The 72,089-nt window shown below is 39.8% G+C and overlaps 1 protein-coding gene across 5 annotated transcripts; it reads right to left on the minus strand.

Annotated features, from left to right (window-relative positions):
- Positions 1-39,117: 39,117 nt before the first annotated feature.
- LOC148038639 (protein KINESIN LIGHT CHAIN-RELATED 1-like) lies at positions 39,118-43,821 on the minus strand. 5 transcript variants are annotated; one of them, XM_087673935.1, is made up of 5 exons: positions 43,475-43,817; positions 43,223-43,337; positions 41,252-42,726; positions 40,051-40,934; positions 39,118-39,782 (listed from the first exon to the last, which is right to left on the minus strand). In XM_087673935.1, the coding sequence occupies exons 3-5, from the start codon at positions 42,665-42,667 to the stop codon at positions 39,548-39,550; spliced, it is 2,535 nt and encodes an 844-aa protein (XP_087530061.1). In that variant the 5' UTR covers positions 42,668-42,726; positions 43,223-43,337; positions 43,475-43,817; the 3' UTR covers positions 39,118-39,547. The 5 variants fall into 5 exon arrangements, with proteins under 5 accessions (XP_087530061.1, XP_087530069.1, XP_087530057.1 ...); XM_087673943.1 differs by having other exon boundaries at positions 43,470-43,817; XM_087673931.1 differs by lacking the exon at positions 43,223-43,337.
- Positions 43,822-72,089: the final 28,268 nt, after the last annotated feature.

Here is a 72,089-nt window from a genome sequence, read left to right on the forward strand (position 1 = left end):
CAAGCATGGTCTGGTTATCAGTGTATTGTGGTTTGATTTAGTCCAGTTTTCATTGCCATTTTTCATTGGTCATGTTGATTTGAGTTAGGAGATATTAAGTGTATTATTATTGTTTTTCCCTGATTACGGGGATATTGGGTTCCTATATGTCTCCATAGCATGAAGCTTTTTGTTGCATAAGTGGAGAGGTCATGTCTGAATTTTTTAGGATATGGATTGCCTAGGGTGGTCAGTCGGTCGTGTCCATGTGAGTCATATCTTTTGTTGATATCTTATCCATTGCTATTATGCTATTTTGCAAGCATTTCTTGTGATCGTTTGTGTGTGTGTGTAGTGTGTATGATCCATTCGAATGGTGCCTCATGCTCCTCTCCCAATCTAGTATGTTTCAATACTTTCTCATGATTATTCGTAAAATATTTGTTAATGAGTATCTTTTGAAGGTGAGGAGCATTGTGGATACTTTGGAAGCGATTGATGCAATGCCTACGGTTTCATCTACTTTGGGTGGCCTTAATAATGAGAAGGCTCGAAAATCATTTATCAGTTTTGTATATGTACAGAAACCATTTTCAAAATTTGATGAGTTGGTCTCTTTCATGATTATCAACGAAGAGATCAATATGAAAGGTGATTCATCTAAAAGAAATGGCAAAAAAGTCCAAGCTTTTTACTCAAGTTCAAGAAGAGGACGTGGTAGATCCTCTTCGAGAGGTTGTGGTATGGGACCTACTAGTGACTAGACCTTGCCAAGGTTAAAGATGTACAAGAATGGGCACCCCCAACAATAGTTAAGGAAGTTCACTGACATTTTTTGGGCTTGACAAGATGTTACAAGATTTTTATCAAGGATTATGCCTTGATCACTGCACCTTAACTAATGTACTCAAGAAGCAAACTACTATTGTATGGACTCCCATTGAACAGTCTAGCCTTGAGAAGCTTAAACTAGAGTTTGATCATGGCTCCTATTCTAAAACTACTTGACCTGAATTAGGAATTCAAAGTTGTCACTGATGTAAGCTCTCTTGCATTAGGTTGTGTACTCATGTAAGAAGGCCATCCAATGGCCTATTCTTCTGGGAAGTTGAAGATTCATGATAAAAACTGTGCTACCCATGATCTAGAGCTACTTATTATTATGATTTATGCTCTCAAATTATGGAGACATTATTTTCTTGGTAGTAAGTGCACCTTCGTTACCGACCATAAAAGTTTCAAATGGATCTTTACTCAACCAGACCTAAACATGAGGCAATGACGATGGATTGAAGTCTTGTAGGAGTATGACTTGAAGAACTCTCTAAGGTAAGATCTCTATCCTTAGAATTGGATATTTGTTCTTACCTTAGAGAGTTCTTCTAAGATAAAGGTAAGATAAAGGTCTTGTAGAAGTACGACTTGTAGGAGTACATGCCAAGTAAGGAGAATGCTATTGCACATGTCCTAAGCTACAAAGCATTTCTCAACACCTTTATCTTAGAAGAACTCTTTAAGGTAAGATCTCTAACAGCAATGGTCTCAATGCCTAGTAATCTAATCATAGAAATGGCTAAGGAGGAAGCAAGTAAGGACCCAAGGTATCAATAAATGATAGAATAAATCATATCCAAAAAGATAGAATGTAAGTTCAAGTTCAAGTATTTGAACTTATCTACCAAAGGAGGACTTGTCTACTTCAAGAGAAGCATGTGCATCCTAAGAATCCAAGACCTCAAGAATAAAATACTTTGGGAAGTCCATGATTCTCCTTTCTCATGACATCTAGTCTTGTTAACGGTCAGACAAACAAGGTGGAAAATCTAGAAAAGCTAAAGCAGAAGACAAAGGCCAAGGCAAAGAGAAACGGAAGATGAAGGCACACCAAGAAAAATCTAGAAACACAAGAAGCGCAGAAAAGTCCTAAATAAGGGGAAAAAGGTGCACAAGAAAAAGCGCAAGTCAATACTTTTGTAAAAGAGCGCAAGCGCATCATGATTTAATTTAAGGAGTGCCGCACTCTTACGTGTGCAATTTGTAAAGGTAGATGGTCTGTAAGAAGGAAGCTAGGAAGATAGAAGGGCAATTGAAAAAAGGGCCTAGGCCACGGCCGGCCATGTAAAAAAGGGGATAAGGGGATGACCGCCCAAAAGGGATTTAGGGTTTTGTATATAAAGTTGAAAAGTGAATGAGAAGCTCATTCTTGTGTGTGGCCAAAAGTGGCTCTCCTCTTCTTCTTCTTCTTCTTCTTCTTGTTCTTACTTGCTTGAGCTTGTGCTTGAGAGAGGGAGTGCAAGAGTGTGAGTGCGTGAGTGCATGAGGGTGAGGGACCGGGGAGGAGAAGCTCTCCATCTTCTCCTCTCTTCCTCTCTTCTCTTCTCTTCTCTTGTCTTGCTCGCGGCTATGGAGCTTGGAGCGTTGAGCTTGAGGATGGAGCTTGTGTGAAGCTTGCACTTGGATCGTGGAGCTACCGGAGTGCGCGAGAGAGGAGGCAACTCATTTCAGCATCAAGGTAAGCTCACTACATCCGTAGATATGGATGGTGCGTCGGCTATGTGAGAGGTAGCCACTAGTGCTTGCCTTGGAACGATAGAAACAATAAGTAGTCCGTGGGTCTTGGTGGTTGAGCGAAAGCTCCCACATTTTGGTTCCATTGCGGGGACACACGGATTCAAGCCTTGAGTGCTTGCCTGCTTCGAATCGAGCATTGAAGTAGGGTTTTCCCTGAACTGGTGATTGAGGTAGATAGGTAGGAAGCGAGGGAGTTTGAAGAGGTATTCGATCTCCTTAACAAATAGGTTTTTGTTGTTTTGGACTTGGGAAAGTATGATGGAGTAGTGTAGGTATTCTTCTTATGATTTTTTCTTGCATTTAGAAAGGATAGGAGCAAAACATTGGAGCAAACAGTAGGGTTTTTTGTTGTTGTATAACAGGCTGAAACAGGAAAAAGAAGGGCAAAAAATGAAATTTTGGGTTAAATATTAGTAAGGGAAGCAAGATTAAGGTGAGTGCAGACCTGGGCAGGGTGATAAGGGGACAAGAGTGGCAAGAAAGGCCACATTGTGCATTGTAGGGTTTCAGGAGAGCAAGAGAGAGGGAGAAAGCTTCGTTGAGTGGATTTGCTTTGATCTGGCCATCCAGGAGTTATTTGCCCAACCCAGATAATTCCACACCTTTCACTGCGTGAGTAGGTTGGATCTAGAGTTGCTCGAGCAGTAGAAAGGCCTCCATCTCTCGGCACGACGAATTTTTTGAAGTCCGATGAAAAAACGCGTCGCACTCGGCCCGTCTTAGTGACGGCGATTTTGGGCCGAGTCCTAGTATCAGCCCTCGAACCGCTCAGCCATTCAGCCCTCGGACCATTCGGCCATTTGGCCCACTACACTACTCGGATGCCTTTCACTTTGCCCATCCAAGTGAAGCATTCGGACCAACTTTGTAATTTGGCCCTCGGCCCTGCTGAATCGGCTCACTTGACTCGGCCCCCTCGGCCCACTCGGCCACTCGGCCCTCGGACAACAAGACTCGAATTGGTCCAATTTGACATTCAGACCAGCTACATTCGGCCCTTTCTACTCGGCCCTCGGACGGGCCGAATCGGGGATTCAGCCCTTGCAACTCGAACTTGTTGGGCCGATTTAGATTTGTCCAAATTTTAACCTGTAGACCTTGAAACTGACCGAGAGACCATATAGAGCCGAAACCATATCATAGATTGATCATTGGGTTGAAAATTAGAGCAAGTAGTTCAAAGTTTGGCTACAAACGGTCCTTCAAATCGTGCATGGTATTTATTGTAATGGCCCTGCACACTAGGGGGAGTGCCCCCCGGACCCCCACAGAGGGGGCTCTACCCCCTCCACACCTCCCCCAAGTAGGTTGGAGAGAAAACGTGTGCCGTGATGACAAGTCCTCAAAATTGGACCCTAGTGTAGTAATGGCTCTACACGAGCATGGATTCTCACTTGCAAAAGAGCAACCAAAAGCCCATACCCGAACATAGATAAACAGAGACCCTAGAACCTCAATGGGCCAATCTAGCCAACAAGGGCAAAAAGGCCACACTATAAAAACACATACATGTTGTATTCGGACTGAATCTAGTTAAAGCGAAAAGCAACAACATCAAGCTACAATAGCAAGAATAACTAGGTATGACAGACTTGACGATAGATACTCCTTGAATAGCACTGCACTGACGATCCAAGACATTAGTGGAGAATCCACATCTGGTCGTGCAGTTGGGGACTCAAGGGCATTTGTCAAAAGGATTAAATTTACAAGCCAAGACTCGGAAGACGAAGACATAGTACTGCCTGCTTATCTTAGGGTCAAACTCACCGCGTAAAGAGAGCACACTATCGATGCCTTGATTGATGAAGGAGCAAATTTTAATATATTGACCTATGAAGCATGGACCCTACTAGGCCAAGTAGAGCTCACATCGACTAATGCAACTCTTAGCCCTTACAGGGGACACCCACAAGCACTCATAGGGAAGTGCAAAATCCATGTGACAATTGAAACTGAAAGCTTGCCTATCCTATTTCATGTTCCTCCAAATAGTGCTAATTACGGGAAGGAAACCCTCCTAGGAAGATCCTTCAAAAGGGCGACCAAGTGTGAGGCCGACTATGTAGCACTAAGGATACACCTGACACTACCGGGTGTGAGGATAGTCACAACCTTTAGCAAGGGTGACCTCATCAAACCTCAAGGAAAAGGCAAGGAAGGTGCTGACATAACAGTCAAGCCTACTAACAAGAGCAAGGACTTGTTGGAAGAGTTGATACAAGCAACAATGAGAACCAGTGAGTGAGGCCTAACAGTCAAGCCTACTAACAAGAGCAAGGACTTGTTGGAAGAGTTGATACAAGCAAAGGTCGAACAATGGAAGGTGCTGACATAATAGTCAAGCCTACTAACAAGAGCAAGAACTTGTTGAAAGAGTTGATACAAGAAAAGGTCGAACAATGAGAACCAGTGAGTGAGGCCATGCCTGAAATAAGAAGGTTAGGAGACAATGCCAAGGACGATGTCAAAGAGTTTTCTGTTCATGATATAAATCATAGAGTTCTTATGTTTGTAGAAGAACTTCATTAGGATTCACATAAGAAACTTTCATACATAATTGAGTCATTGTTACCCAACATCCAACTTAGATATCACTTAATTTCATAAGTTCTTTTATAGCTGTCATGCAATTTTCAGTTGTACCATGTATATTGACAAAAATTAAGTCTACGGGAACCCACAACTTGATCAAGTGGAGGTAATTGACAGTCTACAGGCTAAGTCACATTGGTTCAAGAGGAATATTTGCCTGGAAAGCAAGAGAAGTGCCAAAAGTCCACTAGGTTTGTATGGGACCTAGAATAATGGACTTATATGACTTATAAGTGACCTAAATGATCAAACTGTAGTGTGGGAGCTGAAGGGAGTGCGGTCCACATTTTTCGGTGCAAATTTCAGGCCTACATACCTGTGGTAGATGGAGGGTGAGCTGAAGGCTATGGTGCATGCTCCAAAGCATGCAAACTGAAGGCAAACTGAAGCTAAAGAAGGAGATACAAACAAAGAAGGTGAGAGCTCTTCTGGCCCATCCATTTGGTATGACAAAAATGAGTGGTATGACAGTCCATAAAAGGGAAAAACTGAGAAAAAGTATTCAGCCTGCTCTTATGTACATCTTCTTCCATTCTCTTACCATATTCATGGTCCAATGAAGCCCGTCTTGTACCCAAGTACTTGAGTGACTTTGGGGCAAGCAAAGGGGAGGATTTTGGAGGTGCATGGGCTATTTTGGACTGAAAAAACCAGTCATAAAGAGGGCAGCCCACTGTTCTTGTCCATTTTGAAGAGAAATCAAGTGATCTATGTGGTTGTAAGAGAAGGAATTGACCTCTTAACATTAGGACTTCATTTGAGAATGATTAGAGAGGCTTATTGTTGAGATAATGTGCATTTTTGGAGCTTGTTTATGGGCTGGAAATTACTGTTTTAAAACAAGACTGAAGTAAATTTTATGCTTTGACAATGCATTTCATGAGATTTTGATCTATGTCTTGAATGTAGTAGAGTCTACCACCAAAATACTTGTATCTTGGAGTTGTTGTCCATTAATATTCATGAAATAGAAACCGTTTGAGCTTGCATTTGAAGTATGCATTTGGATTAAATTTGAGATAATCCTTAAATGTATTGGCTTATTATCCGCATATGCATTTGATATAATCAAGACAAAGTCTTTCATTCCATTCATGTATGCTAAGTAAAAGAAAAATCTTGAGGTCTTCTTCTTCAATTGAGTCATCTCTAAAACCCAAGTCTTATCAAACTCCAATATTTTCTCCCTCTCCTAACCTTGAATCCCACACTCCTCTTCTGCTCTAAACCCCTGTGGAATTCCTTCAACCCCCAACATGACGACAATGGTAAACCTGATGTGAAGGTCAATCTCGCAGAAGAGAAAGTACAATGGGAGAATCATCAAGTTCGGGAGGAGATGCCTTGCAACAGTTGGTTCATCTGATGTAAGAGAGCCAACAACAACAATTGCAATTTCAGCAACAGTTGCAACTGCAACAACAGCGGAGACAAGATGAAGAGCGGAATGATGCCACTGCCATTAAAGCTTTGAAAGTAGTTGGGTAGGAGCTCAAGCAATTTAATGGGAAAAATGTGTCCTCTTTTATCCGCCTCTATACTGAGAATATGGTCTTCTTTGAAGTTCCTCATCACACTTGGAGCCGATACTTTGCCCGTTTGGCCGTGCATGGCCTCCAGGACTGGATTCATGGTCTTTTTCAAAAAGATGCAGGATGGTCTGCATTCAAGAAGGCTCTTCGAGAAGAATTTTTTCTTGAAGATTCTGACCTCATGACGAAGAAAGTCTTCACTGAATGGGTTGAAAGGCCCAATAAGGGACTAACTGCCACTACTCTTCATTGAGAATTTGAAAGAAAATTTGCTCAACTAGATCCTGATGATCAGTAGGGTATGGAAAGCCAGAAGATTGAATTGTTTTTGAAGGCTGCGGATCATTTTCTTCAAGAGAAGCTAACTGATCGGCTTGAAGATCCTGACTCTGAGACGTGATTGAAGACTACTTCGGGTGATGTCACTGAAGTAGTTAATATGATTGCTCGAAGAGAGCGGATCCATCGAAGGTGGGGGTCTATCTCTGCACCAACTGAATCCATTAAGGAGCCTATTCCTGTATCTCGACCTCCTGTCTCTATGGCTGAGCAACCAAGAAATCCTGCTGTTTCACCTCCAAAGAAGGATGTTATGGATGAGCTAATTAAGAGCATGTGGGATCTCTATCTTAATCTAATGGAGATTAATTCCAAGGTGGAAAGGCTTGATGTGAAAGTGGAAGAAAGAGGACGGAAAACTGCCCAAAGATCCGTACGAGAAGGCTTCAAAAGACATTGTATCTGGTGTGATAGCCTACATCATGATAAGAGGGAGTGCAGTGCATTCCGTGAAGTTGAGGCACAAAAATTAGTCTTCTGGAAGGATGGTAACATGCAACCAAAACTGGGCTTCCTCTTGAGCCAAATTTTGGTAATAGTGGCATGAAGAAAAGACTGGAGGATTTGGCAACAATAACAGCCTATGTAGCTATTGATGGAGCTACCTATGGGCTGCAAATTGAGCCAACTAATGAAATTGTTAAAGCATGTAAAGTTGATGCAAAATCTAAATTGTGGATGCAGGCCTTAGATCGCATGGAGCAAAGCAAGGCAACCAAAGATGATTTAACTACTGCCAGTCAATGCATCCGAGGAAGAACCGGATGGACCAAGCCAGTTGATTCATTTTCAGCTTTCGATCAGTTGGCTGAAATTAATAATCATGAAGCTATGATAGAAGAAAAGAGAAGAAGAGATGAAGATGTTGCTGGTCCCTCCTCTTCGGGGCCAACCAAACATGTGACAAGAAGTAAACCAAATTAGCAGAAGGCTGCTGAAAATCCACCATCGCCAAAGCATGATATGGGAAATGCCCCGCAAGCAAAGAAGCCGGAAGGAAAGAGAAAAGCTAAACATCCCGGCTACAAGCTGTAGTTTGACATAGAGGCTACAACAGATCTCAAGCGGATCCTAGAAGAAAGGATTCTAGGAAGCAGAAGTGAATTTACATTGGGTGAAATTCTTGGAATTGCAAAACGAGGATTTCATGCTGTAATAATTGATGTAATTAAATGGAAAATACAATATGTTGGTGAGGAAACTGAAGAATCTATGCATGCTTTTTTGCAAGCACTTCATGTGTATTTGTAGGATGAAGAGAAGCTGAATAATACTGAAGGGATTCGATTGGAGGCAGTCAAAGAATTGATTGCAGCCATAGAAGCCAAAGATGAAGATATCTATGAAGCAGAAATTGAAGAAGCTATTGCAGAGAATGTTATGGTGGGGTCTTCTCAATCCAAAGAGCAACCCATGCATAAGAAAGAAGCTCGTCTTCACAACATGCAAGAAGAGATTGATGCTCATTTTATTCCTAATAGTCACTACTCCCATATCCATTGGGCAAGGGCGACCACCGAAACCGTTGTCAAGATTGGAGAAAGAGAGACTCCATGCATTGCCCTTATAGACCATGGCTCGTAGATCAACATCATGTCAAGAAGTCTCTATGAGAATGGCGGATTGCCCATAGATGTGGACTCGGGATGGCACATGAAAGCAGCCAATAATTCCTCTGGCAATCTCTATGCGACATGTTCTTATGTACGGGTTAATATTGGTAATGTAAAAGATGACTTTCATTTCTTTGTTCAAGATTCCTGCAGCTATCCTATCATTCTTGATCAACCTTTTATTTCTGAATCTCATTTGGAGACAAAGCCCTTGATTATGGTTCATCATATGCTGGGATAAGAAGTAAGGATAATGACAAACCTATCCAGTTTCTAACTGTATGTGTAAATCATCACCGAAATAGAGATCGATTGAGAGATCATCCTGTACCTTCTAATGCCCGATAATTTAAGGGTTTTCAGGTAGCACTGCTATAAGTGGAGGCTATGGCGGTGCTTCATGTCATAAAAATTTTCCTCCTCATGTAAAGGGGGCTATGCCAAAAGCTGACTTGCAGGTATTTACGACCAACAATGTGGGCTGTTATAAACAATTTTCAGCCATGAATAGGGCTGAAAGAAAGCATTTATGTCATGTGGAATGAGAGATGAAGCAAGTTGATGTTTTGGCTGAAAATGAAGAAATTTTAGGGCTATTTCATGGGCTGATTTATAATGATACATTGGTTGAAATACATGCAGTTGTTCATGCAGGAAATCAGGCGAGAAATCAGTCTATACAGGTATGTACATTGGATATTTATGACATAATTCAAGAATTTGAAGATCATGAAGCTTTTGGACAGCCAAACAAGGTTGAGGTAAGAGTAGAGACGAAGTATAAGACAGTTGACAAGAAGGTCAAGCAGGTGGCAACTCCACTACCTCCCGAAAGTGAAGGACTGGCAGAAAGGGCATCCAAACAGCCAAGCCTTCATGACCCCAAATATATTGGTCACCAATTTACAACTGAAAGTTTACAAGAGCTAAAAATTGGTGAAGACTCTTTTCTCTTGCCAGTTGAAAAGCAAGCCTTCATGCAGATATTAAAGAAACATGGAAAAGTTTTTCCCATGAAATTGGCTGTGTTGATCCAAGTGTTGTGGCACCAATGGTGATTTTCACGATCCCACACGTTCCTTGGAATCTTAAACCAATTCTGGTACCAAGGGCTCATTTGCCTAAGTTACTGGAGCTTTTAAATGAAAAGATAAAGATGCGAATATTGGAGCCATCTTCAGCTCCGTATTCCAACCGATGGTTTACCGTGCCTAAGAAGAATGGATCTTTGCGATTCATTCAAGATTTACAGCCTGTCAATAAAGTCACTATTAGAAATGTTGGTTCGGGGCCAATTGTTGATGAATTTGCTGAGGCTTTTGCAAGTAGAGCAATTTATTCCATGGGTGATTTATATTCGGGTTATGACCAATTTCAGCTTGCTTTGGAGAGCCGAGACATTACCACAATGAAGACGCCTCTTGGTTTAGTCCGCATGTGTACTCTATCTCAAGGAGCTACAAATTTAGTAGCTCACATGATGAATTCCATGGATAAAGTATTGAGAGATTATATTACCCAACTAACTCTTCCTTTCCTTGATGATGTACCGATCAAAGGATGTGAAATTCATGAGAAGAATGAAGAACTCAATGAGCTTGGATGCCACAAGTTTGTCTCCGATCATATTAATGATTGTGCTCAAATCTTGTCTAAATTGGAAGAAGTTCATCTTACTCTTTTAGGTGCTAAATCTATTTTTGGAGTCGAAGAAGTTCTTGTGGTAGGGCATATGTGTGGTCCATATGGACGAAAGCCTTCTCCAATCAAGATTGATGCTATCAGCAAAATGTGGGAAATATGCACAAATGTTTCGGAGGTGAGAAGATTTCTTGGAGCATGTGTTTTCTATCTTATTTGGATCCCACATTTCGCTCATGTTGCTGAAAATCTTTATCAATTGTTAAGAAAAGGCCAAAGGTTTATATGGGAAAAAAAGCATACTTATTTCTGCCCCCACCTTAAAGAGGGCTAATTACTCTAATGGACAGCCTATCATACTCACAGTAGACACAAGTCCTATTGGGATAGGATGGGTAGTTGGTCAAGATGATCTTGAGGGCAACAGATATGCAATTTTCTTTGGAGCGAAGGTTCTCAATGAACGTCAAAGAAGGTACTCTCAAATTAAAAGAGAACTTTGGGGAGTTGTAAATGCATTGAAGTGTGACCGGGAGTACTTCATGGGCGCACATGTAATAGTTGAAACAGATTGTCTTCCACTCTTGGGCATGATTGCCAACTGCTCCACTCCTGACATAGCTATGCTAAGATGGATAGTCTATATTAAATCCTTAAATCCTAATTTTAAACATATTGCAAGAAGAGATAATCCAATTGTGCTGACATGCTTTTGCGTGCCAGATATAAGGATGAAGAAGAGATGATGGATGAGGAAGAAATAGAGTCTATATTTGCTAAAAATGATGCTATAATTGCAGGTTCAGATCTGAAAACAGCAAGTACAGCTGTTCCTAATGATGGTATAGCTATAAAAAATGTAGGTACATCATTAATTACAATAAGTACAAGAGGTTCAGTTGTTGTAACAAAATTTACAGCAGCAAAGAAAGAAAAAACAACCATGGAAGGACGGTGGGCAGCTGAAAGACAGCATGCTCAATGTTTTGTTTTGGTTTGTTCACACTTTAAATAAGAATATTATACAGGTGATTGGCTAAAAATTGGCCAATTTCTGAGCCCTATGACAAAGAAGGAAGATTGGACTAATGAAGAGTTCAAGAGAATCAGGAGAAAAGCTTATGGCTTCTTTCTCAAAGATGGCTACCTTTAGAGGCGTGCGAAAAAGAAAGGAAGAGCACCTATTCATGTCTTAGGAGATAAGAAGACTCAAAAATACGTCATGCAAGAATTTCATGAAAGCTTATTGGGGCTAGCCATATAGGCATATGGGGCACTTTTGCCAAAATAAAAGAGAAATTTTGGTTGCAAAACATGTATAAAGACATTGAGCATTTTGTCGAGACTTGTCATGTTTGTCAAATGTACTCTATGGTTAAGCATAGAGATGGGCCTCAGCCTACCTTTCCTTTATCTATTCATTACAAATGGGTTATTGATTTAGTAACCATGCCTACAGGAATTTGGAATATGAGATATCTAGTGCTTGCTAGAGAAGATCTCACAAATGAGGTGGAAGGAAAAGCCTTGACAACAAAGTCCACTCAAACTGTTTGTAGATTTTTACTTGAAGAAGTATTTTGTAGGTATGGCTGTGTTGCCAAAGTAACTGCTGAAAGAGGAGAAATGGATGCCGATGAGGCTTGCCATTTTTTTACTCAATTGGGAATCAATCTATCTCTTACATCAGCCTACAATCTTTAAGGCAATGGTAAGAGTGAAAGAGGTCATCAACCAATTCTCAAAGCATTGGTAAAATCTTGCATAGGAAAGATGAGAGAATGGCCTAGAATGCTTCCATTCGCGTTATGGGCTGATAGAACTACCCATAGTGCAGTAACAAGTTATATGCCGGCTGAATTAATATATGGGAAGCCACATATTATGCCTATTGAGGAGTCTATTATCACATGGAGTATCTTGCCTTGGGATGAAGGCATAAATAGAGAAGAGCTGCTGATTTTGTGCATAAGGCAGCTTGAAAGAAGGCCAGAAGATGTCAAGACAGCCATTGAAAGGCTGAAGGCAGCAAGATTGAAGAATAAGAAGAGGTTCGACAAGCATCATTGACTCCGTCCAAGAGCTATTCAAGAAAATGATTGGATACTTGTCTATGACAGTAGCTTGGACAATCAATATAGTGCTCATAGGAAGCTAGCCAAGCGATGGTTTGGACCATATGTGGTGAAGGTGGTACATAATAATGCTACTTATACTTTGGTTGAAATGGATGGAACCATGGTCAAGGTACCAATAGCCGGTAAACGTATCAAGCTCTTCAAACGAAGAGACTCTTCTACTTATGAGCTTGATGACTTGGATGTGAGCCATCTACTTGAAGACAAGGAAGATGAAGAAGACTTAGAGGATGAAGATGAAGATATGTTAGAAGAAGAGCCTCCTTAACCTTCAATTTTGTGAAATGGCACATGCCGGAGGATGTGCAAGTTAGGAGGGGGTGAATGTCAAAGAGTTTTCTGTTCATGATATAAATCATAGAGTTCTTATGTTTGTAGAAGAACTTCATTAGGATTCACATGAGAAACTTTCATACATAATTGAGTCATTGTTACCCAACATCCGACTTAGATATCACTTAATTTCATAAGTTCTTTTGTAACTGTCATGCAATTTTCAGTTGTACCATGTATATTGACAAAAATTAAGTCTATGGAAACCCACAACTTGATCAACTGGAGTTAATTGACAGTCTGCAGGCTAAGTCACATTGGATCAAGAGGAATATTTGCCTGGAAATGAAGAGAGGTACCAAAAGTCCACTAGGTTTGTATGGGACCTGGAATAATGGACTTATATGACTTATAAGTGACCTAAATGATCAAACTGTAGTGTGGGAGTTGAGGGGAGTGCAGCCCTTATTTTTCGGCGCAAATTTCGGGCCTGCATACCTGTGGCAGATGGAGGGTGAGCTGAAGGCTATGGTGCATGCTCCAAAGTATGCAAACTCAAGGCAAACAGAGATACAAACAAAGAAGGTGAGAGCTCTTCTGGCCCGTCCATTTGGTATGACGAAAATGAGGCTTATTCTTGAGATTATGTGCATTTTTGGAGCTTGTTTATGGGATAGAAATTACTGTTTTAAAACAAGGCTAAAGTAAATTTTATGCTTTGACAATGCATTTCATGAGATTTTGATCTATGTCTTGGATGTAGTAGAGTCTACCACCAAAATACTTGTATCTTGGAGTTGTTGTCCATTAATATTCATGAAATAGAAACCGTTTAAGCTTGCATTTGAAGTATGCATTTGGATTAAATCTGAGATAATCCTTAAATGTATTGGCTTATTATCTGCATATGCATTTGATGTAATCAAGACAAAGTCTTTCATTCCATTCATGTATGCTAAGTAAAAGAAAAAGCTTGAGGTCTTCTTCTTCAATTGAGTCATCTCTAAAACCCAAGTCTTATCAAACCCCAATATTTTCTCCCTCTCCTAACCTTGAATCCCACACTCCTCTTCTTCTCTAAACCTCGGTGGAAGACCTTCAACCCCAACACGATGACAACGGGCTTTGGACTTGCAAATATTGTAGAAGACTCCAAAAGAAGCCCAAGCCTTATGGATGAAGGCATCGATGGAGGGTCAACACAATGCTATGATGGATATCCAAAGCGTTGCTACGTGCTCAAGGGTATTACGCAGGTAACCAATGGATTTGGGTGCCAAAACCCCTTGCTAACTCTCCTTTGTCGACTGAAGGCCAGATCATATCAAGAGCAAAGAAGCGTAGGAGGAGATCTAAACGAAGAACCAAGTCTCGAGTCAAAAACATTAGAGTGACCAAGCCCCTCACGGTCGAAATCAAGAAACAAAACAGGACTAATTGCAGGGTAGATCCCCAGCCTAGCATGCTTGAAAAGCGGATATCATATGTAATCGTTGAGGATATGCAAAAGCCACTAGTGCCCAAGGAGCCTTTGATTCCCCAAGAGGATAACAGGCATCATAGGCACAACATTGCTCATGGCAAGGTTAAATGCTCAACAAAGCAAATGGTAAAATCATCTAATAGCCATGAGCAAATCTTCCAGCCAGTCTCGGAGCCACTTAGGAGTCCCAAGTCTCTTACACCCTCTTTCCCTAAACGGACACAAGAAGCACAATAGTAGTCATCAAGTGCAGCTGCTCAATCCCAATCTCTATCTCCATCTAAGCTTCCAAATGTCCAAGAGGTGGGACATGACACCATCAATAGCTCTCAGCCCAAGGATATGCCCGTGCAACCTAATGTAACTAGATCAACTCATGCTCGATCAGCACAAGTGAACGCTCAAAGGGTAACAAAAGACACAACCACTTCCAATCGCCCTAGGGACACTACAATCTACTAACAGTAGCCAATCCATTGAAATAGCTACTACTACTTCCAATCAGGGATCACAGCAGTCACAACCCCTGGCCGTGACAATGTCCCTTGCGGAACGTGTCCTTAGCAGTTCACCTGTGGAGGAGGTGTCAAAACCAACTTCCTTGACAACTCCAGCATTTCCAAAGCACCTAAAGCCTAGGTTGGAGGAGTTAAACAGAAGGGAATTGGCTGAAGAACTAGACTCTCTAAAAAGAGAGGCAACTGTATGCTCACAACCTAGCGAGGCTATTCGACAGGCCGCGGCTATGTCCCATGAGGACACACTAGAGAAAGGGAATATTGAGGCCCAGCCAAGCACATCGACGATTGACATATTTCAAGGTCTTGAGTCTTCAAGGGATACACCTCGATTGCCTAAGAAAAAGAAGAGAAAAGATCGAAAACAACAACGGCAGTTGCAAGTGGCTGTAGACCCCAAGAAGATTGAAACCAAGAGTGCCGAAGAGCTGAGGAATAAAGCATTGAGACCAGCCACCAATGAACCCATTGATGTCTCTCCTAATAGCGGTGAAACCTCAAACACATTCGTGTGTTCTGAAAAATCAAAGTAGTCGTTACCATCAATGGTTGCTTGCAACACTCAATCCACGGGCAACAGAACTCGCATTGACCAATCAAGAGTAGATACAACACTATCACAATAGGGTGAAAATTTTATACCAATCACATCTAAGGATAACCATGACGCAATAACAAAGCCTCAGGGGAAACATGGAAACCTCGAGAGCATAAGCAACCCTAGTGTTGACCAATCTTGCTCATCTAGGCCTGAGTCCCCAACTATGCTAAGGCCTAGGGAAACTCCTAGAACCTCCATGAGATAGCAATCGAGCAAGCCCTCGTTGAACATAGAAGTGTCACAGAATGCTTAATTGAGTTGGATGCTAAGCTCAAAGTGTTCGCACGTGTCTATGTCCTGGCAGACACATGGGCACATTCCCTAAGGAGCAGCTTGAAGAATACTTGCCATTTTCCCTATCTTGGGAAGAGCAAGAACATCTTGATGAGCACTATGACAGGCTCTTACATGAATGCATGCGACTCATCTCTGACAAGGAAGCCGACAAACTATGCTTAACTGTAACATTCAATGATGTGCTCTGCCAACCAAATCTCTTAGAGATAGAGCAACTAAAGCGACAATCAAAGGGTCAAAGTCAATTTGGAAAACGTTGGTTTGAAAGCTGTGTTGCAATGGCAGAATTGGGAGCCTAGATTATGATTTTCTCAAAGGAGCGATTGGCCAAATGGCGGTCTCAAAGACACCCAACCTATGTGGCACCAACTTCCTTTTGAGTGCTGACTGCCATTCAGGGTACGAACTTAGCTAGAACTAGCCAAGAGAACTCTCTGGCTGATAAGGTTCTCACTGAGGAGGAGTTATATGTTGCCAGTAGACTCGGACAAGGTGTCATGCTACTTGATGTTGCAAAATATCTATCATTATTGAGTAAGCTTCCACGAGTACTGGATGCGTGTGCCACACTCCAGTACAATCCAGAGTTCTACAATTGGCTTTTATCCCTGTGAAGTGACATGGATTTGCAAATATGTATATAAATAAACAATGAATTTTGTGACCCTGTATAGACAATATCAACACACACAAGCAATGATAGTCAAGCACAGGGAGAAGAGTTGGGTTTGACAGGCTAAGCTCCTCAAGTTCTCCTCTCACCACACATTTAGAAGTTGTGTGACCATTCCTGCCTCCAGGTGGAGGGCATGCAACCCTCATTACTGCCATAGGAAGCCCTGAGCAACATCTCTGATGGTGTAGATGGGGTACCATCCCTTTATAAACCTTTCCCCCTTTCCGGTCTATCCTTCCGAGGATGAGCCTTGCTCCACTCCATGACAACTATTCTACGCAACTTAGCATAAGCCAAGATTTGCTAATTGCTGGAGGAAAAACGAACATCATCATGGGGGCCATCCCTCTACAACAATCACTGCATGCCTCATCTCGCCCCTCCTCGTCATATGCACTTGATAACCCACTATATAATCCCTTCCATGAGAATAAGTTTTATCATGCCTCAGGGCCTAATCCTTGGTTCGCAGTTTGTAGGTCCCCCTACGGTAGCAGTCATGGACCACATAGTGCAGTTGGCATGCAAGGAAGCTCTCCACCGTCGCAAAGAGCATAAGGCACTAGCGCCCTCACCAGAATGCTATGTGCCTACTCTAAAGAGGTACATGCCGAAAAGAGGCCCCAAATGACACCGCCCAGGATGCAGGCCGTAACCCCCCCAAGCCAAGAGGACGAGGGCTAAAGGGAGCACACGTGGTGTGGCAACACCAGCTGTGCATGCTCCCACCAGACGCTCGAGCACCAGGTGCTCGAAAGAGGAGAGGGCAGCTTGAGACAAGCAGAAATTTGATGCATTGTTTGAAAGCATTCTGGAAACAGTTGTGACCAGGGACTAGACCATCCGGGTCTCCGCCGACATCTTCCCTACCTAGTCTCACAGGAGCTCCTCACCGGCACAGCCTTAGTCACCTGACCACCCGTCTCACCTAACCACCCGGTCTCGCCCCGCCTTGTGCAAATAGAGCAGCCCCTATGATATATAAGAAACTTAACAAAGGACATCCTACCATAACTTTTTGTCTATAAATGGTTAAAGGGACAGGCTCCCCACCTGTATACACTTTCCTTACTTATTGCTAATATATACCACATCTTTAACAAGCACCGAAATATGCATCACAATCAGCATCATAGGATTTTGATAAAGTAATATCTTGACATGATTGCATCTGTTCATTGTACTTGATGCATGCGACTTGCATATACTCTCATGAAGTGACAAGTGGATGTAGGACGACGCAGGTTTTCATGCAAACGTGTTCAATGCCCAAGTCACCGCAAGAGCACCAACCTCACAAAGAGCTACGACAAAGCCACACTGCCGAAGGTGAAAATCACCCTTGCGAGTGCCCATGTCACATGGCCCAAAGCATGATCTTAACTACTTCCTCCATTTGGGTTACACTCTACGCCGAGCACTCCATGGCAGGTGTTTTCCCAATTGTACCAACATCGCACGTTCCAAAGAGGGTTGCAATATCTCAAGAGTATCTCCCTATCTCAACAATTGCTTCTCTAACAACAAGGCTAGGGCACAATCATCATTGTAATATCCATTTCCTGAGCCTTTGAAGCTTGCAATTTCCCAACCCATTGAAAAGATGATAGCCTCAACATATTGCAATGGTTGTACTCAGGCAAGTCCCAAAAAAGAAAGAAAGAAAGAAAGAAAAAGAAACGAAAAAGAAAATGGAAAAGGAAAAAAGAAAAGAAAAGAACGAAAAGATACGAAGCACCCACGATCATAGCATAGCACCTAGGGATCCTCAAATTAGGTACGTCCAGTGACCTTGGTCGGCTGGCTCCGTCTCTAGTCCCCTATCCCTTTAGCATCACCCACAATTGTTCAAGGCACATCAAGGGCAGGACATACCTAGGGAGCTTGTCTTGCCTATGGTTAGATCTGTCACCCTGACCCATTCGCACCATTCCCTCTTGCACTCTGCCTTAATACCATTGCAATCAATTGTGGTAAGCACAGCATGAATGGCCATGAAAAGTACACCGTTCTTATCAAGCAAGTCCAATAGCTCCCAGCTACCGAAAGTGCGGTGTCCATGTGTTCAATTATGCTACGTCGTGCAGTCACAATGCAAAGGATGTCTCATACACCTTCACGTGTACTTCTTCTCAACATGGACAACTTTGCTTCATCCACACATTGTTATGAGAAACCAGCCCGTGGTATTCTAACTACGCAATATCTAAGTATGCATGAGCACTCACATAATATCTGCACCAAAATATATACATAGTTTGGGTCCTCAAGTGCAGGACAATACTCTCAGCTTGCTTAGAGTTCGACCTGTCTCCCAAACTAATTGAACTATGTCTTGTGCACGATAGAGAAGACTAGCACTATCCCTAGGGAGAGACCACCTATGAGAAGTTTTCAATTGCAGGTATTGAAGACTCCAACGAAAGTGTCATTCGCTGTTCATCGACACCCAACTCTGAATTCTTATCCTTTATTATCCTACAAGCCCGCCAAGAATCGTCATGTGCATAATCCCCAACAAACCAACACTTGTGTTGGCCAATAGTGCAATCCCCAACAAAAAACAACCCTACCACCAACTCCAACAACCCTACCACCAACCACCTAGGCCACCAACGTGCCCCCAACGACCTTCCTCCACACCATCACCATCACTCCTCCATAGCAACCACCGATGTCCCTTCCACCCACATCTTCAGTGCATGACAAAGCTTGCTACCTATGACAGTGAGTGTGTTAAGATTTTGAGAGATAAGGAAGGAGTCTCACTTGTAGCTTTCTTGCTTGCACAATGAGGGAATACACACAAGGGTGGAGGCTGAAAATAGTTTTCCTCTTCTTAGTTGTGTAAGCCAAAGAGAACTCTTATACAAAGAAATAGAAGAACCCTATATATGGGTCTCAAACCAAACTCAACTAACTAAGGTGGCATACTAACTGAACCACGAACTAGAGTAGATAAGGATACCTGTCATCTAGCTATTATTCATGGGCGGTGTACCAACTGCATCTGCAACTAACAAGTCGGTGACATAAATGCACAACGGTCACCCTGGCATATCACGAGTGGAGCTCGATATCTCAACACTCCCCCTCGAGCTCAATCCCAATTTCTGCACACCAAGCAGGTCTCTGAACTTGCGCAGCTTCTCTGCACCCAATGCCTTCGTGAATATGTCAGCTACCTGATCCTCTATGCTGACATAAACTAGATCAATAAGACCTAGTAGAACTCTCTCTCGCACATAGTGATAATGCACCTCAATGTGCTTTGTTCTAGCATGATAGACTAGGTTATTTGCCAAGTGTATACTTCTCATGTTGTCACAATAAATGACAACTGGCCCATCTGTAGACTGATGCATATCATAAAGTAGCTTATGCAACCAAGCTACCTCACATGCAGCCATTGCTGCACCCCTGTACTCAGCCTCTGTGCTCGACAAGGAAACTATAGGCTATTTCTTGCTACTCCAAGTGACTGCAGCACTCCCAAAAGAGAACACATATCCACTGGTAGATTGTCTATTAGAAATACTACCAGCCCAATCAGCATCAGTGTATCCATGCAACTGTATCTGAACCCCAGTCTCATAAAATAGTCCATACTGCAATGTGGACTTCACACACTTGAGTATGTGTCTAGCTGCATCCAAATGTGGTTTCCTTGGAGCCTGCATAAACTGACTTACCAATCCAACAGCATAGCTCAAATCTGGCCTGGTAATAGTCATATAAATCAAACTTCCTGCTATGCATCTGTACATAGTAGGGTCTTCGAGAAGCTCACCTGCATCTGCGCTCAACTTCACATTCTGCTCCAAAGGAACTGAAATAGGCTTACAGCCTGTCATCCCATATTTGGACAGCATGTTCAATCCATACTGCCTTTGCAAGAGCCATATCCCACTTGGTGATCTAATCACCTCAATGCCCAAGAAATAACGCAGCTCTCCCAAATCCTTCATCTCAAACTTCTGCTTCAATAGCATTTTCACATGAAGGATATCTTCATCACTATCACCTGTGATAATCAAATCATCAATATAAATGACAAGCAGCATAATACCTTTCTCTGTTTTTCTCACATAAAGTGAGAAATCTGCTTTGGAAATCTAAAAGCCAATAGTGACAAGATACTGTCCTATCTTGTCAGACCATGCTCTAGGTGCTTGCTTCAAGCCATACAAGGCTTTCTTCAACCTGGAAACAAACCCAGGATGAACAGCATGCACATAACCTGGTGGTTGCTCCATATAGACCTCTTCTTGCAAATCACCACGCAAGAAGGCATTCTTTACATCCATCTGATGTAAAGACCATCCCTTTGATGCAGCCATAGCAATGACTACTCTTACGGTTGCCATCCTTGCAACCGGACTGAATGTTTCTTCATAATCAATGCCATATGTTTGTGCATACCCCTTAACTACTAATCTTGCCTTGTATCTGTTCATAGAACCATCTGCATTGTGCTTCACCTTATAAACCCACTTACAACCAATTGCATTCTTATCTTTAGGCAAAGGTACCAATTCCCATGTAGCATTTGCTTCCAAAGCATCCATTTCTTCATCCATGGCTTTCTCCCATTTTTCTTTTCCCATGGCTTGCTCAAAAGAAGTGGGTTCTGGTTCCTATATCACTTTGACTATATAGGCATAGTGAATGGCTGTAAATCCATCATATTTTAGCCTATCCACAGGATACCTAGCTCTGGTAGACCTGCGCAAAGTAGGCTCACTTTCAAATGCTCTCAAAACATCCCTGGTCTTCCTTACTCCAGGTGTAACAATAGAAGGAATACCCAACTCATCATCAATGCTCTGTTCTGAGCCACTGGATTCACCATCCATATAAGAGTGACCTGCATTCACATCAAACATGGGCTGATCTACCTTCTCTTTTCCTTTTCGTGATACCTCCGTACCACTATATGCATTACTTTGAGAAGATTCTCCTGATCTCAATCTGCCTGTCCATGGCGAAGAATGTGAATCACTGCTAGAGGACACTCCAGGTCCACTTATATCTTGTGACTACTGCTGTGAATTCTGTGCAGCATTATTATTTTGTGCATCTACATTATCAATCACATTTACTAGTTTATATCAACTACTCATCTCATAAAAAACAACATCTCTACTCACTGTAAACTTACGAGTAGAAGGGTTATAGCATCTGCAGAGAGTAACCAATAAAGATGCACTTCTCAGCTTTTGGATCTAACTTGGATCTCAACTCATCTAGCACATGAACATAGGCAATGCAACCAAAAATCTTCAAATGAGAAATATCTAGTTTCCTACCAGTATACCTCTCCTCTGGAGTCATCACATGTATTGCTGTAGTGGGAGTCCTGTTCATTATGTAGACTGCTGTAGCAACTGCTTTAGCCCAGTAAAAATCTGGCAGGTCTTTTTCGTTGAGCATGGCACAAGATACCTCTCCAATATGCATGTTTTTCCTTTCTACAATTCCATTTTGTTGTGGGATATGACTGCATGAATATTGCTGCTTTATGCCGTGCTCCTGCAAGAACCTTGCAAACTCATTTGAGAGGTACTCTCCCCCTCTATCTGACCTTAGGCATTTTATTTGCAGGCCTGTTTCTTTTTCAACCATAGCTTTAAGAGTTTTGAAATGCCCAAAAACTTTATTTTTCTTTTTCATAAAATACACCCAAATTTTTTTGCTATAGTCATCAATAAAAGTGACAAAATAATGACAGCCTCCAAGAGATGCAGCTTTAGTAGTCCACACATCAGAGTGGATTAATTCCAATGGTTTCTTACTCTCTTGAACATGTCTAGGAAATGGTTTCCTTGCCTGTTTTCCAAACTGATAGGCTTCACATACCTTATGCATTTCTGCAACCTTGAATTTAGGCAAACCTACAACAATATTTTGGGACTGCATTGATTTAAGTCATTGTACATTAACATGACCAATGCGTTTATGCCAGATATCAATATCTGCAACTACACTAGTCCCATGTGCAAACATTGTTGCACTCAATTTAGACATGTCTGCATCCAACGTAAACATTCTGCCCTTCTTCTTTCCTTTTGCTATCAAGCGACCTTTATTTTTCATGTCCTCAACAAAGCATCCATGAGGATTAAATATAACTTGCAAGCCCTGCTCAACCATTTGACCAACAAAAACCAGGTTCTTGGTGATATTCGGGATATGAAATATATCCGATAGGTATTTCTTTTTCCCATCCTGGATAGACAAAGGAAATTTTTCAATCTGCACAATAGGATGTGCAGTATCATCACCAGTCTCCACGAATCTTGGTTTTTCCATTTTCCTTGCATCCTGCATCCATTCTGCATGACCTGTCATGTGGTTTGATGCACCTGAGTCAACATACCACACTTCGTTGCTTTCTTCTGCACTTGTCACAGAATTGCTCATGTGCTGCACCATAAACAAATGCTCATTTCTGTCATCACCCTGTCTACTAGAAGATGCATAATTCCCTTGTGGCAATTTTCCATTCATGATGTCATTCTGCTTTTTATAGCAGTCTTTAGCCATATGACCCATTTTACCATAGTAGTAGCATTCAACATTGTTGTTTGCATTTTGGCCTCTTTGCCATCCACCACGACCTCTTTGGCTCCCCTGCCTCTAGAGTTACCACGTCCTCCTCCAAAGGACTGGTTTTCTTGAGTTTGCTGCATATTTTGATTTCTACCACGGCCTCCAGATCGGCCTCCTCTACCTCTACCTCTACCTCTTCCAGCATTTGAGTAGAAGACAGCTTCTTTTGAAGTTCCTCCTGAAGAAGATGCACCACCATTTCTCTGTTCCTCAGAAATTAGAAGAGCAATCAAGTCCTCAAAATCAGAAAATCTTTCATGGATGGAAATGGATGTTCGAAACTGTGCATAATCCTTTCCTAGACCATTCAAGGTCACAGAAACTAAATCATCATCTTCCACTGGCGACCCAATGGAAGCAAGTGCATCTGCAATCTTCTTCACCTTCATGTGGTAGTCATTGATGCTCATACTTTCTCTTTGCACATTATGCAACTCTTGCTTGAGCTGCATTTTCCTGGCTTGCGTATTTGTGCTATATATTTTTGACAGAGTATCCCATGCCTCCTTTGGTGTACTTGCATCCTGAATATGCACAATCATAGAGTCTGAAATGCTGATAGACAGCCAATACATAACTTTCCTGGCTCTCTCATACCATGCTTTAAATGCCTGCATTTGCTGTTGATTGGGAACATCAGGAAGAACTAGTTCTTCTTCATTTCCTGCAATGAATTCCCAATATTCTTTTTCCATAAGGAAATTCGTCATTCTAAACTTCCATGCTTGGAAGTTGTTCTTGTCAAGCTTTTCAGTGATAATCTGTGAAAGAGAATCGGATGCCATTACAGAACACTGTAAAGAATTCTCTCACTGCAAAAAACACAGCTTCAGCCTCACAAGGGCAAATCTGCAAAACTGACAAAAGTGGTATTTGACCACACAGTCACTTCCTAGTGACGATTTTGCATCAACAGGCAACAAGGATGCTTCTGTAACTCCCAATGTCTTTGCACATAGGCATACGATGTAATTTCTATAGTAACTTTTCACCGATCTATAGAACAGTGGTCGCATAGCATAAAATAGGGCCTTTTCCTGAGTGCGTGTAGAAAACTTCCGCCTCCAAAACAGACCCTGAAATGGCCTCAAATCAAAAAAACAGAGCAACCTAGGGCTAAAGCCTTGTCCCGCATCATATACTGCCCTCTTGCTATACTGCAAAGGGCGTCTCAATCTGAGACAATGCACTCTTGCACTTTCCGGCTGTGCTACCTGCAGAGACTTGCTCCCAAAACAGAAAATGAAAGCAACACTAGTCCTCTTACTAGAACACTGCGAAATTGGTTTGCTTTCTTGAGCTCCTTACCACAAATAAGGCTCTGATACCATGTCAAGATTGTGGGAGATAAGGAAGGAGTCTCACTTGTAGCTTTCTTGCTTGCACAATGGGGGAATACACACAAGGGTGGAGGCTGAAAACAGTTTTCCTCTTCTTAGTTGTGTAAGCAAAAGAGAACTCTTATACAAAGAAATAGAAGAACCCTATATATGGGTCTCAAACCAAACTCAACTAACTAAGGTGGCATACTAATTGAACCACGAACTAGAGTAGATAAGGATAGGTGTCATCTAGCTATTATTCATGGGCGGTGTACCAACTGCATCTGCAACTAACAAGTCGGTGACATAAATGCACAACGGTCACCCTGGCATATCATGAGTGGAACTCGATATCTCAACAGAGTGCCATGGGACTGGCACTCGTCTAGGAGGGGGGTAATGTTAACCATCAGACAAACAAGGTGGAAAATCTAGAAAAGCAAAAGCAGAAGACAAAGGAAAAGGCAAAGAGAAATGGAAGACGAAGGCGTGCCAAGAAAAATCTAGAAATACAAGAAGCGCAAAAAAGTCCTAAATAAGGGGAAAAGGTGCACAATAAAGAGCGCAAGTCAATACTTTTGTAAAAGAGCATAAGCGCATCATGATTTAATTTAAGGAGCGCCGGGCTCTCACCCGTGCAATTAGTAAAAGTAGATGGTTGGTAAGAAGGAAGCTAGGAAAATAGAAGGGCAATGGGAAAAAGGGCCTAGGCCACGGCCGGCCATGTAAAAAAGGGGATAAGGGGATGACCACCCAGAAGGGATTTAGGGTTTTGTATATAAAGTTGAAAAGTGAATGAGAAGCTCATTCTTATGTGTGGCCAAAAGTGGCTCTCCTCTTATGTGCTTGAGAGAGGGAGTGTGAAAGTGTGAGGGAGTGAGTGCGTGAGGGCGAGGGATTGGGGAGGAGAAGCTCTCCATCTTCTCCTCTCTTCTTCTCTTCTCTTCTCTTCTCTTCTCTTCTCTTCTCTTCTCTTGCTCGTGGCTATGGAGCTTGGAGCGTGGAGCTTGAGGATGGAGCTTGTGTGAAGCTTGCACTTGGATCGTGGAGCTACCAGAGTACGCGAGAGAGGAGGAACCTCATTTCGGCATCAAGGTAAGCTCACTACACCCGTAGATATGGATGGCGTGTCGGCTATGTGAGAGGTAGCCACTAGTGCTCGGCTTGGAATGCTTGAAACAATAAGTGGTGCGTGGGTCTTGGCGGTTGAGTGAAAGCTCCCACAAGGCTATGCAAAGACTCTCAACACTATAAGAAAAAGCTTTCATTGGAGAAAACCCAAAAAAGATGTACTTAAATATATCATTGAATGCTTGAGTTGCCAACAAGTAAAGGTTGAGTGCATCAAGATGCCAAGAAAGTTCCAACCACTTAACATCTCACAAATGAATTGGGAATTTATCAGCATGGATTTTGTAGTTGGGTCACCTTGTGTCTAAAGAGAATACAATTCATTCCTAGTCATTGTGGATATGCTAACCAAAGGTGCTCACCTTATGCCAGTTAAAACCAACTACAAGGCCTCAAGGATCTTTGTGAAGGAAAGTTTTAGGCTGCATGGATTGCTTAAAAGGATCATCAACGATCATAATTCTCTCTTCACTTCTCATTTTTGGAAGATTTTATTTGAGGCAATTGATACCCAACTTTGTTTTAGCATCACCTATCATCCTCAAACTGATGGGCAAACTAAAAGGGTCAACCAAGTCATCAAAGACATACTTAGAGATTACTATTGCATGGAACCTAAGTGGTGGATATAATACCTACCTTTGGGTGGAGTTTTCTTACAATCCATCCTACCATCAAAGCATCTAGATGACCCCATTCCAAGCTTTGTATGGGCAAGAATGCCTAATCCCACTAAAATTTTTTGACCCTACCCTAAATGTAGAAGCTTCCAAGAAGATGTTGGAAGAGATGGATGAACAAGTTAAGGCTAATATACAAGATATCCATGACACCAAGAATAAAAAGAAAGCATATACTGATCTAGGAAGACAAGAACGGGACCTTCAAGAAAGGAAACTTGGTTTTTATTTGTGTTCGGCCTAAGAAGAGTTCTTTCTCCTTGGGGCAATTTAAGAAGCTAAGCCCAAGGTATTGTAGACTATGCACGATTCTCAAGTGCCTAGGACTCAATGTTTAAAGTTACAACTTCCTGAACACTTGAAAGCTCACAATGTATTTCATGTTAGCCTCCTACAAGGTTATGTACCCAATCTTGATCATGTTCTTGATGATCAATAAATTGTAATGACAAGATAAGGAGTTCTTGAGCTTTAATTTGATAGAATAATGGATGTAAGGAAAAAAATCCTTAGAAGTAGGGCCATTAGGGAATATCTCATCTAATGGAAAGATGATCCTGAGGAGGTTTCCACATGGATGGACAAGGATACCCTGTATAAACAACATCCCTAATTTCCAAGGAGCTTGCCTAATCGTTGGGTTTCTAATCCAGACCAAGTTCGCAGCTAGCATAGACAAATATCTCTACTCACAATGGCCCCACAGAGATGGTATTCTAGAGAGGGGAGTGTGGGAGCTATGAATACAATTGCGAATGTGGTCAACATGCCATCATACGCAACATAACACCAAGTTCTTTCGTAGATTAATGATCAATTAGTAATAAAGGAGTAGCAACGTATAAGTAAAAGAGTTTTATTATTCAATAAAGAAGTTATAGCTTAACACAAATTCAATAGAAAAGAAATGTTGTAATAATTAAAGGTTATTAAAAGGTAGGATAAATTGGATAACATTGAAAAGCATTGAATAAAATTTCTCCAACTACATATAAAAAATTTTGCATCATGAAAATTTCTTTAGCTATAGAAAAACTAAAAAATTATATTGAGAATATTTATTTTAACATTTAAAAATTAAATAAATATAGAGAAAGGTAAAATTTTGTATCAAGAATATATCTTTTTGTAATTATTAATTATGTAAATATTGAGAATTAATTTCTTAACATTTAAAAATTATATAAATATTTAAAAATTTTATTTATAATTCATTTAAATTTAATTAGGATAATTAAAGTAGGTGATTAAAAATTGACGATTTAGGAGTACTCCTTTTAAAAAAACATCACCATTATTAATTAAGTCAAAATTATGGTATAGATGGCTCATTGAAAATTACTAAATCGAATACATGACTATTTTTTAAACCTAGGATATTCAAACCAATTCACTTGCCAACATGACAAGGTGAAATACGAGTCTTAGGTCACAAGATAACCAAAAAGAACAATATGATTTTCCTTGAGAAAAATAAAAATTTAAAAATTCCTAAGAGAAATACTCTCCTTGTTGACTCACGTAATTTCCAAGGAAAAATCGTGATTCTAAGTTCCAATTTAGTTTTCACAAAATTAGGACAAATTATAATTAGTCAAAACTCATAATGAGATCAAGCAACCAACCTTTAACAACGGTAACAAGCAAAATTGCAAAGAAGACTATCGACCGATAGCCAAGGAAAGATCCAATGAAGGCTAATTGGAATTTAGATATAAAAAATGAGACTTAGAAAAGAAAATCCAAAGGGAAACTAGGAGAAATCCAATAAGTTAGAAGAGGGCCAAGTTGGAAAGAGTTGCCACTAAGTTAAAATCTTGCTCAAATTGCCTCTCTATTTGTGTAGGAATATTGCTTGAAGAAAAATTTCTTGTGATTGTAACGGTGCATACAAATTTAACTTGATACACTTAGGAAGTTGATTGAATTGAATCAAAAGCCTAATATACAAAGTTTTCAATAGGATAAAAAGAAAAGTGCACTAGGCCTCCCCCAATGCTAGTTATGGATCTCTTTTTCAAAGGGGATTAGCTTTGCCACCGCAAACAGTTTGATCGACCCCGATGGTGAGAGGTTGCTTCATAGGGAGTTCCTTGGACAAGAGGAGTTAAGGGTGCCTGGGGGACTTTTCTAGTAAAACTCTTAGACTTCTAGGAATCATCCAAACCCCTATGTGACTCTAGATGGAGTTCTTGAGGCCCCGGTACTAGTTAGGGGCACAACTCTTGAGAAAATAAAGGGCTTCATGCCATTCTTCCATATGGACAAATGGTGAATACTTGTATAAGAATTTCAATTAAATAAATAAGTTATTTTTTAAAGGGTTTTTTTCATTGTTTGTGTGGTGTGATTTACGTTACATGAATAAACAATGTGAAAAGAATTAATTAAGGAATCTGATATTATGTGTACAACTTAAATGTGTTAGGTAAGTAGACAACTAAAACCACTCAATCGAGGGAAGCGAGAGGATGTGATTCTTGACGAATCCTCTCTAAGGCAAGGTGGTCAAGGTAAGCTAAGAGCATCTTTATAATTTTGGTGTATTAGAGTATAGAAAATGTTGATCCATAGAGTCAATTAGAACCTTGACTCCTATCGATTTAGGGGAATGGAGTGAGATTTTGCCTCATGGGTAGAGGGATCAATGTACTCATACTCCCTCTCATTTCTCACTCTCTTTGAATCAAGTGCAATATGAGTTAGCCTTCAATTCAGGTAATCTAGCATAAGCAGTTGCTCGAAGACTGATGCTAGTTAACCCAAAATAGGAGACCTTAGGTTAGTTAGAACCGAAATTCAAGTCGATTCTTGTGGGAACAGCCAAGACCTTTCATTGCAAAGTGGGCTTGAGAGAGTCTAGGCAACAAACCTCACGTTATTCGAAAGAGTACTAAGTAGCACTAGCTAGAAAATAATCTCGATGGACCATTAAATCATGCCATTAAGGATGTCTCAGCTAGCACATCACAAAAATGTATATCTAATCATGCAAATGTCAACTGTCCTAGGGTATTACACCTTCCATGCCTATTCTTACCTCGGCTAAAGTGCAAGATAAAAAATTCATTCTCAAGCAAATCAAACTACCCAAGTTAGATGGCAAAGCAAAAGATGTTGAGTTTGAAGAAAAAATTTGAATTGAATCTACCGAGGATTACTTCGCTACTATAGGCATTGCTCCTCCTAATCAATCAATGATAGCTTAACTAAAGTTGACATGCAAACATTGACTTTCTTGGAAGCAATGGTGCAAGGACCAAGGAGTTTCAAAAGCAACCATCACTTGGGAAAAGCTTAAGGAAGTTGTACGTAGGTGATACCTCCCACCAACATACCATGCCTTCAAGATGAATGAATTCTTTAGTTTGAGGTTGGAAGCCTAGTATTCTAGATTTGTATCCCTTCTAAAGTATGTCGCACCTCTGGATATCACCTAGCAAGTGTTAAAGTTTTGCCATGGACTAAACCTTCCATTGAATGCCCGACAATGCATCCATCTGATTTACAAGACACATTAATTCAAGCAAGGCCCATTACCCAAGAGCTTCAAACAACATCCAAGAGTATCAGCAAAAGAAGGCAAGTCAAGTACAATTAGGAACTTTGTACCTGTGGTCGGTAACAGAAGGCACCAAGATGTTTCCATTACAAGGAGCCACTTCAAAATACAATGTCCAAAGTTAGGCCAAACAAACCACCAAGGACAAATTCGTGGCCAGAATCAAGCTGTTTTAACAACAAAAGAAAAAGTTGCTGGAATAACCTTCAAGGATAAAGGAATAGACGAAGGTGAAGACCCTATCATATATTTATTCTTGAAGCCATTGAGTTCAAAAAACAACTCAAGCAACTCTTGGGCCAAGGATACACTAGGCCAAGTAATTCACCATGGGCAACCTTGGTGTTGTTCAAAAAGAAGAAGGATGGAACCTTCCATCTCTACATTGACTATCATGGACTAAACTAGGTGAACATCAATAACAAGTGTCCAATTCCAAGGATAGACGAATTACTTAACTATCTTCAGGGTGCAAAAATATTCTCAAAAATTGATTTAAGATCAAGTTATTATCAGATAAGGATCAAAGAAAAAGATATTCTAAAAATTGCATTTAACACAAGGTACAACCATTACGAATTCATCGTAATGTCTTTTGGATTAACCAATGCACCTACAACATTTAACAGGCTAATGCAAGACATCTTTTGGCCCTATCTTGATGACTTTGCCCTTGTCTTATTCAATGACATCCTGACCTACTCAAAGAAAGATGAGGAGCATGAGATGCAACTTCGAGTTGTCCTTAAGACAATAAGGATGCACAAACTTTATGCCAAGAAGAAAAAATGTTCATTTTTCCAGAGATAGATTGAGTATCTTGGGTTTATAGTGTCTGACAAAGGGATTGTTGTAGATCCTACTAAGGTCAAAGATGTGCAAGAATGTGCATCCCCAATAGTATTTAAGTAAGTCCAAAGTTTTGTGGGCTTAATAGGATGGTATAAGATTTTTATCAAGGGCTATGCCTTGATTACTGCACCCTTAACTGCTTTACTCAAAGAAGTCGGTTGCTATTGTGTGGATTCTCATACTGAATAGTCTAGCTTTGAGAAGCTTAAACAAAGCTTGATCACAATTCCTATCTTGAAACTACCTGACTTGAGCAAGGAGTTTGAAGTTGTCACTAATGCAAGCTCTCTTGCATTAGGTTGTGTACTCATGCAAGAAGGCCATCCAATAGCCTATTCTTCTACAAAGCTGAAGACTCATTAGAAGAATTATGCTACCCATGATCTAGACCTACTCATTTGCTATAATTCATGCTCTCAAATTATGGAGACACTATTTGCTTGGCAACAAGCTCACTTTAGTAATTGATTATAAGAGTCTCAAATGGATCTTTCCTCAACTAGACCTAAACATGAGGCAACGATGATGGATAGAAGTCTTGCAAGAGTATGACTTTGAGATTAAGTACATGCCATGTAAGCTAGGTAAGGAGAATGCCATTGCAGATGCCCTAGCCCACAAAGAATTTCTCAATGCCCTCATATCGGAGGAACCCTCTAAGGTAAGATCTGTAGTGGCAATGGTGTCAATGCCCAGTAATCCGATCATAGAGATGGCCAAAGAAGAAGTAGATAATGATCCAAGGTATCAATAGATAATAACAAAGGTCATATCCAAGGAGATAAACCCCAAGCACAAACTCAAGTATCTAAACTTCTCTATAGAAGGAGCACTTGTCTACTTCAAGACACGATTGTGCATCCCAAGGAGTCAAGATCTCAAGAAAAAGATACTTTGGGACACCCACGATTCCCCTTTCTCAGGACATCCAAGCTATGCAAAAACTCTCAACACTATAAGAATAATATTTAATTAGAAAAATCCCAAAGGAGATGTGCTTAAATATGTCACTGAATGTCCTAAGCTACCAATGGGTAAAGGCTGATGGGTAAAGGCTGAGTGCATTAAGATGCCTGGAAAGCTCCAACCACTCTCGCAAATGAAGTGGAAATTTATTGACGTGGATTTTGTAGTTCAATTAGCATGTATCCAAGGAGGATGCAATTCAATCCTAGTGATTGTGGACATGCTAACTAAGGTTGCTCATCTTATGCTAGTTAAAACCAACTACAAGGCTTTAGATATTATAAGGATCTTTGTGAAGGAGATATTTAGGCTACATGGATTGCCTTAAAGGATCATTAGCAATCATGATTCTCTTTTCACTTCTCACTTTTGGAAGAGCTTAATGAGGCCATTAGTACCGTTTCAGCACTGCCTATCATCCCCAAACTTATGGGAAAACCGAATGGGTCAACCAAGCCATTGAAGACATACTTAGAGCTTACTATTGTAGGGAGCCTAAACAATGGATACAATACCTACCTCTGGTTGAGTTTTCCTACAATGCATTCTATCATCAAAGCATTTAGATGACCCCATTTGAAACTTTGTATGGACAAGAATGCCTAACCCCATCGAACTTTTTTAATCCTATCCTAAAGGTAGAATCTTCCAAGAAGGTGTTGGAAAAAATGGATGAACAAATTAAGACTATCAAACAAGATATTTAGGCTGCCAAGGATCAATAGAAAGCATATGTTGATCTAGGAAGACAAGAATGGATTTTTAAGGAAGGAGACATGGTTTTTGTTATTGTCCATCCTAAAAAGAGTTCTTTATCCTTGGGGCAATTCAAGAAGCTAAGCCCAAGGTATTGTGGGCCATACAAGATTCTTAAGTGTTTGGGACTCCATGCTTACAAGTTACAACTTTGTGAACACTTGAAAGTTTACAATGTATTTCATGTTAGCCTAGTAAAAGGTTATGTAGGCAATCCTCATCATGCTCTTCATGATCAACAAGTTATAATGCCAAGCTAAGGAATCCTTGAGCTTCAACCTGATAGAAAACTTGATGTAAAAGAATGCATCCTTAGAAGTAGAACTATTAAGGAATATTTCATATAGTGGAAAGACTATCTTGAAGAGGATGCCACATGGATTGATGAAGATACCCTAGATAAGCAATATCCTGAGTTTTCTTTCGAGATGAGGACATCTCATTTCATCTGAGGAGAAGAGGATATAATGTCTCGATGTTCGGTAGTCCCCATGCATGAAGGGGATTTAAGAGGAAGGAAAATTAATAAAGATATAAAAACCTTGGTCTTTTTAAGAAAATAAAAGAAATTGTTGACGAAATGCCATTGAGCAAATGCCACCACCTTCCCTTGAACTTGCCACTCTTATCCTCATTGATCCATCCATGCAATGCTAACTCAAAGCATGAAAAAAATGGACATTAGAATGAACCTTGTGATCATTACTCCTCATTGTTGCAATTTTGAACCACCCAAATAGCATCAGGATCCAGGTGGAAGTACGCCATTTCAACAAGACAAAATAGCCTTAGCTTAGGCTATAAAGCCTTAGCTAAGGCATACACATAAGCTAGTTTTTTAAATTATTCTCTTGGCTGCCAGTTGTTGCAGAGAGAGAGAGAGAGAGAGAGAGAGAGAGAGAGAGAGAGAGAGAGAGAGAGAGAGAGAGAGAGAGAGAGAAGAAGAAGAAGAAGAAGAAGAAGAAGAAGAAGAAGAAGAAGAAGAAGAAGATAGGAGTGGGAGTGAGAGAAAGAGGAGAAGAAGGAGGAGGTAGGAGGAAAGAAGGAGCGTAATGAAGGAGGATAGTAAAGAAAGAAGAGAAGAAGAAGAAGGTAGGAAGGAGAGATAAGAAAAGGGAGAGAAGGAAGGGAAGGATAATAGAGGGAAGAGAGTAGGAGAAGTAGGAAGAGAGGGAGTAGTAAGGAAAGAAAAAAGGAGAGTTGCAAAGAAGAGGATCGAAATTATCAACCCGGAACTATTTCCTTTGACCAAACTCCACTCATGAACATCCCCTTCATCTCTATAAGATCTCTATCTTGATTTGAAGTTCCCAAATCATATCCCTTTAGGACCAAAGAAGCTCAAAAGGCTAGTGTATGAGGACTCCGTATTCACAGTGGCCCCGAAGAGACAATACTCTAGAGCGGGGAGCACAAGAGTTACAAATGCAATAGCGATCATGGACAACACCATATCACACAACACAATCCCAGGTTCCTTTTGTAGATTAATGTTCATTTAATACAAGGATTAGAAACATAGATAAAAAATATTTCAATATTCAATGAAAAATCCATAGCTTAAAAAATAGGAAAAAATGTGAATTCAACAATAAAGGAATGTTAGAATAAAGTAGGACATATTAATTTAGATTATAAAGTTTGAAAGGTAGGCTAAATTGTACGACATCATAATGTATTAAATAAACTTGCTTTAACTTCGTATAAGTAAAGTGTATCAAATAAAACAATTTTTAATTCAAAAATATCCATTAGAAAAATCGACAACAAAATTTAATAAGAATTAGGAAATCAAGTAATTGCATCAAAAAATATTTTTTCTCATCAAAAAATGTTTTTTCTTAGCATTTACGAATCATGTGAACATAGGGAAACATGAATTAAGGTAGTTAAAATAGGTCATTAAATTTGTTGAGCAGGGAGTTCCACCTGTTATTAGTTAAGATGAAATTATCGAATTGTGTACGTGGTCATTAGAAGCCTAGGATATTCAAATCGACATGCTTTGACAATATAACCAAGTGAAGTAACCAAAAAGATAATATGATTCCCTAGTTCATGAAGCAACCAAAAAACCAATATGATCCTCCTTCAAGAGGATACAAGCTTAAACTTCTTAGGAAAAATACTTGCCTTGTTAGCTTACATAGCTTCCAAGATAAAAAATCAAGATTCCAAGGTTTCCAATTGAGTTTCCACAAGTTGAGATAAATCTTAGCCATAGAAATTTAGAAAAATAGTTAAGACTCATAATAAGGTCAATTGATCAACCTTCAACAAAGGTTTAGGTTGAGAAATATTGTGAGCAAATATCAAAACAAGTTAAAAAAATTAATAATAACCAGGGAAAGATATAATGAAGAAGACCAATTAGAATAGAGTTTCTGAAATGAACCTAGAAAAATCTAAAGGGAACTTAGAAAAATCCAAGAAGGAAATAGACCACGTTGGAAAGAATTGCCACTAGGTTAAAAATTTTACTTTATTTACTTCCTCTCGTGTAGAAATATTATTTGAAAAGAATTGCTTGTGCTTGCAATGTTACATACAAGTTTACATGATACACTTAGAAGGTTCGATTAAACTAGTCAAAACCCTAATGTACCAAATTTATAACAGGATAAAAGGAAAGCGCGCTAGATCTCCCCTAAGGCTAGTTGAGGATCCCTTCACCAAGGGGGATTGGTTTTACCACCTTAGAGGTTTGAATCGACTCTGATGGCAAGATGTTGCTCCATAGGGAATCCTTGGGCAAGAGGAACTAAGGGTGTTAGGGGGCTTCGGCCAATAAGATCTTAGGCTCCTAGGAACACCCAAAATCCTATTGACTCGAGATGGACTTCTTGAGGACCCCATTACTAGTTAGGGGTAAAATCTTCATAAAATAAGGGCCTTCAGGTTATTCTTCCATATATGCAGAATATGAAAACTTATATAAGATTCTCAAGTAAATAAAAAAGTTGTATTTCAAAGGATTATTTTCATTGTTTGTGTGTTGTGACTTGAGTTACATGAACGAACATTGTGACAAAAAAGGCTAATTATGGAAGCTAATTTTATTTGTACGACACAAATGTGTTAGGTAAGTAGATAACTAAAGTTATCAAACCGAGGGAAGTAGGGGGTGAGATTCCTAATGAATCCAACCCTAAGGCAGGGTGGTCTCGATAAGTTGAGAGTTTCTCTACATTTCAATGTGTTATAGTATAGGAACATTAGCACATTAACTCCATATCGTTTTAGGGAAATGGAGTGAGACTTCACTCTATAGGCAAAGGGGTTAACGTATCCATACTCCCCCTCATTTCCGACTCTTGGTTTGGGCAATCTAGCACAAGAAATACTTTAAGACCAATGCTAGTTGAAGTGATAGGTGACCTTAGTTTACTTAGAAGCTGAAATTCAAGTTGATTCTTGTGGGAATGGCTGAGACCTTCCATTGTGAAGTGAACTCAAGAGAGTCTAGGTAGCAAATTGCTTGTTATTTAAAAGAGTATCGAGTGGTGTCACCTAGGAAAACACATTGATGGACCACTACAATTTGTCATTGAGGATGTCTTAGAGTGGGCAGGGCTCATTTCCCATTTGAATTGCCTTCCGATAATTTGAGGTTTTTGGTCCCTCAGGCATGCATCACTATGGCCTTCTTTGTCAACTACCATTCATATACCTCCACTTGTGGTCATGGAAAATTGCACCAATTCATAACAATTCCATTGAGAAGTGCAAGCCAATGTAATGCACATTGAAACTACTTATGAAGAATACATTTCCAAAAGATCATGTTATCTGATGTAGGTTAGCTTATATATGATGGCATGAAAATGTATAAGCTACATAATTACCTAGATTAGCAAGGCACAATATTGTAGTGTATCTTAATGGCCATATGCACATGATGATTTTCTTTGGCATATATTGCAGTAGCTAGCCTTGGTGGGAATTATGTATGTAGGTATAAGTGTAGGCTCCTACAAATTAACAGGGTATAATGTCTAATAGTGATGAAATGTAGTTGTTTTGATTCATTACTTTTGTATGTCGTGGATTTCAATGAAGCTAATTCTCCCACCTGCTCTTAAGGAAAATGGGTAGCAAGTAATTCTGGATGGAAAAATTTAAAGAGGATGATCAAGCATCAAGCCCTTGCAGAATGGAAGGTCAAAATACAACAATAGAGGATGACTGATCAAGGCTTAGTTTATAATTTCATGGAGATGCAAAGGTGTACATATGTCATATGTATGTATGTATGTATGTATGTATGTATGTATGTATGTATGTATGTATGTGTTGAGTTGACAAAGACCATGAGCTAATTCGAAATGAGACCCCATTTTAAATTTTTTTTACAAAAGTATAAATTTGGAGAAAAAATGTAACTCCTATAATGGAATGCTTTAACTGCTAATAAGTTACAAAATTCACAAGTGGAGAGGTATCTACTTCTATTATTAACAAAAGCACATGGCGTTGCTATGTATGAATACCTCTTACTTCCTCACTACAATCTCTTGTAGTTTTACATCCATATATTTATCTTCATTGCATCTTGCACATGCAAATATTACTAATGAAATATTATAATAATTAACATTATAATTAATAATAATTACAACTAATGGTAATAAGAACATATTATAATATAATTATAATGATTAACATTATTAATCGTACAATTATATTATAATTATGAGTATTGTGACAATTGAAATGCCATTTTGCACCATGTTAACTAAGGCTATCAACCTTACCTCCATGCTCACATGGCAAATGGGACAAAAAACATTTCGATGTGCACTTGGTGGGTGCCTCTCTTTGTTTGCATGCCACCTCAAATAGCTAACACATGATAATCTTACCATTAATGTACATGAATAAAAATGAAGCCTTTCCAACATGTGGTAGAAGTACAAAGGAGACTACAAAAAAATGGCATAATTCATTATGTCCATGTCTTTGAGTCAATGCTAAGAGACACTAAGAGCTAGGATCTCTCAAATGTAAACACCATGTGATAAATTTGAATTGACATGAAACATGCAATTATTGCTTGCGTACCAATACATGTAACTCAATCTATGAATAAATTCAAACTTTCCCACAATGCACCTAGCCTTATATCCATCCAAAAAACACATAAAAGCCATAGAATGAACACCACATATATATCCATGCATGTATACCCCTTGAAACACTATAATGTAACGATACTTCTTCACATTCAATTCTCTAGATTGACACCTTTATTTGTGTGCCTACATCTTCCCTTGATGCCAAGACTTGAACCCACATCAACTTCGACACAACTAAAGAATCTCACAAATATTATGCATCTATCCAACCTTCTTTAGTCTCCCATTACATGAACACAAAACCACTTGACCCACTTTGTAAATGAATGTATACATACATGTTGTGTCTATGTGCGAGAAAGATAGAGAGAAAATCATATACCTAACTTTCTACTTATCTTTCTTAGAGAGGGATTGCATGTCAAAAGTTGTTGTCTCACCACTAGGGCATAATGAGAAAGTAGTCATGGCATTATATTGCTACCAAGGAAAAACAAGAAAGCTTTAATACCCTAAAAATTGATGTTTTAGTATTGTACACATCAAGGGATTTCTAATACACATTGACCTTGCAATATGCATGAGCACAAGCACATTAATTTGAATTATTAGGCTTATCTTAGTTACAAGATAGGGTGGTGATGTCCAATATTAGCTAGGCAGAAGGGGTTGTATGACCTTTGGTTAGGTACATGAATTCTTGCCATGGTGGAAAGTTAGTCAAAATGAGAGAGAGAGAGAGAGAGAGAGAGAGAGAGAGAGATTGATTTTGGCTACATCTATATTGCCACTCTTGGAGAGATTGTGTGGCTTTCCAAACATTGGACGCAACATTTGAATGGTCTTTGGGAGCTTTGAGCACCTCTTTTTTGGACCATCTTGGACATTCATGAGACATTACTCATAGGGAATTTCTTCAATCTCATGCTCATCCTCAAATAGTATTCTTCTTTGTGCTATCTTCAAGACACACCAAATTTCTTCACATAATTGGAAAATTTATAGTTCCAATACTTTGTTGGCTTCCTTAGATCATGATATTCTTTTGGTGCCCCATGTTTAATGAATATCAATAGGGGGTGTTAAAAATTTGTATGTTACTCTTGAAAGTGTGTTTGGGGTTACTTTAGGGAGATGCTCATAGTGAGCCTACTTAGCTCTTGCCCATAATGACTCAAGTCTAACACTTATATTAAGGCACCCCTTCTGTTACCTCACCTATTGCTTCACTTATCTTAAATTAACTCTCGGTTGATGCTTCAATCTTAGCTCCAACTTGTTGTGATGATATTTGATGGCTCTTTAAGGGGCAACTCTTGTTTGATCTTCATCATTATTGAGTTATTTACCATTCTTCTCATTGCTCGTTTATGCTTTACATTGTCTTGTTACTTAAGTACCTAAATGAGTTGCTTTCCATTATCCTTATTGGTCTTGTTTATGCTTTACATTGTGTAGTAAAACCTACTTTTGTGATGTTGTACACAAATTTTTTCTCTCACCAACTCAAGCCACCAAACTTCTAGCAAAGGCTACCAAGGTACTACACACCTCTCTTACTCCCCACAAGTCAAGTTTTTGCATTAATTATCTGTCTAAGGGTAGCAAGGCACTATCTACCTATCTTGCTCCCCACCAACTTCTCCCAAGCTCTTCCCAGTAAACAATACCCTAGAATTACCTACTCACAATTGCTCCCTATAATTTCTCCCGAACCCGTCACAAAAAATATGTTATTTAAATGTTTAAAACTGCAAAAGCATGCAAGGGGTTTGTCTAGGACTTGTATGCTGAAAGTTTGCCATTTAAGTAGTAATAGTCCTGAAGTTTCCAATGGTTCATTAAATTAGAACATGCTTACCAATCCAGTTTTCTCAAGTATAGTCATGAATGAGTGCACCAATATAGTAAATAATGGTTATAAATAAGGTGGTAAATGAATTGCTGCCATGTTGTTCTTTAGGGTCCAATGCAGTCATGTCTTGTAGCATGAACATGTCAAGTGGTGATACATAATCAACATGCTATTACATGTGATTGTTGCTATATCTCTTATGTGATGCACATAAAAAATTAAAAAATATATTTTCTCCTAGCACAGCTTTTCTTATATAGTTCAGATGGTCTATTACTCTTATTCTAGTGATGTGTTTGTCTAATCTCAGGCCTGAAGTAAGTGGCCAATGTCAAAATAATGCAACACCAATCAAAACCTGAATGAGCAAGGAAGTTAAGCATGCTCATGACTGTTGTGGATCAGCTCCCAAGCCATAGTGATGGATTTCCCGAGCCTGATGTATGTCTTCATGGTATGTACAGCACCACCTAAAAATGATTAGACTGCAGCTCTCACCTCTGTCCCATTTGCATCACCTCCCAACACAGGCGCCACATTTGGCTGCATTATGGAGTCCAATGTGCCATTGAGTCTTCTTGTTCTCACACGTCCTGCTTCTTTCAACAATCCTGCTAACCTGATTCTCTCTTCCTCCACATCTGGATCTGCATTTCCTAACTTCTCCTCCCGCACTTCCAAAATGTACTCTAGGACCCTAATTGCATCCTCCAACCTGGAAAAAGATAACATATAATACATATCGCGACGGTGAAATTGGTTAACAAGTACCATTGAGAAGTGGCAACAACAAGATAACAAAATCAAATTTACAAGTGCTAAAGTCTATAATGCACAAGTAACTAGGAAAGTTCCTGATTAATGCAAGGCTCCTTTTGACATTAGTTCAGATAAACAGTTGATAATGCAGACTGCCAATATGAATGCTGGTTTGGTCCCTACATAACCTAAAGGAAAAGAAGGATATGCTTGACAGAAGTTACCTGCCCAAAGCATCATATGCACCTGCCAAATTGCTGTAAACTGATATAGTATCTGGATGATAAGGACCACATGCAGTTTGTAAAATCTCTCTTGATTCTTCAAAGCAACTTACTGCTGCTTCTATTTCTGATAGTTGTACACAAGTAAGGCCCATCTGATTTAAAACTATTCCAAGCAGGCAGAAGTTTCTTTCTGCACTAGCTCTTAGTTTAGAAACAGCATTTTCAAAAGAAAAGCGAGCATCAGCGTACTTCCCGCTCAAATAATTCAGTACCCCGATTTGAGCTTCTACCCCAGCAACAGCAGTCTGCTGCCCAGGAGCCACTTCAAGGATAGTTCGGGCCTTCTCCAAAAGAGAAAGGGCCTGTTCATGTTCATCCAAGGCTTCATACACGAGAGCTATTTCTGTCATACCACTTGCAACCTCATCAAGCTGGTGCCCAGCTCCATGCTTATTATAGATTCTCAAAGCACTTTCACAGTAAGTCCTGGATTCATGCAGCTTTCCAGTCTTAAGGTAAAGCTCAGCCAAAGCAACATATACAGATGCAACTTGGGCATGGTTTTCGCCTTTTGAAGCCTTAAAAACTGTGAGAGCTTTCTGATAAGAAAAAATCGCCTCGTCAAATCGTCCTAGGGCTACATATGTATCACCGATGCTTGCATCCACTGCAGCAACTTCTACATCCTTGCCATTAGTGATCAGTGCCATGCTTGCAAGCACCAGATGCTCTAATGCTGACTCATGCTTCCCTCGTCCATTACATATCAGGCCCATTAGCCTTCTATCTGTCGCCTCTTCCATGGTAGCAGGTGCACTGTGTTCTTTGTGGATCTCCAATGCATGCTCACATAATTCTTCAGCCTTGTCAAACTGCATGGCCTGCCCAACCAGTAGTAAAGTTGAAAAAAACATGTAAAACTCTAGCCCTTGATAAATTGCCTTAAATTCCATTAATTTATCTGCATGTTAGCATGCTGTTTATATTGAACTAGTTATACATTGGTCTTTTTGGAAAAACAGCCTTCCTTTCTCAGCAACAGAGTTATTCAAATCTGAACCAAGCATTGAAGCACACTGTGTGCTGTTTTAAAGCAAAATAACTTGTTCAGAGTACCTCTTAGAAATTCAACTTGAGCAGATTGAAGGCATTTCTATAAAAACTATGGCTCATAGGGATCCAAAAGTCACCAAAGTACCTGAGCATGTGCCTCGGCCAAATAACGGCATGTCTCACCAACACGGGGATCCCTATCCCCAAGTGTGCCCATTTGAATTTCTAAGCCAGCATGATAGGCAGCCAAAGCATCCTCTCCTTTACCTAGCAATGCATATGTATCACCAAGCTGCATATAGCCAGCAAAAGCAGCAAGAGCATGTTCCTGTCCTCCCAATTCCACGTCAGGCACAGTAATGGACTGCTCCAAAATAGGAATAGCTTCCTCAAATCGTCCCATTGAGCAATGAATCGCTGCAAGCACATGTAAACTCATCACAAGGTCCAAGCTGGGCTTTCCATCAGCAGCAACTTCATATGATTTGGCTGCCCTGGTTGCAAAATCCAATGCCTTCTGGGGACTATCACCAGAAGCAACTGCCTGTTTTGCTAGCTTAAGCAAAAAAGGACCTAGATCTGGATTTTCTTGAGCCAGCATACTACTTTGCTCACTTAAAGTGGTGCTCTCATCATCTCGGATACCTTTCCTGATTCCAAGTGAGATAGCAGACTTTCGCCGTTGGAAAAACTCTTTCACCCTCTGTTGAACCTTGTCTGTCTCTAACATGGGGGTACTTTGTTCTGCTTTGTGCGCTGGCTTTCTATCCAGGTTTCTGCCTGATGAAGCACGTTTCGGACTGTGTTTATTGTTGGAATCCAATACACGAGAATAGTTTTTACTGTTTGGGGTCTTTAACAAGCCACTGGGAGAGTTGACTGCAGGAGAAGAGGAGACAGAGATCTTCAGAGGCTTCAAAGAATTAAGGTGAGATGATTTTACTGATCCTGATGTGCCTGATTTCATAGACATCCGGTCATGCTCAAGTCCATTAACCATCTCGGCCCCTGTTTTGCCTAGAGCTTTGTTCGTTATGGGGTGCATCCTTCCCTTGTAGAGGGGAGAAAGCTGATCAGAGATCCTACCTGATTGACTGTTTTTGACATTTTGAGTGTGACTGTGGCGCTTGTTTGTCTGAGATTTTGTAATTTTAGAGTACAAGGGAATGGTAGAGTCCTTGGATGGATTTGTGCTTTCCTTGTTTGATTCTCCAGACATTTGAATTGGTGTTGAATCTGCAGGCTTCCCTGTATCATCTTTTGCTGCCTCTGATTCTTCTTCCTCAACCAAATCCTCAACTAATCGCTGCACTGCAAGCGCGTGCACATTGTATTTATTCGCAAAAGCTTCTGCCTCTGCTTGGAATGCCGCATCTGCAGCTTCCCTCTCTGCCTCTTCAGCATTGACAATCTCAGCTCTACCTACTGAGGTGAAATTGTTGAGGCTTCTTGGGCTTAAGGGGCTTCTAGGGCTCAGAGCTGCAGAGAAATTGCTCTCAGCAGCCTTCTGGTTTGCATTGAATGAGTGTGGGCGACAATCTGCTGATGCCATGCCAGGCATTTTCACTACTCAGGATGCTTCTCTTGCTCAGAGGTAAGCTCCCATGGCCCAATAAACACCTGATACAGAAAAATTATTTTGATGAAATACTAAACAAAACTTGTTTGGGTGATGATCCATTTACTACTAAATTGAAAAAACAAGCAAGCCTAGAATAAATTCTTTAAAGAATATGGCAGAACGATAAATTGCAAAGTCAACTCAACAGGAGATAGATTGCCCACATTGCAGAAATAAAATCAGAGAAGACCAAATTCTGCTCAGAATAAGGTTAATGGACTAAAAAAGTCCCAATGTGGCGTAAGAGCAGATCAATTGAAGCAATTAATCATACGCAATTCTGCTCAGAATAAGATTAATGGACTAACAAGTATATCAATCGATGCAAATAATCACATGCGATTCTACTCAGAATAAGGTTAGTGAGTTGACAAGCATATCTATTAAAGCAAATCATCATATGCAATTCTGCTGAAAATAAGGTTAATGGTTTAACAAGAAGTCCAATCTGGGGCAAGAGCAGATCAATTAGAGCAAAATAATCATATGCAAGACCTTAAAACTTCTCGAGTCAGAGGACCATGGTGTCGGCGGCAGATCTGATAGAGCCCCGAAAGATGCTTGCTAGGTTATCCAGAAGGGGAAACCCGAAAGAGCAAGTGATACTTTCCTGACAAAGGAAGGAATTGTGTGTCAAAGGGAGTGTCCTGTGCGGGGTGGGTTATGGGGCTCTGTGTTCGAGAGAGAGGGGCAAAGGAAAGCAAGGGGGAGGGAGGGGATCCAAGGGCGGGGGGCGAATTACCTTACCTCGAGGCCAATTCAGTTCAATAATAATTGGGAAGCTCCCTAGCCTCTCCTTTTTTTCCTGCTTCCTTACACGGCTTGCAGTGCGGGTCATCGTACAGCCATGCAATCAGTCACCACAGGAGAGGAAGCTTGCAAGCAGGGGATGTTTGGTGGTTTGTTGGTTGGTGGGTTCTTTTTTCTTTCTTACTCTTTCCCTAATTCTGTCCTCCTATTTCTTTTGCCTGTCTAGGAGGAAGAATTAGACAGGGAGGACTCAGGAGTTGGGAATTAGGATGAAGAGGAGGAGGCATTGGATGCTGCATCTGCAAGCTTCTCTGGCCACCCAAGACTTGGACTTCCTGCCAGCCTATCAATCTTTCACAGGGTCCACCCCCATCCCCCTCCCCCTCATCCTTCCCCCCATCACATCACCATTACTTGACACAACAACAACAACCATTACAACAACATCGAAAGAACAATTATCAAGGGCCCTTTCCACACTCCATGGGTCCCGCACCAATGGACATCTTTATAAGGTTGTTCTTCTTGTCTCTATGCATGGCTCCTTCCTAGGTGCCATTGTGGCGTGGTGAGGATCACTTGGGAGGTAGCTCATTTCCTAGACTAGCTTTATCACAACCATGCTAAGGATCACATGGAGGTAGCTCATTTCCTAGACTAGTTCTATCACAACCATTCTCCTTATGCTTGAGGTCATGACCTCATGGACACCAAGATTTGGCCACTAGTGCTCAAAATTGTGGCACACCACATGCATCAAGAATTCACATTGCTTAGATATAGACACGATAACCACCAAAAATGGAGCCTCCTTTGTACTTGTTTGTTTCTTGTCAATGAAAGTTCTAAGGAATCAATTTGAACATAAAAAGTCCATGCACTAAAGGAAGACCAAGAACTCACATAATTGATTGCATGCATGAGTTTGGTTCTTGTCTTTATGCATGGCTCCTTCCTAGGGACTAGTTTTAGTGTGGTGAGGATCACATGGAAGTTGCCCATTTCCTAAACTATGTATCACAACCATTCTCCTCACACCTAAGGTCATGACCTCATGGACACCAAGATTTGGCCACTAATCCTCAAGATTGAGGCACACCACTTGCACCAAGAGTTCACATTGCCTAGATATAGACACAACAACTACCAATTAAGAAGCCTCACTTGCACTTGTTTGTCCCTTATCAATGAAATTTCCAAGGAATCCATTTGATTACAAAAAGTCCATGCATATTAAGAAGACCAAGAGCCCACAATGATGATTGATTGTATGAATGGGTTTCTTTTACATCCCCCCCAAAGGGGCAATCTACCATCAAGAATGTATAAGACATTAGTTTCTGTATCAAATAAATAATCTAAAATAGACCCATTAGCTACAAATGAGGACCACCTCAATGAAGGCACCAATTGTTGAGTAAATATACATATATTGTGTCACATCATAGGGACATAATTGAATTTAGCCCCCTTTACCATAACTCAAATAAGCACGATAGCATATCTTCATAATAATGCCCAAGTTGGACATCTATTAGCATAGTTGCATTGTCAACTCTTAGATCTCTAGGATAATGTTTAACTTAAAGAATTGCACATAAAAGGGGGTCATCAAGTAGCAAATTGAGACTCTTAACCTTCCTCATACTATTTGTTTGATAGAGAATAAATAAGCAAAGTTAGTGGAATAAGTATGGATCAAGGAACCCTTGGGTCTACAAATAAGTACTCCCAAATCTATTGAAAAGTGACTAGATATGCAAAACTCAAAGAACAAGGAACATATTCTTCACCCATGCTTTGTACATTAAAGCCATAGAGTGCACTTACTTTGCATACCATTTGGACTTAAGGAAAAAAAAAGTGATCTCTTATGTTATCCTTTTCCTTTGGATTGTCAAAGGTCAATGGTGATTCCTCATTCACATACCCATAATTTCCTTTTTCATTTTACATTTTTAAAATATTCTAATTGTTTACAAATAGTAAGTGGTTTCATTCATTTTGGTTTGTACTCCATACCAAAGTTTCCTTTCTTTTTAAAAAAATTGTTTAAAAACTATTAGATACTTTAGAATGTTTTGTACCTCATTTCATAATGTTGCATTGTGAGCCTGACAATGGAATTCTTGGTGAGATTTGAGATATCTCATTCTCCCTTTCCTCATCTATGGTGGATTCATGCTACAATACCCTTCCACCCATTTTATGTTAATAAACTACCACTTCTTTTGAAACACCAGCCTCCCTCTCCCTAAACTCCTTCGTGCAAATTTTCATTCAATAATATACTGAGCATGCATGGGTAAGGTAGGGTTGTGTGGCGAGGGGGGGGAGAGAGAGAGAGAGAGAGAGAGAGAGAGAGAGAGAGAGAGAGAGAGAGAGAGAGAGAGAGAGAGAGAGAGAGAGAGAGAGAGAGAGAGAGAGAGAGGGAGGGAGGGAGGTAATAAATGAAAAAGAGAAAAATAATTTAGAAAGAGAAAGAAAAATAAATTAAGAAGAAAAGGAGAGAGATATATATATATAATCTTAAATGAAAAAAAAATACAAGGATTTCTCAACAATTCAATAGTTTTTTTTAATGAGAGAGAGAGAGAGGAGAGGAGAAGAAGAAGAGAGAATGTAGAGAGACAAAATGAAGAGAGAGAAGAAAATTGAGAGAGAGAGATTGGGGGAGAGAGGGTGAGAACGAAGAGAGAGAAAATGTGGGGAGACTGAGGAGAGAAACATTGAGAGAGAGGAGAAGAAAAGAAACAGAGAGAGAGAGAGAGAGCACGTGAGAGAGAATAGAGAGAGACATGGGACATAGATGAGAGAGAAATAAGTTATGTCAAATACAAGAGATAGACGAGGAACACACACACACACGCACGCACGCACACACACACACACACACACTCTCTCTCTCTCTCTCTCTCTCTCTCTCTCTCTCTCTCTCTCATAGGCATGCCAGTGCAACAGATAGAGCGAGAGGACTGGACAAACTTGTGCAAGAAGAGTGGGCGGAGCTAAGTGAAGCTTAACAACTCAAGTGGAGTGAGTTAGTCATTTCGTGCAGGTGTAGGGGCAAGCCTAGAGAGAGAGAGAGAGAGAGAGAGAGAGAGAGAGAGAGAGAGAGAGTTGGTGTACATGTGCATTTCTTACATCTGGGTCCTTTTTTCACACACACATCCTTAGAATCCACAATTTAACACCTACATCTTCCCAAAACATAGAACAAGCAAAAACCCATATGCACCTATGATGACCAGACACAGTTAATTAAGATCAAATCATAGTGTGTATTCACTTATACATGCAAATGCACACAAACAAGGCTATATGAATATGTAAGGACGAAGGGATGCCTCTATGCGGACTTTTTGCACACCCCACATGTAGACAAATGGGAGAGCAAAGATGTAAAAGGAGAGAGAGAGAGAGAGAGAGAGAGAGAGAGAGAGAGAGAGAGAGAGAGAGAGAGAGAGAGAGAGAGAGAGAGAGAGAGAGAGAGAGAGAGAGAGAGAGAGAGAGAGAGAGAGAGAGAGAGAGAGAGAGAGAGAGAGAGCCTTTAATGGCCCACATTTGTCATTACAATAACACTTACATTTGTCACTTACTACAATGACATTCTATGATATAAATGCCTATTACTATAAACATTTATCTAATAAGTTTATGTTAAGAATATTGTAATTAAAATTAGTATATTTTTATTTTATAATTTTTTTATTATAGTTGGCCTAGATATAATTAAGAACACCAAAAATTTTAATGCATGTGTATATCATATGTGACCATGTGCAATATGTGTTGAATTCAATGTCAACATTCTAAAGAGTTATCAAATCATGGTGAGTTCAATGTCAATGTTCTAAAGACTTCTCAAATGGTGGTGATATCTTCTATCCAAACTTTTCTAATACGCTTAATATTGAATCTTGATTTTAGTCCTTTGACAATATAGCCAATTGATGAATACCACCACTAAGATTCATCTCTAATGTGAACATGCACAACAGCTCACATGAGGCCTCAACATCTCACCAACCACTTTAACTACTCTACTACCTAGCAAGAGAAGGCTTACCATAAACGTGGCCTAGAAGTTATAGATTAAAAAAATTAATATGAATAGGTACATCTCCTAGTTTCTTTCATAGAACTCAAAAAGGTCATGTGCCAAACCTAAGACTTATTAAGGGCATTGAATAACCATACAGACATGTACGTATAGGAGGCCACATATTCTCCAACCAAGATCTTTGCCAAGATTGATCAAGGCCAAGCCTTCTAATATAGCCATTAAATAAGAGGCTAGCAGACCATAAGCTAAAGAAGATGGCTACCGACATGTTATTATAACAATCTATGTGCTAATCTCTTAATATGTAATGTGGCATGACCAGATTAACCTAGAATATTGTTTTTCCATTCTCGAAAGCCTTCACCCTTTGCTAAGTTCTATCAGATTCATTAAACATCAACCTACCATCAACCTGAACCATTCAAAGCCTTGGGAAAAACCTACAAATTGGTTCTCAAAAATGTTCCCTATGAGGGCTATCACCAAATGAGCACATGCACGTGCGTAGACACATAAAAAAGAACAGAAGAAAGTTGTATCAATGTCCTTTTAGGTGCACACACACACACAAAGAGAGAGAGAGAGAGAGAGAGAGAGAGAGAGAGAGAGAGAGAGAGAGAGAGAGAGAGAGAGAGAGAGAGAGAGAGAGAGAGAGAGAGAGAGAGAGAGAGAGAGAGAGAGAGAGAGAGAGAGAGAGAGAGAGAGAGAGAGAGAGATCTTTGTGTGTGTGTGCATGTGTGTGGCACTTTGAAACATGCCACTTATCTTTTTAACAAACAATTATGTGACTCTTTCTAGATGTTATAGTTGCATTATAAATGAAGCAATATGGCTAAGGCCTAAGGATGGAAGTGGTGGTGTAAGGGTATACAAGAAAAACTATTGGGAAATAGGAATATTCAATACTCAAAATAGGATGCATGAGAGCAAATTGAAACTTGAGTTCACATGCACGTGCCATATCTTTGTTGAAACTTGAGTTCACATGCACGTGCGTAGACACACACACACACACACACACACAAAGAGAGAGAGAGAGAGAGAGAGAGAGAGAGAGAGAGAGAGAGAGAGAGAGAGAGAGAGAGAGAGAGAGAGAGAGAGAGAGAGAGAGAGAGAGAGAGAGAGAGAGAGAGAGAGAGAGAGAGAGAGAGAGAGAGAGAGAGAGAGATGTTTGTGTGTGTGTGCATGTGTGTGGCACCTTAAAACATGCCACTTATCTTTTTTACAAACAATTATGTAACTCTTTCTAGATGTTATAGTTGCATTATAAATGAAGCAATATGGCTAAGGCCTAAGGATGGAAGTGGTGGTGTGAGGATATACATGAAAAACTACTTGGAAATAGGAATATTCAATACTCAAAATAGGATGCATGAGAGCAAATTGATGTTAGGAACAACCTTTTGATAAACTAAGATTTGAGAGTTCCTTATACACTTGCAAAAAATGCATGCAATTTTCTTTGATATTACCTAGGTATTCTACTAGGAAATGATAAATTTCTTGCAAGAAGCCAATCTTTCAAGAAATTTTGTGCATCTAGGGCTACTATGACATTCTATGATATAAATGCCTATTACTATAAACATTTATCTAGTAATTTTATGTTAAGAATATTGTAATTAAATTAGTATACTTATATGTTATAAAATTTTTATTGTAGTATTATTTACACTAATAACCATCCTAGTATAGTAAACATTATGTTAAAAAGATTTCAATCCTATTTTATTTTTATGTTATAATATACAAATATATGTTTACCTAAGAATAAGATATCTATTAAATTGCAAATGTTCTATTCTTATACTAATAAAATGTGTTATTAGATATAACATCAGTACATACGAACATGATTTTTCTGTAACAATAAATTTAATAACATTTTATGGATAAATTATTAGATTTATGTTATAATTGTAATATAAAAATATGTGAAAAATATTCATGATTGTATATTGAATATCGAGTATTAAGATTGTTGAAACAAATGAAACATTAATAGCTCTATTACTAGTATCTTTTCTTGCTCATGTATAGATGTCCATCATATAGTACTAGTAAATCCTCCATACAACCAACCAAACAATCCACCCTAGAGGGTAGTTGGCCTATTGTGGATTAGTAAAAGGAGCTTAAGACAATTTCAAATGAGAAAATTTAGATGTACCCTCCCAAACATTCACCTTGGAAGGTTTCCACAAGTGTGAAAGAGACATTTGCTAGAGATAGTGAATGAAGATAATGCACTTTTTCACAAGAGTGGAGAATAGCCCTTAGTGTGGTTCCATACATGAAGCTCTAAGAAAACATCACTTTCTATGATGACATTGGCAAAAATTTCTATAGCTTGACATTTATATTATACACACACTAGTCTTTTTGAATGTGAAATTGCATATGATTGTGTGCTACTTGTTGAGTCTTATCCCATAAATATTTGCATATGACATTCAATGTAGATACATATATAGACAATGGATGACTTTAACATCCTCATATGTTTCAACCTTTTAGACGTGAAAGATGAGATATAGAAGTTGGGTTAAGGACACCCAAACTATTAAACATATTGGATAAGATATAGAAGTTGGGTTACATATCCTTAGGAGCCCAAAATTTTAAATATATGTGTACATCATATTAGATTTGTGGAATATGTGTCGAATTCAATGTAAGTGTTCTAAAGACTTATCAAATTGTGGTGATATCTTCTTTCCAAACCTTTGTATTCAACTTAGCCAACATGGAAATCTTGATTTTAATTCTTTGAAAAAGTAGTCCATTGATGAATTTCAGCTACTAAAATCATCAATGTGAATGTGCACAAGAGCTCACATGAGGCCTCAATATGTCATCAATAGCCTTCACTACTCTAGTATGCAAGATAAGGATTATCATATATGTGCCCTAGCAATTTTAGATTAAAAGCTTAGCATCAATAGGTACATCTCCCAGTTTCTTACTTAGGATGCAAAAGGTTCATGGCAAATCTAAGGCTTATTAGAGGCTGAATAAGCATTTAGGCATCTACCTAGGGAAGCCCGCACATTTTCCAACCAAGATCTTTGGCAATAATGGTCAAGGCCAAAAATTCTAATAATAAGACCCTAGGAAACCATCAACTCTAAAAATATGGCTGTCCATGTGTTATTTAATCAACATATGTGCTAATTTCTTCATATGCTAAGTGGTATGAGCACATTAACCTAGAATAATCTACATTCTCTAACACCTTCACACTTTTCTAAGAGCTAGCACATTCATTGAACATTAGCCTACCATCAACCTAAACCATACAACCTCTTGGAAAAGACCTACAATTTGGTTCTCAAAAATGTTTTTTGTGAGCACTAATGCCAATGCTAATTTGAGTACCTAAAGGCTACAAAAAGAACGATGATGGGGCACCTCATTATAGACTACTTGATTGAAATATTCGATATAACATTACAACTTTGAAATCCACATACACACTACACATCTAGAGGCTCTCTCTCTCTCTCTCTCTCTCTCTCTCTCTCTCTCTCTCTCTCTCTCTCTCTCTCTCTCTCTCTCTCTGTGTTGTTCTTTCTATGTCTAGGTTTGAAACATACCCTCTTATCTACTTAACAAACAATTATGCAATTCTTTCTACATGTTATAGTTGTGTTATGAATAAAGCAATATGGAGAAGGCCTAAGAATGGAAGTGGTAGTGCTAGGATGCACAAGTAAAAGTACTCGTAAATAATAATATTCAAGATGCAAGCTAGACTTCATGACATACAATTGATCTCAGCAGCAACTTTTAATAAACTAGGATTTGAGAGTGCCTTAAACATTTGCAAAAAATGCTTGTGATTTTATTTAAGTAAAGAAGTATTTTGGAAAATAAAGAATGGTAAATTTCTTATAAGAAGCTAATGTTTTTAGGATTTGTGTGCATCTAGTTAAGAGTATGGCATACATTTATAATGTGTAAATGACACTTTTCTCAAAAAAAGAGTTAATTTTTTGTGACATTCAACATGCATGCACACACACGCACGCACGCATGCATGCATGCATGCACTCATGCACGCACGCACGCACACGCACACGCACACGCACACGCACACGCACACACACACACACACACACACACACACACACACACACACACACACACACACACACACACACACACACACACACACACACACACACACACACACACACACACACACACACACACACGCACACGCACACGTGCGCGCGCGTGCACACACACACACACACACACACACACACACACACACACACAATGCTTCTATTAGATTAAGAAGTCAATGGCCTACATTTGTTATTGTTTGTCCATCTTTTGTAATATAAATGCTTATTACTATCAATATTTATCTAACAAACTCCTAGTATATATAATAAATGCTAACATTATAAAGACAATTATTGCATTGTCATAGTATAAAATCTTTATGATTGAAAAATTATTATCACAATATTATTAATATTGAGAAATATTATATTTAATAAATGTTATTGTGTGTTTTCTTTTAATGGATTATTAAATCAACATGGATACACACACACACACATGCACACATGTATGTATGCATATATGCATGCATGCATGTATGCATAATTGTAAGATAATCGTCCATCTCTTTTTCCTCCACGTGTGGCTCAACCCTCTACTGAGGAGAGGATGGTGAAAGCTTAAGTGCAAGATGTGATGATGATGATGACGATGACAATGATTATGATTTCTTTATATTTTCATCTCTTTGCATTTTGTTGATTTGTAGTCAAACTTATGGTTATCACAATAAAACAAGCATGTTTCAATTCGATTAACTAATTAATACTATAGGTGTGTGTGTGCGTGTGTGTGTGTGTGTGAAATCTTAATACTAAATATACATATATCCTACCTCTATCCTACATATATTGATATTAATGATATAACAAATAATAAAACCATATTTTAACTAAATATTCATGAACCTTTATACATAACTATATGTCTAACAACACCCTTGCCTTCATAGCATGCCTAACAATCCATTAAAGGAATGTTGAATCAAGTAGGAGATTTGATAAACTTGTGTTGAATACTCTTTTAAATGAATACTAAACCATTTCATTTTCTTGCTCATGTATACATGCACATAGTACATTACTAGTACAATGTTTGTAGCTATATGTTAAAGCCCTTAAAGCCCCTTGCCATCACTTGTAATGAGGTAGTAGGGCTATTGTGGATGTTCTTTTGAAAGAAAAATGGTAATTGATACTATTATATAACACATGCAAAGAGATTAGTTAAGATTTATAAGTAGGTTTCTAACTAGCTTAAAGAAGCTAATTGTTCTAATGACTCAAAAAGAGCATAGACATTGCAACTAAAAAGCCCTATACAATAAAGGTCTAAGAATTGCACACATTCCTTACAGTTGATCATTCATATTGAGATGATCCCCAAGCAATGTTTGCTTCCAACTTAGGTTGTGGTATAGACCAATTCATTCCATATGCTTGATTAATCTATGATAGCAATACTTGACCTCTTAACAATGTGACATCAGGTCCTTAACAATTTATTTGACTCTTCTACTTTAATAGATAGATTGTTTGCTAAAAGCGTACATATAATGGAGAATTAAGCTTTAGAAAGCAAGTAACATGACCAACCTTCTTAAATATTTTCTTCCAAGATCTAAAGGTACCACAAGACTCATCCTTTTTTTAATAATAGGACTAAGCTTTAAGGATCCAACGACCATCAAAGATTTAAGCATTTTGTTTTGACCATGCTAGTAGATTGTGGCATGATAGAAACCCAACTTTTCAAGGCAGTGCCAATTTTATTAACAATGCTTGTAGCAAGAATGAACTTAGACCAATTTCTTTTACATTAATAAGCCCATATTGTAGGGCCAATTGCTCAATCAATTTCTAGTTTAGGGGGTGAGGGCATGCCCTAAGTGTCCTTCCACCCGACAAGCCCTTGATCATCTATGGCTCTTAAGAACCATCCGTCAGCGCCAACAAGAAAAACATGTCATGAAGGGCCTTATCATTATCATGAATCGTGTGGTTGGGAGGAGTTGCTTGAGCTACTATGCACAAAACATACACAATACATGCAAGAAAAAGCTCACTCAAGAATATAAGAAGAGAGATGGAGGCCAAAATGTTCCTCACACAATATAATGTACACAAAGTATAGATAAGATACAATGTAAAGAAAAGTATCCTACTAAGTCAAGTAGTCCATTATTAACTCTACTAATTGCTTGGCAAGCACTATAACTATGCTAGTTATAGGTAGGTGTAACTATCCAAATACAATAAAAATAAGTTAGTGGCCATGTGAGGATCATATTGACCATTGACATGCTATGTGTAGACATGCAAACCCATCTAACTAGGGGGTCTATCATCAATGTATGCACATGTTGAGCTTGCTATCTCAACGCTCCCTCTCAAGACCAAGTATATCTATGCATTTCCAAGTAAGCTTCAACATCCTCAAAGCTTCTCTAACCTAATGCCTTTGGATAAATGTCAACTACTTGATCTTATGTGCTAATATGCACTAAGCCAATCTCACATGTAACTATATTCTCTCACATAAAGTAGCCAGCTACATACTACTTATGTCTTTACGTGTGATGACAACTAGACGTCTCCCTATACATTCAAATCATCTAATAATTGTTACAACCATACCACCTCACATGCTGCCATAGCAGTGTCTCTCTATACTCAGCTCTATACTCAATAAAGCCACTATTGGTTGCTTTTTGCTACTTTGAATAACCACTACACTATGAGTAGAAAACATGAAATCGCTAGTAGATCTTCTATCAAACATGCTACTAGCCCAATCTACATTTGTGTATCCAAATACCTATACATTCTTATCTACCTCATAAAATGTCCATAATGCAAGGCCGACTTCACATACCTCTAAGTATTTGATTGCATCCAAGTGAGGCTTCATAGGCACCTACATAAATTGACTCACAAGTTGAACAATATAGCTCAAGTTTTGCCTTCTAATAGTCATATAAATCAAACTCCCTACTATCCTCATACACATAGTAGGTACTTCTATCTTATCCCCAAGAACTCAATTTTATATTTTTCTCCAATGGCACTAAAATAGTTTTACACATAATCATACCACACTTGGATAACATATCCAAGCCATGCTGCCTTTGGACCAAACCATATACAACCATCACATCTGATCACCTCAATGCTAAGAAAATACCTTAGCTTACCCAAATCCTTCTTCTCAAACTTGTGCTTTAAATGGCCCTTGACATTAGCAATCCCACAATCACTATCACTTGCAATAATCAAGTCATCCACATATATGACTATGATGACCAAATCCACATCACTTTTCTCAAATAAAGTGAGTGATCTACATAAAAAACATAAAAGCCAATGTTGACAAGATACTCTCTGATCTTGTCAAACCATGGTGTAGGTGGTTGCCTTAGCTGCCTTCTAACTTGCACACATATGTGGGATGCTCTAAATCCCCATAACCTATTGGTTGTTTCATATATACATCTTCTTGCAAATCACCATACAAAAAGACATTCTTTACATCCATCTAGTGTTAACTATGACCTTTGGCTATGCTACCATAGCAATCACATATTTAATAGTTGGTATTCTAATTGGACTAAATATCTATTTATAGTCTATGCAATATGTTTGTACATAGCCTTTTGCAACTAGTAGACCCACTTATAGCCAATAGCTTTCTTGCCCTTGGAAAATGGTACTAGATCCCAAGTCTTGTTGTTCTCAATGCATCTATCTTTTGGGTAAGTTACTCATAAATATATGTGTGCATCACATGGGTTGAAAATAAGATATTTTTAAAATACCATGTTTATACATTTTTAATATACAAAAGGATGCAATATAAAATGGTTATTTACATATTGAATAGAAAAGGATTATGTTTTATTTAGGAAAAATTTATAGATAAGGATATTAATAAATAGGCCTTGAACACACATGATGTAGAGGATATACATATAGTAACTTCCCCGAGATCTATCTCCTCATTCATTGTCGACTTGCGTACCATTAGATCATTCAATAGAGCCTTTACATTACCTTTATTGTTTGTACACATGGCATCTTGATTGAAGGAATATGAAGCTCATCATTTAAACTCTCTAACCCATTAGAGTCTCCATCAAGAACTGAATGACTAGTAGATGCATCATTGTAAAAACATGGATCTAGAACATGTCTTGAGGCAGAAGCTATGGAGGTACGAGAAAGAGTGAGTTTATGAAGACACTGACATGACTGATTGTTACACAAGTGAATTAGGTTCCAAGATGGAAGCTTGGACTCATAAACACAATCTTGTGTATAGGTTGACAATGATACAGAGACTTTATTGAAGGACAAAAGTTCTATGACATTGCATTAGAAAAGAGAGAAAGTACAATGCTTTATAGGAAACTGGATAGTAGCACTTCTCTTACTTTGCGTATGGGATTCTAGTCCGGAGCCCTCATTGCTCCTTCTAAAGAGACTGAAGTAGGTGTGACTACAAATGCCTCAACAATCATTACCATCTAACACTTTCTTCTTCCCTTTGTTATTACTTGCAACTCTAGTAGATGCACATGAAGATGTGGGGCTACTCCTTAGTCGAAGGACTGACCATACATCTACTACCACTTCATGTATTTAGTCCATGAAGAGTCCGTGATTCTTGCTTATATGTCTACACATGACTACCACAATAATCAACATCATCTAATGCATCTCCACTAGATGTATACCAACAACCCATTTAATAAAAATAACATCTCTACTCACTCTAAACTTACTGCTGATAAGATTATAATAGTAATACCCTTTCTACTAGTGGTGCACAAATCGGATTGTGGATGCGTACATAGCGAGCATCGGAAGGTCCCTAAGAACAAAGAACTCCACTTTAAGCTCAAAAATCAAGAGAATATACTTGCATGACATGAGGCAAAAGAGACCAATTGGGTGCAATCTCCCCCCATGCCTTGTGTGAGTGCTCCACAAGGCATGTATTTATAAATTTATTCATCTCAAAGCTCAAAATAGCCCAATTTTACAAATAAGCATGCTTTAGCTTTTGTGTTTGCTTTTGTCCAAATAAAGAATAAAGCAATTGGGCGGCCCAAGAGTCGGGTTGTGCCCAAACACAATGTCCAATAATGAAATATTTAAACCATGCACCCATGCACATACAAAATAATAAATATTTGTCAAGTGCTTTAATAAATAAGTGTGTTAAAAAAATATTAGCACCACACCTTTAATGATAAGATGCACGCCCATTAAAAAATGATAATTTTTTCTAGGTAATTTGAATACACGCTATCGCCCAATGCTTTCCAATGCTAACGCCGCTTGCTCTACGCATCAACTCAAGCATTCACAATTGTTAGAAAATAATAAAATTAAACCGACAAAAGTGAATACCTAGCAGTCTTCAGCTAAAAAATAAATAAATAGGTTAGAACTCTGTCCTAACCTTAATTTAATATTAGTGCACTCTAAACTCATAAACGTATATTAATTTAATATGTATTTTGCAGAATCACCCACTGTGGAGTCACCCATGTGCACATTAAATTAACATGATGCCCGAAAAGGACAAGCGTCCCCGTCAACTTCTCGCACAAGAAATCCACTTTGTGTACGACCCTAGCAAATAAATATAGTTTTACAGAATCCATCACAAAATCTCACGGAATCCACTGTGGAATATGCCTTTTGGCATCATACCCCCGGTAGCAATTCCTTATCATAGGTAGAATACTTGAGTTCGGATGGTTTAAGTTTGTAGCTAGAGTAGGCCTATGGGATATGAATCTTGCATAAGGATAGCTTCCATTCTAGATCCATTAGCATCAATGACTACGAAGAAGAATGGTCTATTCAAGTCAGGTAGTTGTAATACAGGGGCATGTGTTAAGGCATGTTTCATTAAATCAAAATACTTTTGCTAATTTTCAGACCAATGATATACAATACCTTTGTTTAATAATTTTGTCAAAGGCGATGCAAGCAATGAAAATTTTCTCACAAATTTTCTGTAAAAGCTAGCAAGACTTAAGAAATAACATAATTCATGTATATTTTTAGGTATCGACCAATTCAAAATTACTTCTATCTTTTTAGGATCAACTTTAGTATCGTTAGATGAAACAATATATCCTAAGTATTCAACGTAGGTTTGGAAAAATTCACTCTTTTCAGGATTAGCATATAATTGATTCTCTTTCAATAATTTGAAAACCAAAGATAGATGTTCATAATGCTCGTTCTCATTCTTGCTGAAAACCAATATGTCATCAAAGAAAACAATTACACAATGCTGATGCTTCAAAAATATGCGATTCATCATATGACTGAATGTGGCTAGTGCATTAGTTAGACCAAAAGGCATAACAAGGAATTCATAATGTCCAAATTGAGTCCTAAATGCAGTTTTGAAAATATCAGATGTGTCCAGTCGTACTTGATGGTATCCAGATTTAAGATCTATCTTGCTAAATATTGTGGTCCCTTGTTTTTTATCCATGAGGTTTTCTACCCTAGGTATCGGATATCTATTCTTGATAGTAATCTTATTTAGGGCACGATAATCAATACACATTCTATAGGTGTTATTTTTCTTCTTAACTAACAGGACAGGTGCACAGAACTACTGGGCCTAATGAGTCCTCACGTTAACAATTCTTCAACTTGGGTTTGAATTTCTTTCTGTTCAATTTGATTATGTCGATAAGGTGCTTTACATGGTGGTTGAGAACCTGGAATCAAGTCTATTTTATGATCTTCAGGACGTGTAGGTGGTAAGCTAGGTGGAAAGTCAACAGCAAAACAATCTTTAAATTGTGAAAGAAATTGTGCATGCCTAAGATGCATATGATTTTCGTTAGCTTCAATTTCATTCACCCATACTAAATAGGATTTGCTATCTTTTCTTAATGTACGTTTAGCCTGTGTGTGAGTAAGCAATGGAAAATTATTCAAGGTATGTGTACCATGTAATGTGATTTGTTTTCCATTAGAATGAATCTTCATTGAATGCGTGCAATAATCTATATATCGAAATTATATCTATGATGTCAAGGCATTCCTAAAATAATGTCACTAGATTGCGAATGCACAACTAAGAAATTTCTGTATTCAACATAATCGCCAATTTTAATTTCTAAGTCATGCACTTCTTGTATTCCATTGTATCTAGTACCTAAGAATGCAGCCTTGATGCGATAATGAGTTGGAACAATATGTAAATTCAATTCTTTGACCAATTTTATAGAAATAAAATTGTGTGTGCCCTCGTCATCATGTAAAACAATCTTTTCTTTACCATGCACAAGACATTTCATCGTTAATAAAGAATGAGGATTTGGCATACCTTGTAAAGTATTTGAAGTAGTATCGATATCGTCATCGTCTTCCATGAAATCGAGCATTTCTTCATGGTCTTCATCTTCAATCACTCCCAAGTAGTTGATGTAAACAGTTGGCTTTTTGGATTGACAATTCACCGCTAGATATCCAGGTTGATGGCACTTGTAGCAGACTATGGATTTGGCTTTGGGAACATTATTGGTAATAGCTGTGAGTTTAGGAATGTTAAGATCTGGTTGGAAAGATGGCTTAGGATTTGGATTTGTGTTTGATGGTAAAGCAGGGGGTCGTGTCCAATATTTTTGGAAAGAAGATGGAACAAAGCAATTTCGATTGAATCTTCGAAAGTTAGAATTGAATTGCTTTGTACCCAAGTTACTGTTAGTTAGGAATTGTTGTGGTCACTTCTCTCATCCTCGAATTTTGTCTTCAGCATCATGGGCTAAAGAAATCACATCCTCGATAGTTGTTGGCTTGAATATGTTCAGCTCCGCATAGAAGTGACCAAGCAAACCAGACATAAACTTGCACTTATGGATCGCCTCAGGTACATCTTCAAGCATTCGAAGTTGTAATAAGGCATTCCAGAAACTCTCGGTATATTGTGAAATAGGCTCACGATCTCTTTGTTGTAGAAGATTCCACTGTTTGATTCCTTTTTCGTGGAATTGAGGTGGAAGAATTTTTTGCAAAAATTTCTTTTGAAAAGCCTCCCAAGTAGTTGGACAATCAATACTTTTGTGGACAACAGTCCACCATAGTGATGCTCTATCCACTAAATGATTAGTGACACACTTAAGTTTGTCTTTTTCGGCATACTATTCTTCATGGAAATAATCATCAAACTGACTGATAAAAGCGAGGACAGTCTTTCCATCACGTAGTCCATTAAAAGTACAAAATTTGAAATTTCTTTTACTTATCTCGGTTTCTTTCCGGATAGATTGTGCTTCAATTGTCGCATTGATCGTACGTTGTATAACATCTTCGGGTTGCAGTCCATCTTGTTCGACAGTAGATCATTGAAGAGTGGCTAGTTGAGCTTGCAAAGTTTGACGTACTCTTCATTGCTCTTGAAGCTGCATCATAATCAGGTTCAATTTTTGCTCCACCGTTGTTTCCAGTAAATCACCTTCTACCATAAAATCTTCCATATTTTGATTAGTTATCTTGCAAAATTTCAAACAACCTCACACACTCGAATTCTTGTTAGCGGGATGAGCGTAGCTTAAAGTCTGATTTAAAGGCTTGCTTCTTTTTTTTAAAAAATGGCTTTTTGCAATATTTCTTCTTTGCGAATACGAAAGTTGATGAAATCCTTCTTCCAAGCAGAAAATATATTGTGTGTGTCAATTTGCTTGATGGAAACCATCTCTGTCAGAGTGCAGATACGAACAGGGTCTTGTTGAAGGTTCGAAACGGTTTCGAAATTAGCTCGGTTTGAACACTCACTATGGGAAGGTTTAAGAGTGAAATTTTAAAGCTTTAGAAAGCTTAGAAACTTTAAGCATTGAAAAAGCTTAATAGTTTTAATTAATCGTTTTGGGGACGGTGGCATGTCCTTTCCAGAATCGACGCCGTTCAGGACGTGCTGTCGCCACGGTTGCTTGAATTTATGAGAATAAGATTTTTTTTAAAAAATATTATTAAGCTTTTAAGCTTAATTTCACTTATCTCTATTCTCTGCTTAGAGAAAAAAAAGTGTGTTGATGAAAAAGCTTCTCGGACTGTCCTCCATTGATAGAAAGTGGTCATTTGTGATCTAACAACACAGCAGGGGGTTCTTCACCACTAGGAACACGTTGGTATTGACAAATCGCCGCGAGATTGACTATAGAGCCCATTCGTTCCAAGAGCTTTGCCTTCGTATGAGATGGTAAGCGATTGAAAGCCCTTGATCTCAGCTTCACTTTGATACCACTGGTGCGCAAATTGAATGTTGGATGTATAGGTAGTGAGCGTCGGAAGGTCCCCAAGAATAAAGAATTGTACTTTAAGCTCAAAAATCAAGAGAATAGACTTGCACAACATGATGCAAAAAAGACCAATTGGATACAATCTCTCCCCATGCCTTGTGTGAGTGCTCCACAAGACATGTATTTATAAATTTATTCATCTTAAAGCTAAAAAATAGCCCAATTTTACAAATAAGTATGCTTTAGCTTTTGTGTTTGCTTTTGTCCAAATAAAGAATAAAGCGGTTGGGGGCTGTAGCCCAAGAGTCGGGGCTGTGCCTAAATATAATGCCCAATAATGAAATATTTAAATCATGTGCCCATGCGTATATAAAATAATAAATATTTGTTAAGCGCTTCAATAAATAAGCGCGGTTAAATAAATATTAGCGCCATGCCTTTAATGATAAGACACACGCCCATTAAAAAATGATACTTTTTTCTAGGTAATTTGAATACATGCTATCGCCTAGTGCTTTCTAATGCCACCTCCGCCTACTCTACACATCAACTCAAGCATTCACAATTGCTAGAAAATAATAAAATTAAATCGACAAAAGTGAATACCTAGCAGTCTTCGGCTAAAAAATGAATAAATAGGTTGGAACTCTGTCATAACCTTAATTTAATATGAGTGTACTCTAAACTCATAAACATCTATTAATTTGAACATGTATTTTGCGAAATCACCCACTATGGAGCCATCCACATGCACATTAAATTAATATGATGCCTAAAAAAGACAGGCGTCCACGTCAACTTCTTGCACAAGGGAATCCACCTTGTGTACGAGCCCCGGAAAATAAATATAGTTTTACAGAATCCATCGTAAAACCTCACAGAATCCAGTGTGGAATATACCTCCTAGCATCAACTAGGTAAAGTATTCAATGAAGATACATTTTTCAGCCTTTAGATTCAATGTCTTCATTGACTCATTAGGTACATGAGTATATGTAATACAATAAAACACTTTCATGTGTGATACATAAGGCTTCTTACATGTAAAACATTCTTGAGGGATCACACCATGAATTGTAATTATGAAAGTTTTGTTTATAATATTAGACAATAGTATGAATAGATTCAGACAAAAAATACTTGGGCATATTCTTTTTAGCCATCAATGTCCATGCGAATTTTACGCTATTTCTATTTTTTCTTTATGCAACTTCATTTTATTATGAGATATACCTACATATAAATTGTCACTTTATACTATGAGACCTCAAAAAATAATTAAACTCATTAGATAAGTATTCTACCTCTCCAACTAACCTCAAGCACTTAATTTTCAAGCCTGTTTTTATTTTAACAATGACATTTGTAGTTTTAAAGTGCTCAAATACTTTACTCTTTTTCTTCATGAAATATATATAGAGATTTCTAGAGAAATAATCAATAAATGTAATAAGATACTCGTTGCAACCAAAATATAATTTCTATATAGACCCTTAAACATTTGTATATACAATATCAAGTATCACTACAAGGAATTGGGCAATTAGCGACGCTGATTAGCGACGGCGGATATCGGCGTCGCTATTCGCGTCGTCGCTAGCGACGCCAATAGCGACGCTGCAAGAAAAAAAGCGTGGCCGAAACCCGAGCGCTGTTTTCATTTCTTTTGCTTCGACTTTTGAGAGCGAGAGCGAGGGAGAGAGCAAAGGCTTTGTGAGAGAATAAGAGGAAGAAGACTTGCTGCTATCGCCACCGCCGCTACCGTCATTGTTTGCGAAGGAGAGGAGGAGCACTCATTGCAAAGAGAAGCCACCCCACTCTCGCCATATCTCATTGGTGAGTCTCCCTCTCTCTTTCTTTTGCTTGTTGAAGGTTTAAATCGTTCTCTTTTGCTTGTTTAGGAGAGGAAATGAAAGAGAAGGAGAGGGAGAGGGAGAGGGAGAGAAAGAGAAAGAGAGGGAGAGTGCATTCTCTCTCTCTCTCTCCCTTTTGCTTGTTTAATGTTTAAATTACTTTCTTTTTTGCTTGTTCAGGAGATGAAATGAGAGAGTAAGAGAGAAAGACAGGGAGGGGCAGAGGGAGAGGGAGAGAAAGAGAAAGAGAAAGAAAAAGAGAAATAGAGGGAGAGGGAGAGGGAGGGGGAGGGGGAGGAAATGAGAGGGAGAGAAAGAGAAAGAGAGGGAGAAGGAGTCTCTCTCCCTCTCCCTTTTGCTTGTTTAATGTTTAAATCACTTTATTTTTTGCTTGTTCAGGAGAGGAAATGAGAGAGAAAAAGAGTAAGAGGGAGAGGGAGGGGAAGGAAATGAGAGAGGGATAGAAAGAGAAAGAGAGGGAGAGTGCATTGTATCTCTCCCTCTCCCTTTTGCTTGGAGGATGTTTAAATCACTTTATTTTTTGCTTGTTTAGGAAATGAGAGAGAAAGAGAGATAGAGAGGGAGAGGGAGAAAAAGAGAAAGAGAGGGAGAGGGAGAGGGAGGGGAAGGAAATGAGAGAGGGAGAGAAAGAGAACGAGAGGGAGAGGGGGAGGGTGAGAGAGAGTGTGTGCATTCTCTCTCTCATGACGGGTTTGGTTGTTTGTTGTTTGAATCACTTTCTTTTTTGCTTGTTTAGGAGAGAGGGAGAGGGAGGGGAAGGAAATGAGAGAGTAAGAGAGAAAGAGAGGGAGAGGGAGAGGGAGAGGGAGAGGGAGAGAAAGAGAAAGAGAAAGAGAAATAGAGGGAGAGGGAGAGGGAGAGGGAGAGGGAGAGGGAGGGGGAGGAAATGAGAGGGAGAGAAAGAGAAAGAGAGGGAGAGTGCATTCTCTCTCTCCCTGTCCCTTTTGCTTGTTTAATGTTTAAATCACTTTATTTTTTGCTTGTTTAGGAGAGGAAATGAGAGAGAAAGAGAGCGAGAGGGAGAGGGAGGGGAAGGAAATGAGAGAGGGATAGAAAGAGAAAGAGAGGGAGAGTGCATTGTATCTCTCCCTCTCCCTTTTGCTTGGAGGATGTTTAAATCACTTTATTTTTTGCTTGTTTAGGAAATGAGAGAGAAAGAGAGATAGAGAGGGAGAGGGAGAAAAAGAGAAAGAGAGGGAGAGGGAGAGGGAGGGGAAGGAAATGAGAGAGGGAGAGAAAGAGAACGAGAGGGAGAGGGAGAGGGTGACAGAGAGAGTGTGCATTCTCTCTCTCACGACGGGTTTGGTTGTTTGTTATTTGAATCACTTTCTTTTTTGCTTGTTTAGGAGAGAGGGAGAGGGAGGGGAAGGAAATGAGAGAGTAAGAGAGAAAGAGAGGGAGAGGGAGAGGGAGGGGGAGACAAAGAGAAAGAGAAAGAGAAATAGAGGGAGAGGGAGAGGGAGGGGGAGGGGGAGGAAATGAGAGGGAGAGAAAGAGAAAGAGAGGGAGAAGGAGGGAGAGTGCATTCTCTCTCTCCCTCTCCCTTTTGCTTGTTTAATGTTTAAATCACTTTATTTTTTGCTTGTTTAGGAGAGGAAATGAGAGAGAAAGAGAGCGAGAGGGAGAGGGAGGGGAAGGAAATGAGAGAGGGATAGAAAGAGAAAGAGAGGGAGAGTGCATTGTATCTCTCCCTCTCCCTTTTGCTTGGAGGATATTTAAATCACTTTATTTTTTACTTGTTTAGGAAATGAGAGAGAAAGAGAGATAGAGAGGGAGAGGGAGAAAAAGAGAAAGAGAGGGAGAGGAAGAGGGAGGGGAAGGAAATGAGAGAGGGAGAGAAAGAGAACAAGAGGGAGAGGGAGAGGGTGAGAGAGAGTGTGTGCATTCTATCTCTCACGACGGGTTTGGTTGTTTGTTGTTTGAATCACTTTCTTTTTTGCTTGTTTAGGAGAGAGGGAGAGGGAGGGGAAGGAAATGAGAGAGTAAGAGAGAGCGAGAGGGAGAGGGAGAGAAAGAGAAATAGAGGGAGAGGGAGAGGGAGGGGGAGGGGGAGGAAATGAGAGGGAGAGAAAGAGAAAGAGAGGGAGAAGGAGGGAGAGTGCATTCTCTCTCTCCCTGTCCCTTTTGCTTGTTTAATGTTTAAATCACTTTATTTTTTGCTTGTTTAGGAGAGGAAATGAGAGAGAAAGAGAGCGAGAGGGAGAGGGAGGGGAAGGAAATGAGAGAGGGATAGAAAGAGAAAGAGAGGGAGAGTGCATTGTATCTCTCCCTCTCCCTTTTGCTTGGAGGATGCTTAAATCGCTTTATTTTTTGCTTCTTTAGGAAATGAGAGAGAAAGAGAGATAGAGAGGGAGAGGGAGAAAAAGAGAAAGAGAGGGAGAGGGAGAGGGAGGGGAAGGAAATGAGAGAGGGAGAGAAAGAGAACGAGAGGGAGAGGGTGAGGGTGAGAGAGAGAGTGTGCATTCTCTCTCTCACGATGGGTTTGGTTGTTTGTTGTTTGAATCACTTTCTTTTTTGCTTGTTTGGGAGAGAGAGAGAGGGAGGGGAAGGAAATGAGAGAGTAAGAGAGAAAGAGAGGGAGAGGGAGAGGGAGAGGGAGAGGGAGGGGGAGGGGGAGGAAATGATCGGGAGAGAAAGAGAAAGAGAGGGAGAAGGAGGGAGAGTGCATTCTCTCTCTCCCTCTTCCTTTTGCTTGTTTAATGTTTAAATCACTTTTTTTTTTGCTTGTTTAGGAGAGGAAATGAGAGAGAAAGAGAGCGAGAGGGAGAGGGAGGGGAAGGAAATGAGAGAGGGATAGAAAGAGAAAGAGAGGGAGAGTGCATTGTATCTCTCCCTCTCCCTTTTGGTTGGAGGATGCTTAAATCGCTTTATTTTTTGCTTCTTTAGGAAATGAGAGAGAAAGAGAGATAGAGAGGGAGAGGGAGAAAAAGAGAAAGAGAGGGAGAGGGAGAGGGAGGGGAAGGAAATGAGAGAGGGAGAGAAAGAGAATGAGAGGGAGTGCGAGAGGGTGAGAGAGAGTGTGTGCTTTTTCTCTCTCACGACGGGTTTGGTTGTTTATTGTTTGAATCACTTTCTTTTTTGCTTGTCTAGGAGATAGGGAGAGGGAGGGGAAGGAAATGAGAGAGTAAGAGAGAAAGAGAGGGAGAGAGAGAGGGAGAGAAAGAGAAAGAGAAAGAGAAATAGAGGGAGAGGGAGAGGGAGGGGGAGGGGGAGGGGGAGGAAATGAGAGGGAGAGAAAGAGAAAGAGAGGGAGAAGGAGGGAGAGTGCATTCTCTCTCTCCCTCTCCCTTTTGCTTGTTTAATGTTTAAATCACTTTATTTTTTGCTTGTTTAGGAGAGGAAATGAAAGAGAAAGAGAGCGAGAGGGAGAGGGAGGGGAAGGAAATGAGAGAGGGATAGAAAGAGAAAGAGAGGGAGAGTGCATTGTATCTCTCCCTCTCCCTTTTGCTTGGAGGATGTTTAAATCAATTTACTTTTTGCTTGTTTAGGAAATGAGAGAGAAAGAGAGATAGAGAGGGAGAGGGAGAAAAAGAGAAAGAGAGGGAGAGGGAGAGGGAGAGAAAGAGAACGAGAGGGAGAGGGAGAGGGTGAGAGAGAGTGTGTACATTCTCTGTCTCACGACGCGTTTGGTTGTTTGTTGTTTGAATCACGAGACTATGGAGACATGTCCAAAGTGTGGTGCTCACAGGTATCGACAGGACTTACAAGGGCAAACCATCCCTCAAAAAGTTCTCAGACACTTTCCGCTCATCCCTCACATAAACCACATGTTTCGCACGTCTGCCATGGCAAGCTTGACAACGTGGCATGTGCAGAATAGGTCCACGGATGGAGTTCAACGAATATCAGCGGATTCACGCGCATGGAGCCACATTGACTCTACCTTCCCAGGCTTTGCGCGAGAGCCAAGGAATCTTCGGCTCGCGGTCTCGCCATGGATGGTGTGAACCCATTGGGTCTGCACTCGACTTCTTACAGTGTGTGGCCTATAGTGCTTGTCAACTACAACATCCCTCCATGGCTTTCTATGAAAAAAGGACATCTCATCCTTAGCTTGCTCGTCTCGAGCCGCTACAAAGTAAAAAATATGGACGTGTATCTTCGTCCATTAGTCGATGAGCTTAAGATTTTGTGGGAGGAGGGGGTCACGGTGCAAGATATGAGCAGGCGCGATGGTCGACGGTCATTCGAGCCATTCTCATGTGGACAATGCATGACTTTCCAGGATTGGGAGAGTGCTTAGGTGAGCAGACCTTTGTTCTCTCTGGTAATATCTATATTTTATTTCATTCAATCAAGTATTCACTAGGTCGTGGATCGCCTTACAGGTTTGGTTACCTCAGGTTATCATGCATGCCCATTGTGTGGGCCACAGTTAGACTCCCGAAGGTCATGAACCATGAGGAAGATGGTATATCAAGGACACGCCGCTTTCTTGCCGGAGGATCATGAACTCAGGGAAGGTTTTCTTGGACGACCTCCAGCACGTATGAGCTGAAAATGGTAAACCCGGAATCACATCCAAATGGAATGCGACGGTTCTCAGTTTTCTACGAGTTGCCATATTGGACCCACTTATAGGTCAACCACTTGTTGGATCCCATGCATATTTTCAAAAATGTGGGCAGCTTGCTATGGGACCACATCACAGGAAAGAGAGACACTATAGGGTCACGAATGGATTTAAAGGAGGTAGGTAAGATGGAGGTGCTTTGGCTGTAGTTGAGTGCTGAAGGGGGAGTGCATCTTCCTCGCGCTCCCTGGGTTTTGTCTACCAAAGAAGAGCACATTGTGAAGGAAGTAATCAAGTCTATCCGCACTCCGACGGGTATGATGCGTTCTCTCAGGTCCGCATTTTCTAAAGATGACCAAATGTCTGGGCTAAAATCCCATGATTGGCATAAGATATGTCAGGTTTGTGAACATAATGGATTTTAATTAGCGTGGACATTTTGAAATTTGAAAAGTGACCATTATTCATAATTCTTTCTCATTTGTGGCAGTTTGTCCTACCGATTGTGATCGCGGGATGCCTTACTCCAGAAATTTGCGGGGCCATTTACAAGTTGTCGACTTTGGTGCAATGGATCTCACAGAAAGAGATTAAGACGTCCTCTATTGAATCCGCAAGGTGGGGAGCAGTTGAGACGGTCTGTCTCTTTGAGAAATACCTGCCCACTAGCATGCTCACGATACAAGTTCACCTTCTTGTGCATCTTGTGGACGAAGTGGAGATTGTTGGACCTGTCCATACGCGATGGATGTTCTTCCTGGAGCGCTTCATGAAAACCCTGAAAGGCTTTGTGCGACAACGAGCTTGTCTAGAAGGTAGCATGGCGAAAGGTTGGTTGGTGTCAGAGGCGTTAGTGCATATCTCACAATGGCTACCAATGGTGGAACCAGACAATGAAATGCTATGGACGCTAAAGGACGATGATAGGCTGATTGGAGATGTGGTGGTTGGAAATGGGATAGAAAAAAGAATGGATGCCTCAATGGAAGAGAAGGTGAATCGCTTTTGTATGTTGCAGCATGCCTCCATGGAGACATGGCTCGCCAAGTACTAGATTGCAAGGCAAGATCGAGAGGAAGCGCGAGCTGAATTCCGACGTAGTATGCGTCACCGACCGATTCGATATCTCGAAGGCATGGAAGAGATGCCACGGTTTATGTTAACACGATGGTTGCATGGAGCCTTGACCGCAGCATCCAGTGAAGGGACAGAGGTCTCAATGGAGGAGTGGGAGTTCTCGAGGGGATGTAGTCCAAAGGTAATGAGGGGTTTAGAATGTGTCGTATCTAAATTTGCTTGCTACATCTAATTTGAGTGTTTCAATGTGTAGTATAAAATATATAGTGCAGCGTGGTCGCACGGATGGCATTTTCGGGTGGAACGTATTGACAAAATGCGCTCCACAATGGACTGTGGTGTCATGGCAAGGTTTGAGCAAGAGAGCCGGCGACGAGCAATGGATCCGAATACGGTTGTGGATGAGATGGAGTATTTTGGGAACTTGCAAAGTATTATTATGGTGGATTATTGTAGCTTCTCCATGATACTATTCGATGTGCAGTGGTTCAAAGTGGTACTTGGAGGAGCTGGAGCAACAGTTCAACGAGGTCCATTTGGATTTCTCGAAATAGATTCCGAAAAAAAATGGACGGATTTGTGCGACACCTTTGTGTTGCCGGCCCAATGTGAACAGGTACAAATAGTCATTTGCTTGCTAATTGTAATACGACATGGTTTATGTCACAATGGTTTGAACTCGCTTTGTAAGTGTTTGTGAACAGGTAATCTTCTATCCAAACCCCCGACAACCTCGATGGTGGTATGTTATACCTTCACCTCCTCGAGGTGCGAGAGTATATGATCAAAGCGATGTTCCAGACATAGATGAAGAAAATATGCGAATAGAGGGATCGATATTACAAGGGGTGGAGGCCACCGCAAGCTTGGAGCCCGCATTGGCTAACAATGATGGAAATATAGAAGTCGTAGAATTTTTTGAGAACAAGGCAGACTCGTTCTTTTGTGGTGACATGTCTATCGACCTTCCAGTGTATGCAGAGTTGTGTCAGGAGATTAACATGGGACCATAGAATACTTCATTCTTGGAGAATTGTATTACTCAATTCGTTGTTTAGATCTTCCATAAAGGTAGATAAGATATGCATTTTAAGAGGGATTTTTCAAAAATGATTTATATTAATGTGCTTTCTATAGTTTAAATTGATTATTCTAACATCATTTTTTATCTGTGTAGGTATCGACATTTTCAGGATGAGTCGAGGGATGAGCGATGAGGAGTTTCAGGACATGATGACACGCATGTCTCCAGATCAGCTCATGAGATTCAGAGAGATGGCAGATTAGGAGCTGTCTCGTTCTTCGTTAGGGCGCTCTGCTAGATTAGCTTCAGCTAGATCATCTTCAACGCGATCAGATGCTTCAGCTTCGAGCAGACAATCTCGACGCTCGCCACTTGGGCCAGAGGGAGAGACTGTGACTGCAGGAGGATCAAGGGGGTGCTGCTGTGGAGACACGGACGTGGTGTCTCCGTCTCGTCGTTCAGCTGGAGCTGCGTCACCTCCAGGATTTGTCACACCTGTGGGGATGTCCACTCTAGTTACTCCGGCTTTTGCACAGCCGTCGGCAGATGGTACGCTTTTTGGTGGCGCTCCTTTTGGTGGCACCCCTTTGAGTGGCACTCCGGGAGAGGGTACCCCCGTCGGTACATCGGATGTACAGGGGTCTCCTGGATATGCCCAGGAGCGTGGACAGAGATGGGAGAGGGCCCATCTTAGGCAGACTCCTAAGGGTTATGGATACCTAGTGGATAGTAGGTCAGGAGCAATCATCATGAATGATGAGGGGAGGAGGGTGATGGCTCGCATGAGGGAGTTGTGCCAACAAGTTTTTCGGCACAACTTCTTGGATCATTGGAGGAACATACCGGAGGGGAGCAAGGACTACATAGTAGCATCCTTGCACGAGGAGTTCCCGGTGCCAGCCGCAGTAGATAGATTCTGTACGGGCTGGATGATGGATTGCATGCGTGCATACATGTCACATAGACGATCCAACGCATGCAAGGCAATCAAGAGTGGGGCTCCAAAGCCCGAGTGGTTAGATGCAGACTACTGGCACCGATTGAGGGAGGAGGCTACAGATTTGCCAGGACGTAGGAGTCAGTAGCGGGAGGCAGCGAGGGCACGAATCGAGGCCGGATCGGTGCATCATCTTGGGAGTGGCGGCCACAGGACATATTTGGAGGACTTTGTAAGTTTCTCTTTTGTTTTGCTTATTTGTTTTTTTGAGATATTCTTTGTACTGACAATCATGTTTCTAACAGTTAGCATTTTGTTTTCTTTGCAGCACTCCGTTACAAATCGCGATCTGCAAGGCCTTGAGACTCGATATGCAGAGAGGCACGGTCTCAGGGCATTGATCGACCGATTATATAGATGCGGAGGCCCTGTAAGTCGCTCATCTTTCTTGTCCGTAGTTACCATGAGATATTTGAATGCATTATTGTATGGTGGATTGATAGGTTGTTTCTTTTTCTGCAGAATCCGTTTGATGCTCCTTTGCAGCGGGACGAGCTTTCGGGGGACGAGGATTTGTAGCTCGCCCTTGCATCCTTACAGCTCACACACCTTTAGTTTTTAGTCGCCTGATCTATGTAGACATTTTCTATGTATTAGTGATATCGTTTCATGATTGTACCAATCGCATTTTATGCGATCATGTATTTATTTCATGTATCAGTTTTATGATTTCAGTATACATTCTTTTTGTTTGCAAACACTTTGTATACAACAGTGTAGAAACTATTTTGTATGGCTCTCATACAGCACACAGTGCTATATGTGGTAGGGCGGCTTGCTGCCCTGCCACAATTTTTTTTTCTCTGTTACCATCGCTATTTGCGTCACAAATTTACTACTCGTGTCACTATTGGCGTCGCTATGAGCGTCACAAATTCTCTATAACCGTTGCTATATGCATCGACGCATATAGTGACAAATCTATGGCGTCGTCAATAACGACGCTTTTTGCGACGACGGGGGCAAATTTTGTTGTTTGTATTTTCGTCGCTTTAAACGTCGCTATAAGGTCTATATCTTGTAGTGTATATTTTTTGCTCACTTCTCTTGCATGCTAAAAAGGTTGTCTTTCTTGCTTCCTAAATTAACATTTTTCATAGACTTTATGTAATTTTAAAATTCTTAATGTAAGTAAACTTATAACCATCCCTTTGGATTGCATTAATTCTATCCTTTGCACACTTGCATGTCCAATATGTTTGTGCCATATTCAAATGTTTGCAATTCCAACATCCAAAGTAAAGATGTGGCCAACTCTAGTTCCTTTTGCAATCAACCTACACTTATAATTAAAGTCTTCAACAAAACAACTCTTTGCATTCAATCTAACTTGGAGCCATTACTCTATCATCGAACCAATCGATACCAAATTCTTTGTGATGGCCATCACATGTAGTACACCTGATAATCATGTCTAACCATCATGTAAGGATAAGGGAACTCTTCTAATGTGTGAAATCAAATGGTATGAATTATTACTTGTCTCTACATAATTTGGACTTTTTAAAAAATTTCTCAAAACATTTCAGCATGGTTGGTCATATGATTAGATGGCATGAATCAACACTTGTCTCCACATAATCTGGACTTTATAAATCCTGCATCTCTCCAATCCATTCATCATGGTTGGTCATATGATTAGATGCACCTAAATCAACATACCATATATCATCACATGTCCCCTTTCTTATAACAATATTCATAATATAATGT

This window comes from Lygodium microphyllum, chromosome 3 (assembly GCF_053477565.2).
Source record: "Lygodium microphyllum isolate KBCC chromosome 3, Lygodium_microphyllum_v1.1.10, whole genome shotgun sequence".
NCBI lineage: Eukaryota > Viridiplantae > Streptophyta > Polypodiopsida > Schizaeales > Lygodiaceae > Lygodium > Lygodium microphyllum.

Excerpts from the sequence above, each read along its gene's own strand:
- LOC148038639 (XM_087673931.1), bottom strand. The coding sequence starts at position 42,667 with ATGCCTGGCATGGCATCAGCAGATTGTCGCCCACACTCATTCAATGCA. Across the intron at positions 40,935-41,251 it reads TGGCCGAGGCACATGCTCAG|GCCATGCAGTTTGACAAGGC; the intron begins GTACTTTGGTGA and ends CTGGTTGGGCAG. Across the intron at positions 39,783-40,050 it reads GCATATGATGCTTTGGGCAG|GTTGGAGGATGCAATTAGGG; the intron begins GTAACTTCTGTC and ends ATCTTTTTCCAG.